Below are 69,629 nucleotides of genomic sequence, written 5' to 3' on the forward strand. Positions count from 1 at the left end.
ATCATGGAAAATTGGTTTTGCTATGACAAAGCTTCACCCACAGTGGGCAGTTACCCAAGTCTCAAGAGACACTGCAGGATAATTGGTAACTGCTTTGCCACTGGATATAAGAACTGCCTCTTCCATCCTAGGTTGTGAAAAATTTACTTACACGTGTGTGTGCGCTCAGTCACTCTGTCATGTCCAACTCTGTGACCCCATGGGTGCAGACACATGTTTTAGATTCTTCTGGTCAGAAGCACCTGCTTCCGACTGAATCAGATGCTATTTCCTGAAGAAGTGGATGTGGTGGAGACAGTGGCTAGGTCCAATTTCAGAAGTAGCAGTGGAAGTCGTTCCAGCTGCAGAATCTGCAGCCCTCTGTCCATGGTGCCAGTGGTGAAGATGCTGTACACAATGGGGGCAGTTCTGTCTTCTCAGAACAGTTCTGTGGCATGATTTTGGGTGTGTTCCCACTTGCCTGGCTATAGCGCCTAGTTCCCTGCACAGCCTGGAGACTCTGTGAGTTACTCAGTATCCTTCATAAATTTTCTTTCTGCTTAGATTGTCCAGAATTGGCTTCTGCTTGAAATTAAGAACCTGGGTGTGTGTGTGGTGGAGGTGGGGTGTGTGGGAGAGAGGCTCAAGAGGGAGGGGATATATGTATATTTCTAGCTGATTCATATTGTTGTACTGCAGAAACTAACACAATATTGTATGCAATTATCCTCTAATTTTAAAAAGTAAATAAAATTTTAAAAAATATATAAATAAGAAAAAAAGAACTCTGACCTACACCTCTAGAAACCTGAATGCAGTCCTTCCTGAAGAGTGGGAACAGACATCGGTAGCCCAGAAGGAATTGTCTCTCCCCATTTCTTGTCTCTTTACCTCTCTGTATGTTGACATCACCAACATACATGGCCTGAGGTAGGAAGTGGCTACCCTGCATCTCCCAAGTTTTGATATCCTCTCCTTTCAAGAAGCCAGTCCAGACTGAGAATGGAATTTCTATTTTTTTTTTTTTTGCTACAACATGTGGGATCTTAGTTCCCTGACCAGGGATTGAACCCCTGTCCTCAGCAGTAAAAGCATGGAGTTCTAACCACTGGACTGCCAGGGAATTCCCCAGAATTTCTAACTTTTAATAAAAGATTACAGTGGGAAAAACTTTGACCCAGCTTGGGGGATATGCTTGCTCCTAACCAGTCAACTACAAATAGGCAGGATCATCTCATATAAAAATGGTTGCTGTGAGACAGGAAGGAGACAGAGCACAACATTTAAAAGATTGACAGCCACCGAGGACACAACATTCACTGGTTAGAACCAACTAGGTCCAAGATGGCAGATGAGTTGACTTCCACTAGACCTTGAGCATCAGTATAGTCTCATTGTAACACATCAGAACACTAAATGACACACCCGCAGGTGCCATGACAGTCCCAAGGGTGACCATAAAAGGGCAAAAAGTAGGGGGTGACCCAATTCCTAGAACTCTCTGCCCCTTCTCCAGAAAAGTTGGAACAATCCTCCGCCTCATTAGCCTATGAAATTATCCAGCTCATAAAATCTAAAGTGTGTTAGTCGCTCAGTTGTGTCCCACTCTTTGCGACCCCATAGTCTGTCCATGGAATTCTCTAGGCAAGAATACTGGAGTGGGATGCCATACCCTTCTCCAAGGGAACTCCCTGACCCAGGGATCGAACCAAGGTCTAACCACTCCCATATTTCAGGGTCTCTGGCCTTCTGAGATGGCCCCACACTCTATATTTCTCCCAGGACTGCTCTCACTTTCTGAGATGGGCTATATTCCGTGTATGGAATGTATGTGTCTCTAAATACACCTGCTATCACTTTGCTATGACTCCTTCTTGAGTTCTTTCCCATGCAAAGCCAAGGGCCCACATTTGGTGGCCCATCCCAAGGACCTGCCTGAGATCTGAGATGTGACCATCCTTTCATGCCCTACCTTTTCCCTGCAATAGCTGGCTCCAACCCCATGTGAAACGGAAGCGGAAGGGGCAGGGCACAACATTTGAAAGAATGACATAGCCCGAGGACATAACATGAACTGATCAGAATCAAACGGGTCCGAGATGGCAGACAAGTTAACTCTGACTAGACCTTGATCCTCAGAATGTGCTCATTTAACACAACAGCAGCAACAACAGCACACCAGCAAGCTAAACAAGACACCAACAGGTGCCGCGACAGTTTCAAGGTCGACCATCAAAGACCAAAAAGTGGGTGGTGGCCCGATTCCTTGAAACCTCTGCCCCTTCCCCAAAATAGTTGGAATAATCCTCCCACTCATTAGCCTATGAAATTATTGCTGTTCAGTCACTAAATCGTGTTGGACCCTTTGTGACCCCATGGACTGCAGCACACCTGGCTTCCCTGTCCCCAGCCCATAAAAGCTACATTTTGAGACTGCACTCAGCCTCTGCAATGGCCCACACTCTATCTGTGGAGTGTGTTTCTCTCTAAATAAATCTACTTCTTACCTCCTATCACTTTGTCTCTCACTGAGTTCTTTCTGAGATGAGACAAGAAGAATCCAAGTTTCAGTAGGTTCTGAAACCAGATGTGTGACCTTAGTTGGAAGACAGTGGGTTTTATCTGGGTTCAAGTCCTGGCCACGTGCGTTAGAGTTCCAAACTGGGTTTTGGTTGGGTTTGAGTCTCAGCACGTGCATTCAAGTCCCAGTCAGAGGTGAATGGTTTCACATGCATTGGGGGGTGGGGTGCATTTTCAGAGAATGGGGAACATCTAGGTCATGGATTGGACCTAGATATGTGCACTGCAAACAGCAGTTAGGTGTGGTGAAGTGGGGAGGGGAAGGGCAAATGGCCAGGAGGGTGGTTTCAACCTAAGGTCTATCAACCCTTAGGAAGCAAAACAAAAAAATTAGAATTTCACCTTCTGGGTGAAGGGGAGCTACTGAGAGGCTTCTGATGATGGAAGTGTTACACATCTGAGGCAGGACATTTTTATGTACAGAAAAATTGAAATTAAAAAATCATCCTCAGAAAATAAACTAATAAAAAAAAATAAAATAAAAAATCATCCTCAAATGTACTACCCACAACCACTGTTTCTGTTTGAGTGTATTTCCCTTCCACTCTTTCTTCTAAGTGTACACCCACATGCATAAACACACAAGCACAATTATAATTACACCCTATATACACAATAAGGCATTTGCTTTGAGTAATTAACATTATATCATGTGTATTTCTATGTAATTAAATATTCCTCCTCAATAGTATTTCAATGGCTAGGAGAGTTAGGAATGGCCTCTTTGAGGAGGTAGCATTGGACTTGAGGTCAGAAGGATAAAAAAGCCAGTCTGGGGAAAAGCCTTCCAAGGAGAAGTAATAGTGTGTGTGAAGCCCTGAGACAGGAGTAGGTTTGGTGAGTTTGAGGATGAGTATAAAGAAAATTTCTTCCTGTGTTTCTTCTTTGTCATTGTTGTTCAGTCGACTGACTAAAACAGTCAGTCTGACTGACTGTGAGACAGTTGTTGTCTGACTCTTTGCAACTCCATGGACTGCAGCACGCCAGGCTTCCCTGTCCTTTGCTGTCTCCCGGAGTTTTCTCAAAGTCATGTCCATTGAGTCAATGACACTACCTATCCATCGCATCCTCTGTCATCCTCTTCTCCACATGCCTCAATCTTTCCCATCATCAAGGTCTTTTCCAGTGAGTTGGCTCTTTGCATACAGGTGGCCAAAGTATTGGAGCTTCAGCTTTAGCATCCATCCTTCCAGTGAATATTCAGGACTGATTTCCTTTAGGATTGACTGGTTTGATCTCCTTGCTGTCCCAGGGACTCTCAGAAGTCTTCTCTAGCACCACAGTTTGAAAGCTTCAGTTCTTCGGTGCTCATCCTTCTTTGGGCTTCCCTGGTGATTTAGATGGTAAAGAATCCACCTGCAATGCGGGAGATCTAGGTTCGATCTACAGGTTGGGAAGATCCTCTGGAGGAGGGCATGGCCGCCCACTCCAGTATTCTGGCCTGGAGAACCCCGTGGGCAAAGGAGGCTGGTGGGCTACAGTCCATGGGGTCAGCAAGAGTCAGACATCACTAAGCAACTAAGCACACAACACACAGCCTTCTTTACGGTCCAACTCTCACATCTGTGCTTGACTACTGGAAAAACCATAGCTTTGACTATACAGATCTTGGTCAGCAAAGTGCTGCCTTTGTTTTTTAATACAGTATCTAGGTTTGTCATAGCTTTCCTCCCAAGGAGCAAGCGTGTTTTAATTTCATAGCTGTAGTCACTGTCTGCGGTGATTTTGGAGCCAAAGAAAATAAAATCTGTCACTGCTTCTGCTTTTCCCCCTTCTATTTGCCATGAAGTCATGGGACTGGATGTCATGATCTTAGTTTTTTCAATGTTGAATTTTAAGCCAGCTTTTCACCCCCCGTTTCACCCTCATCAAGAGGCTCTTTAGTTCCTCTTCACTTTCTGCCATTAGAGTGGTAGTATCTGCATGTCTGAGATTGTTGATATTTCTCCCTGCAATCTTGATTCCAGTTTGTGATTCAACCAGCCTGGCATTTCACATGCCTGCATAGAGGGCTTTCCAGGTGGCACTAGTGGTAAAGAACCCACCGGCCAATGCAGGAGATGATAAGAGACATGGATTCGATCCCTGGGTCGGGAAGATCCCCTGGAGGAGGGCAGAGCAACGCACTCCAGTGGATTCTTGCCTGGAGAATCCCATGGACAGAGGAGCCTGGCGGGCTTCAGTCCATGGGGTCAGAAAGAGTCGGACACAACTGAAGTGACTTAGCACACACACTCGGCACAGAAATTAAATAACCAGGGCGACAGTATGCAGCCTTGACATACTCCTTTCTCATTTTTGAACCAGTCCATTGTTCCATGTCTGGTTCTAACGGTTGCTTCTTGACCTGCATACAAGTTTCTCAGGAGGCAGGTGAAGTAGCCTGGTATTCCTTTCTCTTTAAGAATTTTCCAGTTTGTTGCGATCCATACAGTCAGTCTTTAGCATAGTCAGTGAAGCAGAAGTAGATGTTTCTCCGAAATTCTCTTGCTTTTTCTATGATCCAATGGATGTTGGCTATTTGATCTCTGGTTCCTCTGCCTTTACTAAACCCAGCTTCTACACCTGGAAGTTCTTGGTTCATGTACTGCTGAAGTCTAGCTTGGAGGATTTGAGCATAACCTTACTAGCTAAATGAGTGCAGTTGTTCAGTAGTTTGAACATTCTTTGGCACTGTCCTTCTTTAGGATTGAAATGAAAACAGAACTTTTCCAGTCCTGTGGCCAATGCTGAGTTTTCAAATTTTGCAGACATATTGAGTGCACCTTAACAGCATCATCTATTAGCATTTTAAATAGCTCAGCTGGAATTCCATCACCTCTAGTATCTTTGTTTTCAGTAATGCTTGCTAAGCCTTACTTGGCTTCACACTCTAGCATCCCTGGCTCTAGGTGAGTGACCACACCATCATGGTTATCCAGGTCATTAGGACTTTTTTTGTATAGTTCTTCTGTGTACTCTTGCAGATTCTTCTTAATCTCTTCTGCTTCTGTTAGGTCCTTACCATTTCTGCCCTTTCCCTTATGGCTCAGCCGATAAAGAATCTGCCTGCAGTGTGGGAGACCTGGGTTCAATCCCTGGGTTGGGAAGATCCCCTGGAGAAGGGAAAGGGTATCCACTCCAGTGTTCTGGCCTGGAGAATTCCATGGACTATGGGGTCACAAAGAGTCGGACACGACGAGCGACTTTCACTTTCACGTTTCACATTGCATGAAATATTCCTTTGATATCTCCAATTTTCTTGAAGTGATCGCCAGTCTTTTTCATTCTATTGCTTTTCTCTATTTCTTTGCATTGCTCTCAAAAGAATGCTTTCTTATCTCTCCTTGCTATTCTTTGGAACTCTGCATTCAGTTGGGTGTATCTTTCCCTTTTTCCCCTGCTTTTTACTTCTCTTCTTTTCTCAGCTATCTGTAAAGTCTCCTCAGACAATCACTTGGACTTCTTGCATTTCTTTTTCTTTGGGATGGGTTTGGTCACTGAATCCTGTACAATGCTATGAACCTCTGTCCACAGTTCAATAGGCACTCTGTCTACCAGATCTAATCCCTTGAATCTATTCATCACCTCCACTGTATAATCATAAGGGATTTGATTTAGGTCATACCTGAATGGCCTAGTGGTTTTCCCTACTTCAATTTAAGCCTGAATTTTTCGATAAGGAGTTTATGATCTGAGCCACAGTCTGCTCCAGGTCTTGTTTTTGCTGACGGTATAAAGTGTCTCTATCTTTAGCTGCAAAGAATATAGAATCTGATTTCAGTATTGACCATGTTGTGATGTCCACATATAGATCGTCCCTTGTGTTGTTGGAAGAGGGTGTTTGTTCTGACTAGTGTGTTCTCCTGACAAAACTCTTAGCCTTTGTTCTGTTTGATTTTGTACTCCAAGGCCAAATTTTCCAGTTACACCAGGTATCCTTTGACTTCCTACTTTTGCATTCCAATCCCCTATGAGGAAAAGGATTTCCTTTCTTTCCTTTTTTTTTAACCATCTTGTTTTTGGTGTTAGCTCTAGAAGGTCTTGTAGGTCTTCACAGAACTGGTCAACTTCAGCTTCTTCAACATCAGTGATTTGGGCAAAGACTTGGATTACTATGATGTTGAATGGTTTGTTTTGGAGATGAACCAAGATCATTCTGTTGTTTTTGAGATTGTACCCAAGTACTGCATTTTGGACTCTTTTGTTGATTATGAGGACTAATCCATTTCTTCTAAGGGATTCTTGCTCACGGTAGCAGATATAATGGTCATCTGAATTAAATTCGCCCATACCTGTCCATTTTAGTTCACTGATTCCTAAAATGTCGATGTTCATTCTTACCATCTCCTGTTTGACTACTTCCAGTCTATCTTTATTCATGGACCTAACATTCCAGGTTCGTATGCAATATTGTTCTTTACAGCATCAGACTTTTCTTTCACCGCCAGACACATCCACAACTGAGCATTGTTTCCTCTTTGGTCCAGCCACTTAATCCTTTCTGGAGCAATTTCTCTGCTCTTCCCCAGTAGCATACTGGACTCCTCCCGACCTGGGAAGCTCATCTTCCGGTGTCATATCTTTTTGTCCTTTCATACTGTTTATGGGGTTCTCATGGCAAGAATACTGGAGTGGTTTGCCATTCCTTCCCCCAGTGAACCACGTCTTGTCAGAACTCTCCACTGTAATGCACCCATCACGGGTGGCCATGCATGGTATGGCTCATAGCTTCACTGAGTTACATAAGCCCCTTCAACATGACAAGGCTGTGATCTATCTATGAAAGGGTGTTTCTTCTTTATTCACATTCAGTCCATTCTAACCTCCTGGCAGAAACTTTAATTTAATTCAACTGGGTGTTGTGAAAGTGAAAGTTGCTTATTCATGTCTGACTCTTTGCAACCCCATGAACTATACAGTCCATGGAATTCTCCAGGCAAGAATACTGGAGTGGGTAGCCTTTCCCTTCTCCAGGGGATCTTCCTGACCCAGGAATTGAACCGGGGTCTCCTGCATTGCAGACGGATTCTTTACAAACTGAGTTGTCAGGGAGGTTAAGTTTAGTTAAATTGAGTATCCTACAATTTAACTCCATCCTGTCTACCTCACGATAGTGAGACCCCACAAGTTAAGGTTCCCACAGGACTAGGTCTTTGTTGTGACGCGCAGGCTCTCTAGGTGCAGCATTTGGGCTTAGTTGCTGCGCGGCACGTGGGAATCTTAGTTCCCAGACCAAGGATTGTCCCCTGCATTGGAAGGTGGGTCTTTAACCACTGGACCACCAGGGAAGTCCCAAGATTGCCCCCACTCTATTTATTTATTTTTTAAAATAATTTTATTTATTTATTTTTTAAAATAATTTTATTTATTTATTTTTAAAAATAATTTTGTTTATTTATTTTTGATTGTGCTGGGTCTTCGTTGCTGTGAGAGCTTTTCTCTAGTTGCAGCAAGCGGGGACTACTCTCTAGTTGTGGAGTAGGATTCTCTTGTTGCGGAGCACAGACTCTAGGGCCCACGGGCTTCAGTAGGACTCAGTAGTTGTGGCTTCCAGGGTCCAGAGCACAAGCTTAGTAGTTGCGGCACACAGGCTTAGTTGCTCCAAGTCATGTGTGATCTTCCCGGATCAGGGATCAAACTCGTGCCTCCTGCATTGGCAGATGAATTCTTTCCCACTGAGCCACCAGGGAAGCCCCTGTCCCCAATTTAGATGCCAACTGCAAGTCTAGGTTGTCACCTGTGCTTCTGACCAACCAAGCAACCAGTGATAAGTTGGAAGTTCCCATGACCCACTCCTTGGGTTTTATCATTTGCGAAAATGGCTCACAGAACTCAGGAAAACAGTTTACTTATGCGATTGCCAGTTTATTACAAAGAGAGGTTATACAGGGCTAGGCATGGGATTGCAGCAAGGAGTTTCCAGGCATGAGACCCTCCCGGCAGCTTCTCATGTTCACCAACCAGGAAATTCTCAGAACCCTGGCCTTTTGGGGTTTTATGGAGGCCTCATGAAATAGGTGGGGCTTCCCAGGTGGCTCAATAGTAAAGAATCCAATCCTCCTGCCAATGCAGGAAACGCAGGAGACACAGGTTAGATCCCTGGGTCAGGAAGATCCCCTGGAGGAGGAAATGGCAATCCATTCCAGTATTCTCGCCTGAAAAATCCCATGGACAGAAGAGCCTGGTGGGCTACAGTTCATGGCAGAGCAAAGAGTTGGACACAACTGAGAAAATGAGCACGAAAATGAGCATGAAGTAGGCATGATTGATGAAATCATTGACCATCAGTGACTCAGTCAACACTTTATCCCGTTTCTCCTCCCCAGAGGTCAGAGGTCAGGGGGATGGGTCCGAAAGTTCCAATCCTCTAGTTATGTGGTTGATTTCCCTGGCAACCAGAACCCAGAGGCTTTTAGGAACATCGCTTCATTAACATAAAGTCTCCAGTTGTTGAAAGGGGCTTGTTATGAATAACAGAAGACTCTCCTTTCACCTTTTTGGCTCTTGTCACTTAGGAAATTCCAAGGGTGCCAGAGACAGGGACAAAAGACCAACCTAGATTTCATATCCACAGATTCAACCAATCTGGAGTTGAAAATATATATTTTTTTAATTCCAGAAGCTTCCCTGTTGGCTCAGTTGTAAAGAATCTGCCTGCCAAGGCAGGAGACACAGATTCAATCGCTGATCTGGGACGATCCCACAACTAAGATCCCTGTAGTTGCCACAGAACAACTAAGCCCACGCTCCACAGCTATTGAGCCTGTGCTCTAGAGCCCTGTGAGCCGCAGTTACTGAGCCCAAGCACCGCAAGTACTAAAGCCCGGATGTCCTAGAGCCCATACTCTGAAATGAGAGAAGCCACTGCCATGGGAAGTCTACACCGAAACTAGAGGTAGCCTCCACTTGCTCCAACTAGAGAAAAGTCCACACAGCAATGAAGACCCAGCACAGCCATGAATTAATTAATTATTTTTTTAATTACAGAAAGTTTGGGGACTCCCCTGGTAGTCCAGTGGTTAAGACTACATGCTCCCAATGCAGAGGGCACGTGTTCAATCCCTGGTCAGGGAACTAACATCCTGCATGCCAATGGCTCAGCCTAGTGACGCTGCCACTTTCTAGCCTAGTGACTCAACCTCTCCATGTTTCAGTTTCCTCAAGTATGAAGTGGGCATAAAAACAGCACCTATACCTCTTAGGGGGCTACCCAGGTGGTGCTAGTGGTAAAGAACCTGCCTGCCAATGCAGCAGACAGAGCGGCATGGGTTCGATCCCTGTGTTGGGAAGATTCCCTGGAGGAGGGCATAGCAACCCACTCCAGTATCCTTGCCTGGAGAATCCCATGGACAGAGGAGCCTGATGGGCTACAGTCCATGGGGTCACAAAGAGTAGGACACGACTGAAGCAACTTAGCACACACATGCATGCATACCTCATAGGCCTGCAATGAGATTTAAATGAGATGCTCTTTTATAAAGACGGACACAGTTCATACTATACAAGCATTTGTTGACTAAAATAAACTCTATCTTCTATATAGCTCTTAAATTGGTCCCATGCTACCATTATCTCTCCACCATCACTGTCCTGACCTACTGGGTCTCGCTGCATCCAGTCCCTGCCATCCTCCAATCCATCTGCACACCCAAGTCAGGGCCACCTTTTCAAAATGTGAATATGATGCAAATGTTGGGTTGACCAAAAAGTTCGTTCGGGTTTCCCCATAAGATCTTATGGAAAATCTGAATGAAATTTTTGGCCAACCCAATACTCACCACTTCAATGGCTTCCTAGGGCTTCCCTGGTGGCTCAGTGGTAAAGAATCGCCTGCCAAGCAGGAGACATGGGTTCGATTCCTGGATGAGGAAGATCCCCTAGAGAAGGAAATGGCAACCCAATCCAGTATTCTTGCCTGGGACATCCCACGGACTGAGGAGCTTGGCAGGCTACAGTCCGTGGGTCACAAAGGGTTGGACACAACTTAGCGACTACACAACAGCATCAGCAGCTTCAGTGGCTTCCTACTGCACAGCTGCCCTCCTTAGCAGGCTGACAAGGTCCAGGAGATCTGGTCCCCACTCACCTGTTCAGGTTCACCTTTGCCACTGAACACCCTGGGCAACCACATATCCAAAGGTAGACTAAGAAGTTGTTTCCTTATAACCTGTAAGAGGTGGAATGATCAAAATTGCGTTTTCATTGACAAGAAGTGGAAATTTCACCCACTGGTACTCAGTTTGTGCCAGGCCACGTTCTTGGCTTCCTGAGTGCCTGCCATTCCCGAGCGCCTGCCATTCCCATTTGCTCGTGATTCCTTCATTCAGAAAGGTTTACTTCTTTATTTGTAATTGAATTTGTGAATATCAGCTGGCTGATGTGAAGTATCCAGAGATAAATGCTACCTAGCTTGGCTTGCTCTGGGACAAGCTGTCTTCCCCACCCCACCCCCCCAGTTTATTTATCTTTTAGTTCTTCCAAAATTGAATACATCAATTCCTATGGGCTTCCCTGGCGGCTCAGTGGTAAAGAATCCACCTGCAATGCAGTGATAGCTTACGGTGAACAGTGTTGGATTCGGTGAACAGTGTTGGATTCGTGATCTCTGAAGAAGATTTAGCTTCGGGACCAGGGACCAGGCTTGATCACTCAAGAGCTTTTGTGCAGCAGAGTTTTATTAAAGTAGGAAAAGGAACAGAGAAAGCTTCTGACACAGACATCAGAAGGGGAACGGAGAGTGCCCCCATCCCTAGTCTTAGCAGGGGAATTATATACTTTTTAATTGGTTATTACAATAAATCAAAAGAATGTCTCAAGGTTGTAACAATCTTACCAGACCCACTCCCATAATATACATTTTAAGATAACAGAATTAGTCAGAAGGTTTTCAGGAAGGAGAAACGTGTCCTCAAGCAGGATACATTATTGTTATATAATCCTTACTAAGTAATGTAGAAAAAAAACGTTCGTCCTTTCCTCCTCCTTGAGAATTCTAGACCCCTATCTCCTCCTTGAGAGCCCCAGATCCCTTTCTCCTCCTGGAGGACCTCCAGACTTTTATCAACCTGCCTAGGAATTGACTCACTCAGCAGGAGATGCGGGTTTGATCCCTGGGTAGGGATAATCCCCTGCAGAAGGAAATGGCAACCCACTCTAGTATTCTGGTCTGGAGCATCTCTTGGACAGAAGAGCCTGGAGGCTACAGTCCATGGGATCACAAATAGTCGGACACCACTGAGGGACTAAACAACAATGACTGCTAAGAAGAAAATAACAAAAAGGAAACAAAAATCCCAGGCCCCTCCCCCACTTCTCTTAAAGTCACAGAACACAGAAGAACTGCAGTGGAATAAGTGGGTGCAGAAAGCCAGGAGGGAGAGGATGGCAAGATAAACTCCCCAAACACTTAGAAAGCTATTCAACAGAAACTGTGATAAATACAAGCCAATGTGAGACAAGTGAAATTAAGGAGCAGCAGAGATGAGAGGCTGTTTTGTAGATAAGGCCTGTTTTCCTCTTCTCTTTTCTCATCAGGGTATTCTAGGCCCAAGGCATGACATGTGGGCCAGGCCCTCTTCCATGTGCTTTACCTGAATTAACTAATCTCCTGTGAGGTAGGTACTATATTTAGCCCTGTGTTACTCCTAAGGACAGGAAGCACAGGGAAGTTAATTACTGTGCTCCAGGGTTTATGGCAAGTAAATCAAAGAGCCTTCTTGGGTCCAGAATCTTGATACGGCTAATGAGGCTGAGTGTTATAAAGAACTTGACAGACGTCAGAGGCAGGACCAATCACACTTAATTAGAGGGAGTCTAACATGAATTCAGAATTAAAAATGGATGTGTCTCACAGTTTACCATGTGGTTTTACATGGATTATCTCATTTCAGTGGAGGAGACAGTACAGAGCTGTGGTAAACAGCACAAGGTCTAGAATCAGATAATCCCGATACTTGTTTCCCAGCCTTGTCACATACCGGTTAGATGTTTTCGGGCCTCTTTTAGTGCCTGAATTTCTCATTTGTAAAGATTTTATTGTCTGAGCCACAAGGGAAGTCCCCATTTGTAAATAGAGTATAATAAAACAGTTTGTCTCATGCCATTATGAGGATTAAATAAGATAATAATGCCCTTAAAGCAGTTAACGGGCTTTCCAGGTAGCTCAGTGGTAAAGAATCTCCCTGCCAATGTAGGAGCTGCAGAAGACACAGGTTTGAGCCCTGGGCTGGGAAGATCCCCTGGAGGAGGAAATGGCAACCCGCTCCAGTATTCTTGCCTGGAAAATCCCCTGGACAGAGGAGCCCCATGGGCTATAGTCCATGAGGTTGCAAAGAGTCAGACACGACTGAGGATGTAGTAAGTAGTGACCTAAAGCAATTAACAATGTGCCTGGCACATCAGTCAGTTCAGTCAGTTCAGTCGCTCAGTCGTGTCCGACTCTTTGCGACCCCATGGACTGCAGCACACCAGGCTCCCTGTCCATCACCAACTCCCGGAGTTTACCCAAACTCATGTCCATTGAGTCGGTGATGCCATCCAGCCATCTCATCCTCTGTCGTCCCCTTCTCCTCCTGCCCCCAATCCTTCCCAGCATCAGGGTCTTTTCTAATGAGTCAACTCTTCACATGAGGTGGCCAAAGTATTGGAGTTTCAGCTTCAACATCAGTCCTTCCAATGAACACCCAGGACTGATCTCCTTTAGGATGGACTGGTTGGATCTCCTTGTAGTCCAAGGGACTCTCAAGAGTCTTTTCCAACACCATAGTTCAAAAGCATCAATTCTTCGGCGCTCAGCTTTCTTTATGGTCCAATGCTCACATCCATACATGACTACTGGAAAAACCATAGCCTTGACTAGACGGACTTTTGTTGGCAAAGTAATGTCTCTACTTTTTAATATGCTATCTAGGTTGGCCATAACCTTCCTTCCAAGGAGTAAGCGTCTTTTAATTTCATGTCTGCAATCACCATCTGCAGTGATTCTGGAGCCCAAAAAAATAAAGTCTGACACTGTTTCCACTGTTTCCCCATCTATTTCCCATGAAGTGATGGGACAAGATGCCATGATCTTAGTTTTCTGAATGTTGCTTTAAGCCAACTTTTTCACTCTCCTCTTTCACTTTCATCAAGAGACTCTTTAGTTTGTCTTCACTTCCTGCCATAAGGATGGTATCATCTGCATATCTGAGGTTATTGATATTTCTCCCAGCAATCCTGATCCCAGCTTGTGCTTCTTCCAGCCCAGCGTTTCTCATGATGTACTCTGCATATAAGTTAAATAAGCAGGGTGACAATATACAACCTTGACGTACTCCTTTTCCTGGCACGTAGCAAATGCTAAAAAAAAAAAGAAAAAAAAAAAAAGAATAAGATCATGTGATGGCTTATTTTACTGGACCCAGGTGATGTATCAAATATGTTCTGGGCCTCTTAAGCCTCACAACAGCTCTGTGAAGGTTTTGTCCTTATTGTACAGTGAAGTGCACGTGCTGGCTAGGTGTTGTACTGAAAGCACTTTGCCCATTCAATCCTCACAACAGTCCCAGGTGTAGGTGCTACATATTATGTTCCCCATCGTACAGAGGAGGATACTGAGCATACGTTAAACAACTTGATCAAGCTCACATCCAGCAAGAGAAGCAAGCAGGCAATTTGTTTCCGAGGTCCATGGTCTTAACCATATTCCCTTTCAGCAACAAGTGAGGAAAACAGGCTCAGGAAGTGAAGAGATTTCCTAAGGTGGACTCCAGGCTATTTTAAAACCCAGGGATTACCACCAAGTCCAGCAGGGGGCGCCCCAAAATATAGCTATCTGCGGGCTTGGCATACTAGGTCAAAACTACCGTACCCACAATGCAGTGCGGGCACTAAGGTCCCCTTCCCAGCTTGGCCGTCTGAGGTCTTGCCTGTGTGCTCTCCAGGAGGAATATGTGTATCTGAGCCATTCGAGTCCTTCCCCAATCTTAAGATAGCACGTTAAAAGTTTTTTTCTGCTTCATTGCATCCTTGTCTTACCAGCTGGAGGGCGGAAGGATTGAATCAATACTGCTATTTGTCGGCTTTATTTGTCTTAACCTAACGTGAGGACCCTTAACCTTTAACCCAAGATGGCGGCGCCCAGAGCCCCGTTCTTGGTGTAGATCTGAGGTGAACTAAGCCTAGGAACTCCGCATCATGTCGAAGCTAAGCCGGGCCACTCGGGCTCTCAGGAAGCCCGAGGCCGAAGGCGTGATCCGGGCCATCGTGCGGGCAGGCCAGGCCATGCCCGGCCCCCCGCTAGGCCCCATCCTGGGTCAGGTGCAGCCGCAGCAGAAACCAGGCGTGGGAGGCGCCGGAGGGTTGGATCTAGTACGCGGGTGGGGGGTGCGGGATGGGCCGGGGAGCCTCGTTTCAAACCCCGGCTCTGCTGCTCACACACTTTATGTCCTTGGGTTAGTTATACAGCCCCTTCGAGGCTCAGCTTCCTCCGTCCTTCGTTAGCGGGCTGTTGTAAGGATAGAGAGGTATGGAGCATACGAATCATCTGGCACATAAAACGGTAGTTGAACTTGGTTAGAGAGAAGAGGATGGGTATCCTTAGAGACGTGAAGACGGAAGAGAAAAGGGATGGAGCCTCTTGGGTGGTAGGAACCCGGGCCTTCCGTCCCACGCTTACCTCTATGCCTCCCTCACAGCGAGGCGTCTCCATCAACCAGTTCTGTAAGGAGTTCAACGAGAAGACCAAGGACATCAAACAAGGCATTCCTCTGCCTACCAAGATTTTTGTGAAGGTGCGGAGTCGGGACTCTGATCCCCAATTTCCTTATTCTCCCCAAGGCCTGGAGCTGGTCACCTGGGGTTGCTACTCGGCTCCCTGCTTGGGGCAAATCTCTTTAAAAAAAAAAAAAAAATTATTTGGCTGCACCCGGTCTCAGTTGAGGCCATTTTTGGCTGTGCTGGGTCTTGGTTGCCGCCTGCAGTCTGTCTCCAGTTGGGGTGCTCGGGCTTCTCCTGTTGTGGAGCCCAGGCTCCAGAGCACAGGCTCAGTCGTTGTGGTGCACAAGCTTAGGTTGGCATGTAGAATTTTCCCTGACCAGGGATCGAACCCGTGTCCCCTGCATTGACAGGCAGATTCTTAAGCACTGGACACCACCAGGGAAGTCCCGAGTCTCTTCTTGATACCCGGCCCCCCTTTCCCCTTTTGCAGAGTGGAGACTAGACCATATCTTTCCTGAGTGCACCCTGCCGTGTTGCAGATCTTTTTTTTTGTCCCTCCAACTTGCCAGGGCTTCCAGAGCAGAGTTGGACCTGGAATAGAGGTGACAGGGACATTTGTTAGAAGTGTATTTTTCCTGTGGTTTTATGGTCAGTTAAAGGGGCACCATAGGAAGATGAGGTGAGGTGGGGCGGGCAGGAAGTTAGCAGTTCCTTGGGCTGGGGCAGCAGGGCAGGAAAATTCTCATATCTCTTTTTTTCCCTTAAGCCTGATAGGACATTTGAAATAAAAATTGGCCAACCCACTGTTTCCTACTTCCTGAAGGCCGCTGCTGGGATTGAGAAGGGGGCCCGGAACACAGGTAAGGGGCAGGGTGGGCATCTGGGCTCCTGGGGGCTCTGGAAGGAAGCAGTGACTCCTGAAGGGCTGCTTGTGCTTTGCTCCCAGGGAAAGAGGTGGCAGGCCTGGTGACATTGAAGCACGTGTATGAGATTGCCCACGTCAAAGCTCAGGATGACGCCTTTGCCCTCCAAGATGTGCCCCTGTCCTCTGTTGTCCGCTCCATCATTGGCTCTGCCCGTTCCCTGGGCATTCGTGTGGTGAAGGAGTGAGTATCTGGGGGAAGCTCAGTGTGAGAGAAGGGCCTGGAAAGTTCTTGACTCCGGGACAAGGCTGAGATCTCACTGACTGGGAGAGTCAGTGTCTGTGTTAAAGGATCTTAGGTTCTCATTCATTCATTTGGAATATAATTGTTATGCACCCATGTGTATTAGACTGTTCTGGACACTGGATACAGTCAGGAAGGAGGTAGCCATGCTTGGCCTTGCTTCTAAGGAGCTCCCAGTCCAGAGATGGAGGCAGATCCATAAATGGGGCATTATACTGCTGGATGGTCAGCCCTGATAAAAGAAAGCACAAGTGTCTTGTGAACAAGGAGTAGGGTTCCTGATTTTGCCTGTGCGTCAATGAAGGCTTTGCAGAGCAGTTGACACCCAAGCAGAGCCCTGGGAAAGGACGTCACGGATTACGGACAAGCATTCCAAGAAGTGGAAAAATCCCTGTGAAGAATGTGAGGTGAAAGAGTGAAGCAGAGAAGTTCAGTGTGATCTGGGTGTATCATACTGGAGACAGAGTGGGACATAGTAGGAGGTGAGGCAAATAGGGTCTAGTTGGTTCTCAAATCCAGACCTGATCCTGAGGCCAACAGAGGGCTCCTCATGGGGCATTGGAGACCTCCAGAGGGTGAGATGTCGGGTGGGAGAGCGTGTGACCCAGACGACAGGAGGGATAGCACTCAGCCCTTCCCTGGCCTCTTGCTACTGATGTCACACCCCATGCAAAGGCTGATGGTTGGTTATTTCCCAAGAGGAGTGGGGGTAAGCATGGAGCAGGGGTGGAATTTACTTTGCTCAGATCTTTACTTGTTCTGGGAATACAGCAGTGAGCGAATCTGATCCCTGCTCTGAGAGACATACATGTACTGCCTGATGATTTCTTTGTACAAAATGTTTTTGGGCTCAGAGAACGGGCAGGTTAATCTGGTTTGGGATTTAGCTGTTCTAATCCTCCAAGGATAAGGAGGGATTTAAGAAAATAGTAAAAGGCAGAGGTGATGGTAGAGTGGCTCTCCTGGCAGAGATGAGCAAAGGTGTGGGGGCTGGAAGGGTCTTCCCTATAGTTCAGACGGTAAAGAATCTGCATGCAATGCAGGAGACCTGGGTTCGATCCCTGGGTCTGGGAGATCCCCTGGAGAAGGCAGTGGCAACCCACTCCAGTATTCTTGCCTAGAGAATCCTATGGACAGAGAAGCCTGGTGGGCTACAGTCCATGGGTTCACAGAGAGTCAGACGTGACTAAGTGACTAACACACACACACACGTATGGGGGCTGGGGCATCCAGAAGGGGGGAGGGGCTCTGAGACAGTGACGTGGGTGCTGTGAGCTCCCAGCCGTGACCAGCCCCTCACTCACTGTTTGTTTCTCTGTACTTGCAGCCTCAGTTCAGAAGAGCTGGCAGCTTTCCAGAAGGAGCGAGCCCTGTTCCTGGCTGCACAGAAAGAGGCCGATTTGGCAGCCCAGGCAGAAGCTGCCAAGAAGTGACTCCTGTCCCCCAGCCTCTAGGATTTTGAAGGGGGCCAGTTGAGAAGGCTGTGCCCAAGGGGAGGAGGGGAGGTCACACCAACCTGATTATATTTTTCTGACTTTAAATTATGTATTTTTAAATTATGTATGATTGTATCAGAGGATCAAGCCTGAGTAAACATATTTTGTCAGCCACTTTCAGTTCCTGCTTTGTGACCCCTGGGACAGGTACTAACAGTAGCCACCACGGACAGACATTGGCTGCCCTGGGAAGCGGGAGTTTCTCAGATGTGTAGTCTGAGGTTCAGCCAGGTAGAGCAACTTGCCCAAGGTCTGACTTGACAGAGAAAGGAGAAAATCTTGTGTTTTCTGCCTTCCTAGGGGTGAGAGAATGGACAGGGCGGGCAGGGGCTGTGGATGTTGGGCTTGCTTCCATCAAAAAGGCCTCCTGTCTCTGGCGGACTCGCAGCCTCAACAGAAACAGGCCCTTTTGAAAACTTCAGATCACAGCCCCAAGCAGGGTTGCTACACAGAGTGCCCTGGATCCCAAGGGCTGCCTCAGACCTGTCAGTTAAACCGACCCTGACTCAGAGTCAGGTGATACCAAAATGTGAATATTGTGGGGTTTATGGCTACAGACCTGCAGAAGAAGCAAAGCATCAGTAGGTTCCTGCCCACAGTGGGAGAAATTCTTGGAACCTGACCTTTTGTTTTCCTATTAGTCATAATACAGTGGACTCTTGTCCTCACAGAAAAGAGGGGAGGAGTCTGGGGAGAAATGAGATTCACATTTATCAAGCACCTGTTATGTGCCAGGCATGTGGTTTTACACCAAGAATATTTGGAAAGCTTAGAAAAAAACCTACAGGAAAAGAAAAGCCTCAAGTAATCCCCCCCACCCAGATGAGACTCCTGCCAATATTTTGCCATTTATCTTTTCTACTTTATTTTGTCTTTATATGTAATGCTTTAAGAAAAACAAATTTGGGTCGTACTCTATATACTGTTGTATTCTACTTGTAGCTTGGCAATTATTTAGAATATTTTTTCATTATTTTCTTAAAACAGTTTTTAATAGCTACTTAGTGTTTTGTCTTATGAGTAGACTATTGTTTAGTTACCAAGGCCTCAGCTGTTGGGTAGTTTGTTGTTTGCATAAAAAAACCAACAAACAAAAACACACACAGCCCTGTGATGAACATCATTTGGTCCCCTGCTTCAGGATCTCCTAAAACTGCAATCAGTTGTGTCAGCTGAGGCTGTGGTCTCATCTGAGGCTTGTCTGGGGAAGGGTCCACTTTCAAACTCATGTGGTTGTTGGCAGCATTTACTTCTTTCTGAACTGCTGAACTGGGGGCCACAGTTTCTTGCTGGTTGTCAATTCAGGGGCCACCCTCAGTTCCATTCTCCCAAGCTGTATAGTCTTAGGCAAGTTACTTATCTACTCTGTGACTTAGACCCTCATCTATAAGATAGAGAAGATAGTGCCTATCTCAAAAGGTTGCAGGAATAACTCCATATACGGTCAATTAATTTATGACAAAGGAGCCAAGAATATTCAATGGGGAAAGGCCTTCAATAGATGGTGCTGGGAAAAGTGGACAACCACATGCAAAAGAATGAAGCTTTAGAAATTAATTCGGGAACTCCCCTGGTGAGCCAGTGATTAAGACTGCACTTCCAATGTAGGGAACAGAGGTTCGATTCCTGGTCAGGGAACAAGATCCCACATGCTGCAAGTAAGAACCTGCAGGCTGCAACAAAGATCTCATGTGCTGCAACTAAGACCTGGTACAGTCAAATAAATATTTTAAAAAGTAAAAATTCAAAATAGATCAAAGACTTGAGCATAAGACCTGAAGCCATAAATCTAGAAGAAAACATTGGTTTTGGCAATGAGCTTTTTGATTTGATCTCAAAAGCAAAGACAACAAAAGCAAAAATAAACAAATGGCACATCAAACTAAAAAGCTTCTGGACAGCAAAGGAAGTCATCAACAAAGTGAAAATGCAACCTACAGAAGAGGAAAAAATGTTTAAATCATATATCTGATAAGGAAATAATATCCAAAGTGTATAAAGAACTCATGACTCAATAGAAAAAAAAAAAAAAACACCAAAACAACAATTGAACATACACATAAACTCTAGTATCATTCAAGAACAAGCAATTCTCTCCCTGCACATCTCCTTTAGCCACTGCTGCATTTCTGGTTTTTTCACCGTAACACTTAAAGGAATCGTCTAAACAGACTGTCTATACTTTTCGTCTCCCATTCACTCTTTGCTTAAAATGTTCTTTGTCTTAGTCTTGTGTCTATTATTAAATACACCTACAACAATCTCTCTTTGGCTTACAGTCAGCCTGATCTTTTTTTTTTTTTTACATTCTCTCCCACCTTTTTCTATCTTTATGAGAGACCACCCAAAGCTCCCTCCCAATGCGTTCCCTCTGCCTGGACTAAATCCAATCAGCCTGCACCTAAAATGGGAAGGTATCTCCAGGGAGAAAGACATCTGGTGAGCATCAGCTCACACATGCAGGGCTCTTTCCTCCTTGGAATTTTAATTCTCCGTTCTTGTTTTTTCTACGGCTCTCTGATGTCTTTGGCAACATGAGTTTTATGAGGGAGAATGGAACTGAGGGTGGCCTCTGACCGACAACCAGGAAGAAACGGAGGCCCTCAGTCTAGTAAAATATGAGTTTTACAAGGGGACGGCAGAGGATGAGATGGCTGGATGGCATCACCGACTCCGTGGACATGGGTTTGGGTAAACTCCGGGAGTTGGTGATGGACAGGGAGGCCTGGCGTGCTGCGGTTCATGGGGTCACAAAGAGTCAGACACGACTGAGCGACTGAACTGAACTGAACTGAAATGCTTTTCTAGTTATCAGAATGGAACACTGGGTAATAAACTATCACACTGAAGTAACTGGCACTGTATATGACATAATTATACTCCATATGCAGTATATGGCAATGCGTGTGGGTGTGTGTGCTGAGTTGTGTTCAACTCTTTGTGGCCCCAAGGACTGCAGCCTCTCAGGCTTCTCTGTCCATGGGATTTTCCAGGTAAGAATACTAGAGTGGATTGCCATTTCCTTCTCCAGGGCATCTTCCCAACCCAGGGACCGAACCTGCATCTCCTGCCTTGGCAGATGGGTTCTTTACCACCAGTGCCACCTGGGAACCCCAGTATATGCCACTAATTTTTCTTAAAATAATGATTTTTAATTACATGTGTTCATTATATAAATAGTGTCCTTTTATTTCCTTTAGTTCAAATAACTGAAATAGATAACAGTATTTTGGATTGTGTACTATCACCAAAACTTGCCCTGAATTATAGTAGCCTGTGATACATTAAGAGGCCCAGATCATAGGCAATTCATTTTCAGAAAATGTACAAATGGGCCACTCAGCACATTGTTTTATAATTTTTTGCCAAAACAAACAAAGAAAAAAACATCTTCATATGGCACTATGACTTTTTGGCTCTTCCAGTTTTCCATTATTTTTCTTTTTTTGTGGCTGTGCTGGGTCTTTGTTGCTGTGTTGGCTTTTCTCTAGTTACAGTGAACAGGGGCTACCCTCCATTTGTGGTGCATGGGCTTCTCATTGCAGTGGTTTCTCTTATTGTGGAGCACAGGCTTTAGGCTGGGCAGGCTTCAGTAGTTATGGCACATGGGCTCAGTAGTTGCAGCTCCCAGGCTCTAAAGCACACACTCAGAAGCTGTGGCGATGGGGTTTAGTTGCTCCAAGGCCTGTGGGACCTTTCTGGATCAGGGATTGAACCCATGTCTCCTGCATTGGCAGGTGGATTCTTTACCATTGAGTCACCAAGGGTTTTTTTAGTTTTAGTTTTCATCTATTTTATTGTTAGAGGGTCTATTGGCTCTTTTTCAAGTCTGCTTTATCACTGTTACCATTTCACGTTCCCTATAGACGTTCTTGACTTTGTAATTTTCTTCTTTAAACATGAAAAAATACAGTTGTTTTAAATTAGTGACTGACTACTCCAATATATGTTACTGTGTATGTTTGCTCTGCAAATTCTTGTTCATATTGTCTTCCTTGTGTGTCTGGTTATCTTTGATTGTGTCCTGCTCAATGCCTGTGACACATTATTTCTGGGAGCTCCCTGAGGCTTAAGATGGATATGCCCTCATCCAGAGAGGTTGTGAATTAGTCCTGTTAGCACCAGACAATACTACAAAAGTCCTGATACTCATCTGATCCCAGTCTCAATAAACATCAACTCTTCATCCAGTTGCTAAAGTCAGAGATACAAGGCGCCTCTCGTTTCCTTATCCCCACTTTAAATGCCTTAGCAAATCATGTTAATTCTGTCTCCAAAGTGGGCTTCCCTGGTGGTTCAGGTGGCAAAGAATCTGCCTGTAATGCAGGAGGACCAGGTTCAACCCCTGGGTCAGGAAGGTCCCCTGGAGAAGAGAATGGCAACCCACTCCAGTATTCTTGCCTGGAGAATTCCATGGACAGAAGAGCGGGCTGCAGTCCATGGGGTCGCAAAGAGTCAGATACGACTGAATGACTAACACACACACACACACACACACACACACACACACACACACGTCTCCGAAGTAACCCAAATCCAGTCCTTTACGTCCATTCAAACCTGGTGAAAACTCTCATTTCCTCCTGCCTGCACCACTGCAGGAGCCTACCTGGTCTCTCAGCTTCCACTCTTGCCTCCTCCAATCCTTTCTCCACACATTGTCAGAGGGTTGGCTTTAATATGTGAATCAAATCATGTCATTCTCCTGCTTAAATCTCCTCAATGGATTCCTACTGCATGTGGAGATAAAATCTAAGCTTCCCTGTCATGGTTTTAGGCCCTGAGTAATCTTTCCCCTCCTCTCCAACCTCTCTTCCTCTGGCTGGCCTGGATCCAGCTGCACGGATTTCCTCGCTAGTCCTTAAGCAGGTCAAAGCCTTTCCCGTCTGCTCTTGCTTTCCTTTGGCCTGGAACATTCTTACTCCTGTTTCCCATCTTTGAGGTCTTAGCTCAATGTTACCTCCTAGGAAAAGGGTTCCTGTCACCACACTCTAAGTCAGGACTCTCTAAACTGGAAACTTCCTTCCTAAACTTCCTTCTCTAAAAGGAAGTCAAGAGGCACCTGGAGTAACAGGCAAGTTTGGCCTTGGAGTACAAAATGAAGCAGGGCAAAGGCTAAGAGTTTTGTCAGGAGAACACACTGGTCATAGCAAAGACTGTCTTCCGACAATACAAGAGGTGACTCTGCATATGGACATCACCAGATGGTCAGTACCAAAATCAGATTGATTATATTCTTTGCAATTGAAGATGGAGAAGCTCTATACAGTCAGCAAAAACAAGACCAGGAGCTGACTGTGGCTCAGATCATGAGCTCCTTATTGCAAAACTCAGGCTTAAATTGAAGAAAGTAGGGAAAACCACTGGACCATTCAGGTATGACCTAAGTCAAATCCCTTATGATTATACAGTGGAGGTGAGAAATAGATTCAAGGGATTAGACCTGATAGAGTGTCTGAAGAACTATGGCTGGAGGTTTGTAACATTGTGCAGGAGGTGGTGACCAAACCCATCCCAAAAAAAGAAATGCAGAATGGTTGTCTGAGGAGGCCTTACAAATAGCTGAGAGAAGAGAAATGAAAGGCAAAGGAGAAAGAGAAAGATATACCCATCTGAATGCAGAGTTCCAAAGAATAGCAAGGAGAGATAAGAAAGCCTTCTTAACTAAACAATGCAAAGAAATAGAGGAAAACAATAGAACAGACAGACAAAAGATCTCTTTCCTATTCTCAAAAGAATAGAAAGACAAAGGATCTCTTCAAGAAAACTGAAGATACCAAGGGAACATTTCATGCAAAGATGGGCACAATAAAGGACAGAAACAGCAAGGACCTAACAGAAGCAGAAGACATTAAGAAGAGGTGGCAAGAATACACAGAAGAACTACACAAAAAAGATCTTAATGACCTGGATAATCACGATGGTGTGGTCACTCACCTAGAGCCAGACATCATGATGTATGAAGCCAAGTGGGCCTTAGAAAGCATTACTTCAAGCAAAGTTAGTGGAGGTGATGGAATTCCAGCTGAGCTATTTAAAATCCTAAAAGATGCTGCTGCTAAAGTGCTGCATTCAATATGTCAGCAAATGTTGAAAATTCAGGAGTGGCCACAGGACTGGAAAAGGTCAGTTTTCATCCCAATTCCAAAGAATGGCGATGCCAAACAATGTTCAAACTACCATACAATTGTGCTCATTTCACATGCTAGCAAAGTAATGCTCAAAATTCTTCAAGCCAGGCTTCAACAGTACGTGAACCAAGAACTTCCAGGTGTACAAGCTGGATTTAGAAAAGGCAGAGGAACCAGAGATCAAATTGCCAACATCCACTAGATCATAGAAAAAGCAAGGGAATTCCAGAAAAACATCTACTTCTGCTTCATTGACCACTAAATCCTTTGACTGTGTGGATCACTACAAACTGTGGAAAATTCTTCAAGAGATGGGAATACCATTCCACCTTACCTGCTTCGTGAGAAACCTGTATGCAGGCTAAGAAGCAACAGTTAGAACTGGACATGGAACAAAAGGACTGGTTCAAAATCAGGAAAGGAGTACTTCAAGGCTGTGTATTGTCACCCTGCTTATTTAATTTATATGGAGAGTACATCACATGAAATGCCAGGCCCCATGAAGCACAAGCTAGAATCAAGGTTGCTGGGAGAAATATCAACAGTCTCAGATACACAGATGACGCCACCCTTATGGCAGAAAGAGAAGAGAATTTAAAGAGCTTCTTGATGAATGTGAAAGAGGAGAGTGAAAAGCTGGCTTAAAACTCAACCTTCAAAAAACTAAGATCATGGCATCCGGTCCCATCACTTGTTGCCCTAAATAGTCTGGGAGCAAGTGACGAGAATGAAGACAGATCACGAAATCTGGTGCAATGGGTCAGGGGACCTGCAGCTTCTATTGGACTGAGGTGCAGAGTCCAGAGTCCAGCTTTTATTCCTAATTGCAGACTACAAGACTTCCTCAGATCTTATCTTTCTCAAGACACATGCCGTATTAATCACCTACTCCTAAGTGTCGTGGACTACCCCGACATAGTCCAGATCGCTTTGTGTTTACCCCAGGCCATTCCCTTCTGGGCTAGTCTTGGGAACAGTTAGCAAGTACGTAGGCAGCATTCGTGCCAGGTGCCGACCCCGTGTTCCAAGGTCCATATTTTCATGATCCCAGTCATACTCCCTTCTGGGTCTGGCCTTGGGGTTTGTAACAAGGAGATTATTCTTAAGGAGAATGTGAAAGGTAATCATTAACATAATTTCTTAATATATGCTGTTTTTTCAGGTGCTATTTCTGTGAAATTTCTCAAGGTTGTCAAAATACATTATTAGGAATTCCCATTACAATCACTCATGGCAAATAGATGGGGGGAAAGTGAAAGCAGTGACAGATTTTATTTTGGGGGGCTCCAAAATCACTGTGGATGGTGACTGCAGCCATGAAATTAAAAGACACTTGCTCTTTGGAAGGAAAGCTGTGACCAACATAGACAGCATATTAAAAAAAAAAAAAAAGCAGAGACGTCACTTTGCTGACAAAAGTCTGTATAGTCAAAGCTATGGTTTTTCCAGTAGTCATGCACAGATGTGAGAGTTGGACCATAAACAAGACAGGGCTGAAGAATTGATGCTTTTGAACTGTGGTGTTGGAGAAGACTCTTGAGACCCCCTTGGACTGCAAGGAGATCAAACCAGTCCATCCTAAATGAGATCAACCCTGAATATTCACCAGAAGGCCTGATGCTGAAGCTGAAGCACCACTACTTTGGCCACCTGATGTGAAGAGCCAAGTTATTGGAAAAGACCCTAATGCTGGGAAATATTGAGGGCAGAAGGAGAAGGGAGCAACAGAGGATGAGATGGTTGGATGGCATCATTGGCACAATGGACATGAGTTTGAGCAAACTCCAGGAGACAGTGAAGGACAGGGAAGTCTGGTGTGCTGCAGTCTATGGGGTTGCAAAGAGTAAGACCCAACTTAGCTACTGAACCACAATAACAACCCACAACTAGATTGTAAGCTCTGTGGACCCAGGGATCTTGTTTATCTTTTTTTTTTTTAATTTTTTATTTGGCTGCCTTGGGTCATTTGCAGCATGCAAGATCTTCATTGCTTCACGTGGGATCTTTTGTTGCGGCTCACAGACTGTCTTGTTGTGGTGTGTGGGCTCACTTGCTCCATAGTGTGTGGGGTCTTAGTTCCCAGACCAGGGTTGGAACCCATGTCCCCTGCATTGCAAGGCAGAGTCTTAACCACTGGACCATCAGAGAATCCCCACTTTGTCTGTTCACTGTTGCATCCCTAAGCACCCAGAACAGTCCCTGGCACATGTAGATTTTGTAAATATTTACCACATTAAAAAATGAGGCAGAGCCAGCCCTTGAGGTCAGTCTCTATGCCCCCAAACTTGAACCCTTTCTCTTACATTCTACTCCCAGGACCGAGTTTGGTATTGATGGGAAGGAAACTGGCTGAGAGTTTGATCTGGCTTCTGCAGCAATTCTGGGAGTGCCATCTGGCAAGTTCTTTCCTCTCTCCAGCCTCAGTTTATCCATGTGTTCGAAGCTCTGATGGTCTGAGTCACAGGGACCTTGCCAGTTGAGAGAAACAGAAGCAGATCCTTCTCTGTCCAGCAGGTGGGGCCATTGGCTCTTCTGGACTTGGCAGCCGGGCTCTCGCATTCCGAACGCTGAGACGCCTTCAGATCAAAACACACCCTCTACTATCACCTACTGCCGCCACCACCAAACACCAGAGAGGTGTTTCTCTATTCTCACATATTTTTAATTTTTATAATGTTCCTTTATTTAGTTTTGCCTTTTAAAGAAACTTTAAATTTCAGAATAGATTCAGATGTACAAACGTGAAAACAATAGTTTCCATATACTCCATACCTATTATTTCCTGTATTATTAACATTGTACACTTACGTGGTACATTTGTCACAATTGGTGATCAGACATCAATACATTATGATTAACTAAAGTCCACACTTTACTCAGGTTTCCTTAGTTTTGTGGGGTTTTTTTTTGGCCATGCCATTCGGCACATGAGACCTTGGTTTCCTGATCAGGGATTGAACCCATGTCCCCTGCATGGGTAGCAGGGGGTCTTAACCACTAGATTGCCAGGGAATTCTCTTAATTTTTAAACTATGTCTTTTTTGCTGTTCCAAGATCCTTTCTAGAATACATTGTATTTTGTCATCATGTTTCCTTAGGCTCCTGTTGACTGTTGCAACTTCTCAAACATGCCTTGTTTTTGATGACCACCTGGGAGGTTTGTAGGGTTTTTTCAGTTGATTAACAGTTTTATTAGAAAATGAACAATTTTTTCCAATCTTTTGAGGTATAATAGACAGGTAACAGTGTATAAGTTTAAGTTATACAACATAATGATTTGATTATGTATATATTGCAAAAACGAAAAGTTGGCTTAAAACTCAACATTCAAAAAACTAAGATCATTACATCCAGTCCCATCACTTCATGGCAAATAGATGGGGAAACAATGGAAACAATGAGAAACTTTATTTTGGGGGGCTCCAAAATCACTGCAGATGGTGACCGCAGATATGAAATTAAAAGAGGCTTGCTTCTTGGAAGAAAAGCTATGACCAACCTAGACAGCATATTAAAAAGCAGAGACATTACTTTGCCAACAAAGGTCCGTATAGTCAAAGCTATAGTTTTTCCAGTAGTCATGTATGGATATGATAGCTGGACTATAAAGACAGCTGAGAGCCGAAGAATTGGTGCTTTTGAATTGTGGTGTTGGGGAAGACTCTTGAGAGTCCCTTGGACTGCAAGAAGATCCAACCAGCCAATCCTAAAGGAAATCAGTCCTGAATATTCATTGGAAGGACTGATGCTGAAGCTGAAACTCCAATACTTTGACCACCTGATGCGAAGAACTGACTCATTGGAAAAGACCCTGATGCTGGGAAAGACTGAAGGCAGGAGGAAAAGGGGATGACAAAGGATAAGGTGATTGGATGGCATCACCGACTTGATGGACATGAGTTTGAGCAAACTCTGGAAGTTGGTGATGGACAGGGAAGCCTGGCATGCTGCAGTCCATGGGGTCTCAAAAAGTTGGACATGACTGAGTGACTGAACTGAACTAAAGTGATTGCAAAATGATTGCCACAATAAGTTTGGCTAACATACCAGAGAGGTTTTTAGATGGAACTCCAGTATATGTCTTGAGTTTATGATCACTTAAGATTCCAAAGTGAAAGATACAACTCTCAGGCCTCTGCAGAACTTAGGAACAAAAGTTTGTGGTAGAAATTGTTGACTTTCTACCCAAATCCTTGGGCTGATCTTCAGAAGGGGTCCTCTCAATAAAATATTACTAGTGTGTCTGCCATGTGTCTGACCCTGTACTTGGTTGGGGGCAGAGCAGGCACAGAGTCCTCTTGGGGCTCACAGGAGTGAGCTTTTTCCCTTTGGGGCTGTGCCGCCCGACATGTGGGGTCTTAGTTCCCCAACCAGAGATTGAACCTGTGCCCCTTGCAGTGGAAGCAGAATCTTAACCACTGGACCACTAGGGCCAATTCTTTTAAGTTGGAGAACATATGCACAGGAAAGTTAAGGGCAAGACTGCACCTCCCTTTTTCACCCAAGGATGTGTTCAAGGTGGAAAAAAAGTCATCAGTTCAGTTCAGCTCAGTCCCTCAGTTGTGTCAGACCCTTTGTGACCCCATGGACTGCAGCACGCCAGGCCTCTCTGTCCATTGACAACTCCCGGAGTTTACTCAAACTCATGTCCATTGAGTCGGTGATACCATTCAATCATCTCATCCTCTGTCGTCCCCTTCTCCTCCTGCCTTCAATCTTTCCCAGCATCACGGTCTTTTCCAATGAGTCAGTTCTTCGCATCAGGTGGTCAAAGTATTGGAGTTTCAGCTTCAGCATCAGTCCTTCCAATGAGTATTCAGGACTGATTTCCTTTAGGATTGACTGGTTGGATCTTCTTGCAGTCCAAGGGGGTCTCAAAAGTCTTCTCCAACACCACAGTTCAAAAGCATCAGTTCTTCAGCGCTCAGCTTTCTTTATAGTCCAACTCGCACACATCCATACATGACTACTGAAAAAACCATCCCTGGAATATCCTCCTTCCCATAGGACCTCTGAAGTGCATGGCCTCAGAGTTGGAGGGTTTGGAGTAAGAGGAGGTTGGCAGAATTCTCAATGTTGAACTCTCAGCTCCTGGAATCCAGCCCCTGTGTTTTGCTGGATTGGGGTGGAGGCTTTCCCCACCTTGAGAAAGTAACTTGTGAGCCTTTTCAGTCACCATTGACTTCTAATTCAGTTTAATAACTTAATCCTTTCTGTGCTCCTCACCCTACAGGAGGCCCCATCTTTGGGAGCATCTTTTGGAGGTCAGGGGTGGTTCCTTAAACTCCATTTCACCTGCAAAGAAGCTGAGGCTCAGGTCACACTCAGCGAATAGTTGGTGGAGGTGGGATTTGAAACCGGGTTTTTCTGTCTCCTAATTTTCATTCCTGTCCCCACCATACTCTGTGGTTGTTGACCCTCAAGCTTGGATGAAGACAGTGTTTTTGGAAGCCTTTTCTCTTGACTAAGTTATATTCTGCTCAGGAATTCGGGGTCTGCTCTAGCTCCCAGACCCGGAGGGGAAGAGGCCCATGCTCCCGTCTAAGCCTGCCCTTCTCAGGGAATCTGGGATGGACGACTTGAGATGATGATTTATGGGCTCTGGGGGCAGAGGGGACAGGCCAGGGCTTGGACACAGATGACGTGGGGATGTCTCCCACCTGTGCCTCTCACTACCTGTGGGGGCAAATCCCCTTTTACCTCTGATCCTCAATTTCTCCATCAATGAAATGGTGCTTATACGCCTTGTCCAAGGGCTTTATTTAGTGAATAAGTGATATAAAAGTGTCAGCTGAAAGCCACATGCAGGGATAACAGAAGTGGTTATCATCTCCAATGAGAAGATCTGGGGCCTTAAATCCAGGAAACTTGCTTGCCTGTAGGGCCAGACTGAAGAAAGAAACTCATGTCCTGAAACTTGACGCTCATGTCCAGGAAAATGCCAAACTGAATCCCCTAACCACCCCCAGACCTTTCTGCCCCCTCCCACACTGGGAGGACTGGAAATCTGGACCGAGACAAGATTCCAGTACCCTCTAGCACTGGATGCCAAAGCATCTTGAAGCTGAGACATAGCATCTGTTTCAGCTCCCAGCTCTTAGCACAGGGTGGACCACACATAGAATGCTTAGGTGTCGCATGAATGAATGAATGAGTACATGAGTGAACAAAGAAATGCCAGGGCTGTCAATGCATCTGAAGTTTCCCTCCTGACCCCCAGGCTCCTGTCAGGGCCTCTCAACCTTCTTGAATCCCCACGCTACCCTTTTCACAAAAGAGCACAACACCAGGGGTACCAAAAAGGCAAACTGGACTTTATTATAAAGTTGGCTACAAAGTCACCGCAGCACCACGAGGTGGCCACCTGGGCAGGCCCAGGCAGTCGGGCAGCCGGGTGAGTCCCGCACCAGGTACACGCACTCGTGCAAGCACACGTGTGACGGCGGCAGGTCTGCCTTCCTCCATCGGAAAGGAACGTAGCGTCTCTTCGCGCCCCCCACCCCAGGCGCGGGGCGCAAAAGTCACAAGAAGGGCCGCCAGGGCGGCAGAGTCCATCGGAATTGAAATCCCGTTACTGGTGTGTAGAGAATTCTACGTGGGTGTCAAGAGCCCCTCAGGGCACAGGCTGGCCCGGGTGGGCACTGCCTTTCCCCCACCAAGACCCAGGGGTGACTTGACCCCCAGGAGTGGAGAACTGGCCCAGGCCCATGGGGCAGCGCGGGGCGAGGGAAGTGAGACTCCCCCATTCTCCGCTTGAAATCCCATTCAAAGAAACTCACTACGAGTGAATACAGATTGAAATGGAAACTGGATCGTTTGATGTCTCTAAATTTTAAAAAGAAGCTCCCCTCCCTTGTCCTCCCACCTCCCCCCCCCAAAAAAAAAATCCTGCAGGGCCTAGGGAATCAGATCTATCCCCCTCTGGCCCCCAGAATCCCCCCAACAATCCCGGGGGGGTGGAGAACGGCTCCACGTCTTGATGACAATATGCCATACTTGACGACGTTAAGTCACAGACTTATTCAAAACGTTGGTTCCCCTCCACTTCCATCTGCAGAGAGAGAGAGAGAGAGAGATGTACAGTCAGTTAGGCTTATTAGGAGAGATAGGCTGAGGGTGTGATGTACCGTTGGCACATGGGATGGGCTTCAAATATGTTGACTGATCACGAGAGGCTCAGCAGATAGAGGAGCAGTTTGGGTGAATGGAGTGAAACTATGGCTGTGGTTTTAGAAAGGATGGAGCCATAGCAAGGACTCTCTCATGGGGCCAAGGGCTGAGTCCCATTGTCTTTCTCAAACTCCTGTCAAGCCTCACTCTGTATTCCCTTTAGGGGACAAAGAATACTGGCATAGAGCTCTAATCCTTCTTCCATCAATTTGTTGTGTAACCCTAAGCAAATTTCTTTAACTCTGGGACCTTGATTATCTTCATTTGTAAAATGGGTTGCGATAGCAGACCTAGGTCCCTCATAGAGTTAGGAAGCACAAACTATTATTCAAGATTCTTTTGTGTTTCATCCCACACCCTAACCTCTGCCCTCAAGGCCTACTTATCCAGAACTTCCATATTATTTTCCACTAGTACTTGCTCTACACAGCAAGTGAAGTTATCCTAACGACTAGAATAATACCTATCTCACTAATAAAACTGGGATACAGAGAGGGGAATTTACTTGTCTAGTCCCACCCAGCGCCTTGTTGGCAAGACAGAAACCTGAGTTCTTTACATTCTGGCTGGACTCACCTTTATGGAAGCTGTCTTGAACTTGGCTCTGGAGTTGATGCAACTCATCAGTAAACCCATCGTAGGGGAATGCTGAGACACCTGTCTCAAAGGCGGTTTCATATGTGGCCAGGTCCTCCAGGAAGCTGCGGTCTTCTGGGGACAGGTTGTTGCAAGGCGATGGGGCCCCTCCTGGGACCGCTGCCTCGGGATCCTCTGAATCCCATTCCCCATTGGGGTCTGGGGTAGAGAGATCCATGAAGATGTCTTCCACGGGCGTCTCTTCCAGGAAAAGATCAGGGTCAGTCAGGAAATCCAGATCCTGGCATTTCCAGGGTTTCAGTTCCAGGCTGAGTACAGGGGGACCAGCCCCCGACAGGGAAAGGTTAGAGTCCAGGGGCTCCAGCCCCCCGAGTGGTTCCAGCCCACCCGTGCCAGCCTCAGCCGAGAAGGGTCGGTCCATGCCCTGAGCCAACTGGCTGATCTGCTGAATGAGACGGTCTATCTCGCTCTGCTCCTTCTCGGAATAGTGGAAAAAACTCTGCTTGACTGGTGATGCCTCAGGTGTAAGCAGGCCTTCAGGCACCAGGGGGACATCCACAGAGAGAGGACCCCGGAGCTGGGCTAGGGCCAAGAGTGTGCAGTCCCCATTACCAGGGCTGCTAGGACTTGGGGGCAACTTCTCATAGAGAAAACTGCATCCCTCCTGGGCGAAGTAAGTCTTGCTGGAATTGGGGCTCAGTTGTTCTGGGAAAGTTTGCCTGGGGCTGTTCAGGTGTGCTTGGAATGATGTGCTGGGAGAAGTTAGCTGCTCCTGGGTAGGGCTGCTCAGAGGCTCTGGGAAGGTGGCAGTGCTGGGAAGCAGCTGGTCTGGGAAGGTCGAGGTGCAAGGATCTTCATAGCTTCTGGCTGAGGTTTCAGTCAGTTGTCCTTGTAGTGGGCTAGTCAGTGGATCTGGGAAAGTTGCACTGTTGGGTGTCAATTGATCAGAGAAGGTCACGGTGCTTGGAGTCAGCTGTTCTTGTAGAGAGCTGGATGGAGCGGGCATGTGGGTCTGGAAGGGCTCATGGAGGCTGAAGAGAAAGGCACAGCCTCCTGGCTGATGGGGCGTGTAGGGTGGAGTGCACACAAGGTCCTTGCTCAGGTCTGCTTGAAGAGAAGGCTGAGGGCCTGATGGGAATGTCAGGTAACTGAAGCCAAGGTCTTTGGGCGGTCGGGGAGGCTCTTCTGATGTTGAGACAGCACCTAGCTCAGGAGCACTGGGGAAACTGGTGCTTCTGGGAGGCCCCATGGTGAAGAGTGGATTAGGGCTGGAGCACTGCTCCTGGGAGATGATGTTCTCTGGAAATGAGGGCAACATGGTCGGGGTGCCCAGGACATAGGCTGCCTGGGTTTCTTCAGAGTTCAACTGCTGGCGGAGGCTCCAGGCTTCCATGTCACTAGAGAGGAAAGAAGAGGCAGCTGGTAAGGGTTTGGTGTCCATTCCCAGAGTTCTCTGATTTGTATCTCTTCCTCCAACTCGGCTGCCTCCCAGGTCCCTGCCTTGCAGCTCACCTGACTGGGTAGTTATTGGCGGTAATGGGGCCCTCTGGACCTTCTGAATATAAAAGGCAGTAAATCCATGCCCAGCCTCCAGGCTTAGCCAGCAGTCTCACCACCATCTCTGCCTGAATATCTCCACTCTCAGCCACTGAGGGGAAAGAAGAGATGCAGAGTTAGAACAATCATCAGACAGCACCACCTAAATTCCCCACTTGCTGACTGACCTCCCCACTGAATTGGGGTATCCATAACATCCTCTTTTCTGACTACCCTCACCTGCACTATTCAACTCCCCATTTTGACCTCACCACTCAGAGTCCCCTAGTTCTCGTTCAATTCTCACCTTGACTCTTTATCCTGGTGTTTACCCTATGGCATTCAAAACTGTGAGCCTCTGATATCTCCCCAACTTCGGTCTTGGTCACAGCCCTGCTTGGTCAGGTTTCCCACACTCTTCCCCACTCCTTGTCTTTCCCTCAGCCTCTGTGGACACTCACACAAGCGGTAGTGTTGAGCAGAAGCGTGGCCCAGGTCCTCAGGGTGTAGCAGTCCATACCATGATTTACAGAGCAGCTCACTGCGCTCAAAGCCCAGGTAGATTAGGACACTGGGAAGGTGAAAAGGATGAGATCAGCTTTCTGTTTCCCCTGCTTGATACCCAGGCACCTCCCTCCCCCATCCCCAGGTCTTCTGCACCCTTAGATTTCATTCTCCCTGCCCCTGACTCCAGAAGCTAGGGTCCCCTCATTCTGACCTGCTTTTCTTCTGGGGTCTGAATACTCTGGGCTTACCTCTCTGAGATATCCAGAAGAGCCAGATCCTTAGCATGACGACTCTGGAACATGGCCAGGAAGAGTGAGGCTGGGCCAGGGCCAGGGCCAGGGCCAGGGCCGGGGCGGGGTCTTGTCTCCAGTGGAGCGCAGAAAGCTGTGAACACAGGATTTCCTGCCCAGTAGGCCCCAGGTGGGTGAGCATGGAATCGACCTCGAATAAGCACCAGTTTGTTGCCTGCAGTCTGGCGCCTGAGGGACTTGGAGGTGTTGAAGCGACAGCGGAAGAGGCGATCTGGGTGAGTGAAAAGAAAAACTAGTGAGAGGGTGAATGGCTGAGAGACAAAAATGGGAAGGAGCAGGGCAGCAGAACGGATATTGAATTGAGAAAGAAGGGTGTTCTTACCAGTATCCAGGGCAGAGGGCAGGGCGAGTTGCTGGCGCACAGTTAGGTGGTCAGCTGGATCAATGATGTCATAGATACTATCACCCTGGGCAACCAGGTCCACCTGGAGAAATGTAAAGAAGAGATGACCATTAGTGAAGGCAACAAAAGCCAATCTTTGGCATAGAGCATCTTGTAGGGTAAAATTTCCCCTCCCCAGTAATTCTCAGATTCTCAGAAGTGGAAAACTCATCATGTCCCCATCTGCACTGCAGTCCAAGCTGAAAGGATCCTCAGCACTCACCATGGAGTGGCCCAGATGCTCGCTCACACTCTCAGACAGATATAGCAGCTTCCCCTCTGCTGTGAACACAAGCAGAAAACCAGGTAGTGCTGCCACTATGTCTTCAAGCTCTTGAGCTGAGAGAAGTCCTGTGGAGCCCGCCAGAGGAGTGCCTGCAGAGTGAGAAGATAGAGTGAATCAGGAGTGAGACTGGAAAGCAACACAGAAGTGAGAGACTTTTGGATCGAGTTTCTCGTGGACCTGCTTCTGCACACACCTGTTGACCTACTGCCCACAGCTCTTGCCCAGGGAACCTGTTGCTGGATCTCTCCAACTAGTGAGCCCTTGACTTCTAAGTCGGGGCTGAGGGTTGGCGAGTCTGTGTTTCAGGATCACGGACAGCGCTCCAATGCCGACCGAACGTTCAGCACCGCGGGCAGCGCCTTGCAATCCGGTGATGCTGTCAGCACCGTGGACAGCGCTCCACCGGCTGCAGATGAGCCCTTCCACGATGCGAACAGCGGCTGTGCTTCCCCCGGCTTTGGCTGCTCCGTCCCTGCAACTTCCCAAGCTCCCCTCCCCTGGCTCCCGGAGCAATTGCGTGCCAGTGAGGACTGGGACCATTTTGTCCTGGCTCTCCTGCTCCCGTAAGTCTGGCTCCAGGGACACTATCCAGGCTCTCTAACATTTATTCAGTACTAAGGTGAGGTTTGGACACAACTCAGGAGGCAAAGTAGGAAGTCCTGAATTCTCCAAGTTCCTTCTCACCCTCAGCTCGCAGACACGCTTCCCTAGACCCGCGGCAGTCCCAGCGGGTTCCCTCAGCTTCCCTCTCCCTGAGGCTTCCCAGCTCGAGTCTCAGCCCCGATTTGCTCACCTCCAGCGAAGAAGACACCCTTGCGAGTGTAGATGCAGGCAAGACTCATAATGTGCAGGTAGGACAGCCGGACCTTGTCCGCTTCGGCCAGCGGCAGCAGCTCCTTGAGGTTCCGGATCTCAGCGTTGATCTGGTCGCGGCGCGCCTTGGAGGCGCCCTTGGTGGAGCGGTACATGACTAGCGGCTGCGGAGCTCCAGCTCGGGCGCTCCGAACACCTGCGTTTCTGTCCCGACGCACCGGTGGCTTCCTCCTCCTTGCTTTCCCGTCTCTCGCTCAGGCTCTTTCTCTCTCTCTCTCTCTCTCTCCTCTCCTGGGCTCCGCTCGGTTGCGCTGCCCCTTTCGCCTGCCTGGTTCCGCCTTATATAGCTCCCGTCAGGCGTGGGGGGCTCGCTCTAGAGAAAGGGGGGGCGGGAGGCTGGGCTAAGCAAGCTGCAGCGGGAGAGGCTGGCTGAGGTAGGGGGGAGCGCGCTCCTCCTCCCTCCCAGGCTTCCGACGTCATCCCGTGACGTAGAGCGAGAGCGGGAGGGGTGCCGGGGGGGAGGGGGGAAACGGAGCCTGCGGGGGGGGGCACGGATGGTAGCAGCTCAGCCCAGAGGCAGGCGCTGCTTTAGGAAGGCCTGAAAGGGGGTGCAGGGACCCAGGTGTCCGAGTGTATTCTGCTGAAGGGCCAGGGCCAGGGTTGAGGCTGTCTGAAGCCCCTGGCAGGAGAGTCTGAAGAGGGCGGGGGGTGGGGTGGGGAGGGAGTGTGCTGGTCTGACAACGATTTTTCTAAGGAGGTAAGGGAATGGAGAAGAGCTGAGCGGTACGCAAATTTCCCCTCCTATTTGCCAAAGGTAGAGTTCGTCTGGGCCGGGGTGGGGGCGGGGAAGGATCTTTCTTGGCCTCTGTAGGATAGGCCACAGCCAGGGTTTCTCTCTAGGGATGACTCAGTCTGGGATTCCCTTAGTCACTTTCAAAGAGCAAATCTCCTCCCCCTGCTTTCCAAACCCGAGGCTTGGTGATTTCGCACGGGGGGTAGGGGAGGGGTCTCACGGGGGTCTAAGTCTCTAGGATGGATGGGGAAAGGGTCCTGAGGTCCTGAGGGGTAGGAACCAGCTGAATTTGGCCTTGGTTCTATTTTCCCACAGTCAAGAATAGGAACACCTACACCAACGCAGTAGTCTGCAGTGACTCTCCGTTTCTCTGTCAACTAATTAACCTCAGCCACTGATGGGAGAAACTGAGGCAGGGTCTCAGGGCCAGGTGAGGATCTGGGTTTATCCCTTCCCCCATTGCCAGCCCCCAGAGCCAACGGCTCCCTTCTCCCCTCCCCGATTGCAATCCTCAGTCTTCCCGCGGGCCGGGGGCGGGGGCGGGACCGGGGGAATCCCAGCTCCATATTAGGACAGGAATCCTCCGGCGGCAGCCGCGGCGGCGGCGGCGGGCGGGGCCTGACTGACTCCGCACGGCTCCCGAGGGCTCCCCTCTGCCTTCAGCGTGGAGGATGGGGAAGCAGCAGAGACGCGAGGGGACCGTGCCAGACCCTCTGCGCGATCCATGCACACACCAGAGACCCCTTAACTCGGGCAGGCTGTCCACGTTCCCCTCCAACCCCTGCTCAGTCATCGGCGGTAGGATGCCTCGCTGTCTCTCCTTCTTCAGCTCTCCATATCCCACCCTCTCCCTCTGTTCCAGATAGTTTCTTTATCTCATTGCCTGCTTGGTGGGCTATCTTAGCTTTGTGTGCCCTCTACTCCTCAAACGTTCCCCTTCTGCTCTCTCCAGTCTCTCTTCTTTGTCAGCTTTGTCTCCTGCATCATGTTGCTTTTGCCCTATCTCCCTCTTTTCAGCACGCATGGGGTTTGAAGGGTGCCTTTGTTGCCCCCAAAGGAGAAGGAAATGAGCTAGGGTACGTTTTATCTGAAATTGAATTCTGTGGGATAGGGATGTATGTGAAATCACTTGAGGGGCTGGGGATGAGGCCACTTAAAATTTGGGGGGAAGGGATTGGCCTGCTTGTAGAAAGTCCCAGAGGAAGCATGGAGATAAAATTTGACACCAAGGGGTCTTCACTCTTCATGGAAAAGGGTGGTAGCATGAGAGGTAGAGTGGAAGGAGGAGACCCAAGTGAGGAAAAGGCTGTCACAGAAGCAGGTCTCTGGGGCCCCCATTCTGACCTCTTGTGCATTTTGGCAGAGGTGGGGGCTATCCGCATCAACTATCCTGTATTCAGTGGCACAAATGAGAGGGAGAGTAGGGGTATGACTGTCTGCCTGCCTGCTACTATCTCTAACCCTATTTATCTGGGTGACAGAAAAAAGGTTCCTTCAGAAAGTGTGTCTCTTCCACTTTCATCTCTGTCTGATCCCTGATGTACCCACGCACCCCTCGATCAAGCTTCTATTTGGACAAGCCCTTAAAGATCTCCTGAAGTAGGAAATGGCAACCCACTCAGTATTTTTGCCTGGAAAATCCCATGGACAGAGGAGCCTGATGGGCTATAGTCCATGGGGTCACAAAGAGTGGGACCCAACTGAGTACCCCACACCACCATTTATCTTTGGACGCCGTACTTGTATGAGAATCCCGGGCAGGGTTCCTGTTTCCTCCACGCACTGGTCCTCTATCCCTGACTAAGAGACATTCTTATTCCTCTCCATGCCGAGAGGTATCTATTGGTTGGGTCCTGCTGGTCTCCACAAGCAGAGCAGACCGGCGATGAAAGAATGGCGCGCTTACCGCTGTCCATGGTCCTGAATCATCACCAGCTTTGTCGTATGGACCATGGGTCTGCCTGGGACGTAAGAGCTTGAGTCTATACAGACTTCACAGTGAGGCCCCAGCTGACTGTCCCTGTCTTCTCTAAGAATGAATAAGGGAGTGGATTGGTGGGGTGGGGGAGGGGGATTTCTGAACTGTAGGAATGAAGTAAATGGAGAGGGAACTGAACTCGAGAAGAGCTCTTGGATTTTTCCAGAATGGACTGGAGGTGGGGTCAGGGGAGGAACTCTGAAAGAGAAGAAGGGCCTAGAAAGGGACAAGGGAGGGGGCATAGAAGGGCTCATCCTAGTTCTCCCACTCTGAGTCAAGTTGAGAAGCTCTGTATGCCCCAATGTCTTCTCTCCCCAGGCCAACTCCCACTCCCTTTGCCTCCCACCTCCGTAAAACTATTTTTAACTGTGAAGAACCAAAAATAGCTTGGCAGCAGCTTCAGGCCGTGGGAGAGGAGCTATTTATATCACCAGTGATGGTTCCAAAATAGCAAGCAGGAGGAGGGGGGCGGCTGGCACACTAGAGAGCTCCTGGCTCCTGCTAAAAATACTGGCAGTGTGAGTCATCCTGGCCTGGCTGAGTCACCCCACTCCCTCCCCAAGCAGCAGGCAGCAGCAACAGAACGGGCTAAGAATTGGAAGTCTAAGGTGGGGGAGGTATCAGAGCCCATTGACTATAGGAAAGTGGGCAATGGAGTGAACTGAGAGAGGGGCTTTGGGGTGAGTTTGTAGAAGAAATAAAAGGAGCAGGAGCCACCCACCTGAACCCTCTGTGTGAGCCTGCAGCATTTTCAGCTATGCACTGCTGCTTAGCGATGCTTGGGCAATTGAAGGGAGGGAGTCAGGTTGTGAGAATGTGCATGTGTGTCTGTCTGTCCTTTTGATTGTGACTGTATTTGTAGGTTTCTGTATGCCTGTTTGCATGTGTCTTTGTAGCTGTGTTTCTGTAGACCTTTTAATCTGTACATTTGCTTATGCCTGCATCTATGTCTGTCTTTATTAAAAATGTCTATGACTTCCTGGGTTCTATGCAGTTCTACGTTTGTGCCTATATATATTTATATGTTTGCAGCTTTCTGTGTGCCTCCTTGTCCATGTTTGTGTCCACCTCTGAGTTGGCTCTATGCCTTTCTCTGATGATGTGTGTGGATTTACATGCATCCCTAGCCTCAGTGCACTTTCTGTTGCTCAGATGTCACTTTTTGGGCACTTGAACCATTTATGCCGTAATCATCTCTCTCCACCTAGCACCTTCCCTTCTTTCCAGCCCTTGGGACCCCAACCATTTGTGAAAGTCTCTGTTGCATGCAATCTCTAGCTAAAAGGTGGAGGAAAGGAGCCCCATATGACCTCTCCCTTTTCTCTTGAACCATCCTGAATCGTCCCTGGCCTGCAGGAGTAAGTGGTTTTCCATCACTCCATATTTGGGGAACTGAGGGAAGAGAAGGGCTTTCTTTAGTTCTAAAAAAAAAAATTTCTGGTGTGGGCACAGGCATGCGCAGCATGCACACACATACACAACTGAAAGAGAGAATGAGAGAGAGAAAAAAAATATCAAGGTCCCTTCTTTACTGAGACAAGCTCGCATCTGTTGCCATGGCAACCCCGCCCACTCCTTCCCCGAAAAATCACCAAGAAGAGGTGATGGCATCGAGGAGGGATTGGTTGATTTTTTTCTTTATTATTTTTTCCGAAAAAGGGCTTTTTATAGCAAGAACAGGCCGTGAGATCCCTTGCCCATGTCTTATATGGCTTTATTGGGGACCTGGGGGGGACATCACCCCTCAGCTTCTATCAGAGAGGAGCAGGTATAGCTTTTCCAGAGATACCAAGGAGGATGACCTCCTGGGAGGGAGTTGGAGGGTGAGTGAGGAGTCTGTTTCTTTAAAACAGCATGGAGGCTACCGGTTAAATCTGCTCTTCTGGAGACTCAGGGCTAGGATCTTGACAGAGGACTGTCAAAATGTATCCTGTCTGGCTGTGGACAAATGTGTCTAACAGAAGGATAGAGAGAGATGGGTGGAGAGAAAGAATATATGAATGCATGAATGAGTGAATGAATGAGTCACTTGATGGGTCTTCAGAACAGATGACAAAATGCCAAAGGATGCGAGCTATCAATGGTGGTCAGGACAGACAGGTAGACAAGATGGCTCAAGAGAAATCCATTAAGGCAAATGGTGGTGCCATGACTCACCACTAGACCACAGATGTGCCTACTTGACTTGGACCCCAGGGAAATTTGGGACATAGTTGAACTGCATAGGGGAGAACTGAAGCTCACCTTCCCAAATTCTAGTCCCAGCCTGAGTCTCAAATGCCTCCTCTAAAGCCTGGCCACCAGCCACTGCAGCCACATCACTTTCTTGAGTGAACTGTAGCCTCCTGCCAAATGACTGGATGGTAGAAAGAAGGGATTCCTCATTTCCTCCTGTGCTTGGCTTGCTGCATAAATGGGGTCACTTGGGGCTGGAGGCTAGAAAGCCAGACCAAGAATCTGATTCTAGAGAGAAACACCTCCTCCCTTCCAGCCAGCTGCCACCATCCTCAGCAGGCAAGGCCGTGGCCTGAGGAGGGGGTTAGCTCTACCTGATGTGGTGGAACAAAGACATGGAAAGACTTCAGACTTGCTCTGACCTGTTAGACCTGTTCTCAGGACAAATCCAGTTGTCCTGAGACATGCTCATGGAACTGAGCCTCAAGAGACAATGATTTGCTCAAGTCACACAGCAAGTTATTGGAGAAGCTGGGTCTTAAGCCCAGCTCTTGTCCCCCAAGCCCAGGCTCTTTCTCTCATGCCTTGGGGTAGAGTTGAGGTCTATCTGACCTGCATGCCAAATCTAACTCACTGAGTGCTTTTGCAAATAAAGTTTTATTAACACACAATCACTTGTTTACATATTGTCTTTGGCTGTTTTCACCCTACAATGGCAGAGTTGAACAGTTGCAACAGAGACCATATGGCCTGAAAACCTAAAATATTTACTAACTGACCCTTAACAGAAAAAATACTTTCTTTTCCAGTAGGGGATGAATTCACACTAGGACTATCTTTGCTCGCTTCTCTCTCTCTCACCTAGAAGCTCTCTGGGCCCAGGGCATACTATAATGCCACTTCATCTCCTTTTACTCTTCTAAATGCTACGGGCAGTAGTGTCCCTGTACTCCGTAAGAGTGAAGAGACTGGGAAGCCCTATGGGCTAGGTCCTTACTAGCTTCTTGTCCCTCTGTAGCTGTGTAGATGTAGCCTCCCTATGCAGGAGTGATGTTCCACATCCTATTCCCATGACAACATGAGTTGGAGTTAGCATTGAAGAGTCAGGACACTCTATTCCATCCTACCCCAACCACAGCCTCAGGACTGTATTTTGGGTGGTGATTAAGGTATTAACGGGAAGACAGAATGTGCTGGTGGGAGGAAAATGACAGCCCTGTGGAGTCTCAGGCCTCCTAGAGCCTCCAGTCTAACTCAGGGGAAGAATCTTTATACTTTCTCAGAGAGATTTAGTAACTTGTGCAGGGTCAGACAGGTATGAAATAGAATGAGATAAATCCAGAATTCGAACCCAAATTTCTTGATTTCTACTTCTTTCCACTTTCAACTAGGTTGTTCTTTTGAATCCATGAGTTTGAAACCATGTGAAGATGAACAGCTTCCCAAGTACCTCCCCCATCCTGGGTCTAGAGTCCACACGTCTGCAGTGAAAACATAATTTTTGTGTAGAGCTGGTTTGTGCAAAGGCTGCCTCTTAGCAGGCTGTTTTCTTTCTCTTAAGGCCCTTTCATTATGTTATCACTCCCCCAATTCTACTTGCCTAGGGAAGCATTCAGAACATTTCGTCTATTTATGGTTATGAAATCAACAAATCTCATGGGAAGAGGGTACACGCTGGCACCCACCCACTGAGATGGTCAGAGCCAGATGAGTGGGTTGAGCAGAGAAGGTGAGGGGCAGGGAACCATGGAGTGGTGGGAGGCAGAGGGTGTAGCTCAGGTGGGAAAGGATGCAGCTTTCCCAGGCAAAGGCCTGAAAGCAGAGCCGAGGAAAGAGGGCACAAGTAATGCAGTGAGGAGCATGTCAGACCAGCCATGTTCCAAGTTGAGAAGGAAGATCCATCAACTAAAACTACTCTTTGGATGCACAGAAGGGACCCAACACTCCCCCAAGCACCAAGGGGGAGACAGGAGTGCAGGATGTCTGCCTTGCCCTCATGGAGCTGGAGCTGCGGGGGAGGAGACAGGCGCTCCATACATTCATGCATTAGTTCAGCCCAGTTTCAAGACCCTCTCCATCACCGCTCTCCAGCTGGCAAACTCCTCCTTGTCCTCTTGTCCTTTGGTTGGGTCTAGGACCCCTCCTCAATGTCCCTCACGACCCTCTCCCCCACCAGATCTGTGCCTGGTCCCCATATTCTCAGCATCCAGCATAGGGTCCAGCCCACAGCAGTGCCTCAGGTATGTCATTCATTCATGCACACACATCTGAGGGGTGAGTTTGTGCTCAAGCTCTGTGCTAGGCACTGGCGATGCAATGGTTTAGAAACACAGTCTTGGTCTTCACTCGTGGAGCATCCAGGCTGGTGAGAAAGTGACAACTCGATCAAGCCATTTAGATGGAAAGACTGCTGTGAAGGAGGCATGCAGGGTGTTTGGGAAGAGCAAAATGAGGGATGACTGAACCTGGGAGCCTGGGGTGGCTTCCCGGAGGAGGTGTGATTGGGCTGAGTTGCCAGGTGTCAAGTGGCTGGCTGACCAGGTTCTGCTGCGCTGAGTGGGAGGGGTGGGGTGGGCAGACTGCAGCATCACAGGATGCTTAAAGGGACAAGTGGCGTCCAGCCACCCGAGCCACAGAGGAAGCCAAAAAAGAAGCCACCCAAGCCTGGGGCCATGTGTACGTATGCACAGCATGAAGGTGCCAGGGGGCGGCTGTTAAGGGCAGCTGATCCCCACTTCGACCAGGAAGTTTGACTCCTGGGGCAGGACTGAGATGAAATGGCTCAGTCTTGAGCAGACAGGTCTGTGGGCAAAAGGCCAATAAATTCTCTGTGGAAACACAGGTGAGTGGGAGGGAGCCTGAGGCTCAGAGAGGCAGGAGAGGGTGGAGGCCAGGAGGCAGGCCCTGGGGTGAGACACCCACTCGGAGTCCTGGCTCCTTCCCATTGGGCAAGTGAATCAACCTCTTGTCCCTCAGTTTACCTATCTGTCAAATAGGGATGTGAGGAGAACAGTAGCATCTACCTCAACGGATGATGAGAAAATTAAATAAGTTAAATCATTAAAGCACTTGGAATCATGCCTGGCATACAAAAGGGGCACAATCAGTGTTGAAGGATGGAATCTCAGTCACTGTTAGCTTCATGAAAATAAGATTTTGAACAAGGTTCTGGAGAGAGAGCATGGCTGGTTCTGGAGGTAGCACATGCCCTGTCACTGCGAGTGTGGGGACAGGGCCTGGACACCCACTGGATTTTCACAGCCTTGGCTCAGCTGGGCCTGGGAGCACCAGCTGGGGCGGGGCAGGCTGGGGACTGCAACAGTTTCATAGAGAAGGAGAGGAGCTGACAGCTAGAGACCTGGAGAGGTCTAGGGAGGCACGCGAAGTCCTCCAGGGCTCCAGCTGTCCCAGGGCACTCCCTTCCTGGGCTGGCCCCTGCACAGTTCAAGGGCAGAGGCCCTGGCTGTGCTCAGTGACCAAGCTCTCCCTGCCACTTTCCTGGAAGTCAACCTGGCCATGTTCTTCCCCAGCTTAAGGTCCTCACGGCTCCCATCTCTCCCTGTTACTAAAGGTCCTCCTGGGCCTCTCACCTCTTCTCCCGACAGATGCCTCGGCCACTGTAGGCTCCAGGTTCAAGGGTTTCCTTGTTATCATCTCATGCATCTTGTAACATGAGAGTTTATGGATGCAACACTTACCTATGCCTTATATACCTAAACATGCATTAGCTCATTCACACACACCTCCCAGGGGCCCAGTAACACCCGGGCTATTGTTATTTCCACTGGAACCTGGGCCCAGCACAGAGGAAGTCTGCAGGGAGTGTCCCATGAAGTCTCAGGAGAGACTGATGGAATTCAAGGCTGGGGTGACCATGGAAGAGCAGCAGGCCTGGGCCTGGGGCAGCGACAGAAGAGAAGCCCTAGGAGCAACCAAGAGACCACCAAAAAGGAGAAAGAATGATGAACCCCACCCCTGGGAACCTGGAACTGCAAGGAGGTGGTCAAACCACGACAAGAAGGGGGTAGCAGCAGTTATGGTCTATTGACAGAGAAGCTTCTGGAACCAGGAAGAGATGAGCCCTAGATGAATGGGGAGAGGACACCAGGAAGCCTTAGGAGAAAGGACCACCTGGGTGAGGGGAAGGCTCCTGACTCACCCAGTGCAGACAAGGGTGGGCTGGAGGAGCCTTCTCCAAGGATTTGAAGGTCTGGGATGACTTGGAGGTGGGCTCAGTGTAGATGTCCATGGATCATGTTTGATGCAGAGGAAAGAGTCCTGGACAGGAGGGTCTAGAGACACGGGTTCTGGTCCTAGCTCTGCCACCAGGCTACTGGGGTGTTATGTAAGCCCCATCAGTTCCCCTATTTGCAAAATGACAGGTGAGTGGGTTGGACCCCTTGGCTTGGAAAGGCCTTCCCATCTCTGGCACTCTGAGCATCTCTGGGTCCAGGGCCCAGCTGGCCAGTGCCTCTCCGACTTTACAAGTCCAATGCTGCTGCCCTGAGACCCAGCTTCAGGTGGGGATGAGCCCATGTGCCCAATGCCAAGGCCTGAGTGGACCTGATGTCTCCCAGAGGACCGAGTCCTCGGTCCTGGATGATCAGGGCCATGCTGGGCCCTGTGGAGCTGGCCCCTGTGGATATAGGGGGGCAAGGGAGGTGGAGCCAAGTACTGGTATGGTTTTCCTTCTTCAAACCCAATCCACCAGGGGCCATTCTCACAGGTCTGTGCTAAGAGCACCAGGGGACTCACCGTTGGGGGATCCAATAGGTTCCAAGGGGTATAAAACAGACCCCAGGTCATCCTCGGGTGATCAGCACAGCCTGTGGTTGAAGCAACTACTACTTCCAGTATTGTTTAGCTTCATTCTGGTGGGGGGAAGAAAGCCCCCCAGAAGTGTCTCGCAGACCATCACAGAGAGCGTCCACAGCCTGGCAAGGGACCCTGCTCAGAGGATCCCAGACTCACAATTGAAGTGGGGGCCCCTCAGAGATCATCCACCTGGAGTGACTCAGGCCTCATGCAGAGAACGGAGTAGCCCAAGTGACACAGCCAATCCTTAGGAGAGGGGAAGCCTGAACCAGGGACCTGAGTCACAGCACAGTGACCTTCCCAGCACCTCTCAAAGTCTGGTCTCTGAGATCAAGGTGTAGAGAGAGAGCCTGGGCCAGGACGCAGGGTTCTGGGTCTTAGTCTCAACAGCGCACTGACTTGCTGTGTGACCTTGGTAAATAACATCTCTTGGAGGGCTGCCTCAGTTTCCCCTTCTGTGCATTAAAGGTGTGGCCCTGACAATGGATGCCCCTTGGAAGAACCATTCAAGTCCAGGGCTAACTTCTCCAGAATATGAACCTCTCTCCTCTGCCAGACTTGGTGCCCACCGTTGGGCTGGATCATACCCACTTTTGGGTCCCCAGCCCTGGTCCAGAGTAGGGGCCCAGAGACGTCTGGAACCTATGCAGTTCCTTGGGCATGGTCAAGTACTTCACAGCTGCCTTCAGTGAGTCCTGGTCAAACACCCCTGCAGGTGTTGCAGAGAGAATGCAGGCATCATCAGGATTGGGTGGGAGGAGATCAAATAGCTGGATCCACAGGGCCCTGGTGATCCCAGCCAGAGCCTGCAGGCCACACCTCCATCCAGAAGCCAGCTGTAAGCAGTATGGAGAAGGTCTGGTTCCAGAAAGTTCCAGAGAGATGGTGGGTTGCCAGAAGCTTCTGATGGCAGCAGATGTTTGTAAGCAGCCACTTGTTTGTTTGGTCATGGAGTCCATGGGCTCCAGAAGCCTGTCCAAAGTAATCATCGATCCAGAAAGCTTACCTAGGTCTGGACTCTGCTGGGAAAATGAAGCAGCTGGTGCTACTGCCGTGAGAGTTGTCTGTCCCCTCGGTTGGGTACAGGGCAGGAACTGGAGACTGGCACGCCGTGCCAGCTGTTTTCAACATTAAGCCCCGGGGGGGAACGACTTTGGCTAGGAAGTCAGCATCCCTGGGCTCTGGCCCATGTCATCCAGGAACATGCCATGTGACCTTAGGCAAGTCCCTAACGCTTCTCTGGGCCTATTTCTCTTTCAGTTTAATGAGAGGGTTGGAGAAAATGCTGAAGGTCCTTCCAGCTAGGATCCTAACCTGACTTCAGGCTGTCCCCAAGGAGAAAAAGACTAAGGCAAGCAGCTGGAGGGAGCGTGGGTCTTCAGAGACCCAGGGCGGCCCAGCCAGCAGCGAAGTCCTCACCTGGCATTTTCACTCGGTGGCCTTGTCCAGAGAGGATCCCCAAACGCTCTAGGCCTGACGTTTTGTTCCCTTCCAAGGCTCCTATGGAAAGAGAGTCTGCCTGTCGGAGGGAGATGGGGGGGTGGGGGCGGGAGGGGAGGAGGCAAGGGCAGGCCCTCCTTTCTCCAAGGTTGGAATGTTCCCAAGGTTGGAATGTTCCCAAAGTGGGTGGAGGGCGCTAAGATTGGGGAGGGGGTGGGGCACGGCCCCGGAGGCTTCTCAGGCCCAGGCCCCGGGGCTCGCGGCTCGGGGGCGGGGGCAACTCTCGGGCTCTGGCTGAGCCGCCACTCCGCCGGTTGCCTTTAAAAGGCGCCAGCGCGCGCGCATCAGCAGAAGGGCTGCGGCTCTCTTCCAAAATAGGCAAGAACTGGGAGGCCGCGAGAGATGAGCTGCGAGCATCGCAGACGTCACCCGGGGCCTCCCTCCCCACCGCCTGCATCAGGTCTCCATGGCAACGGCGTGCCGCGGCCGCAGATGAATGAGCTACAGCGAAGAAGGGAGGAGCGCGCGCGCTCTCTCTCTCAGGCGTCCAGGCGGAGAAACTGCGCCAGGAAAGGGGTTGCAGACCCGGCGCGGGGAGGAAGGGGGCGCCCTCGTACTCAAAAGGACTCCAAGACCCATTCACTCTCTACTGATTATACTATGTTTGGGGAACGCGGGGGCTACTCAGTCCATTCAGGGACCCCTGATCCTTTGGTTCAGACGTCCTAGGCTCCCCGGGTTCCCCTTTACCCTCATCTACCCTCTCACTCCGTCACGTCTCTTCTGCGCCCTAAACTCTGCGGAAAATCGGACATCGTGTGGCTTTGCGCCACCGCGTGGCGGGTAATGTCGCTGCGTCTGGCGTGTTGTGACTGGGGTCTCGCCGTCTATGTCGCCCCCTGCCGTTTGTGAGAAGGAAGAGCATAAAAGATCTCAGCCTTCAAGACCCCGATGAAGCCACTACAGAGAACAGTCCGGAGTCACTATGGAGAACAGTATGGAGACGTCATTAAAAACTAGGAATAAAATTACCATATGACCCAGAAATCTCACTACTGGGCTACACCCTGAGAACCACAATTCTAAAAAGACATATGTACCCCAGTGTTGATTGCAGCATTATTTACAATCGCCAGGAGGCGGAAGCAATCTAGATGTCCATCAACAGAGAAATGGATAAAGAAGTTGTAGTACACAAATGCGAGGGAATATTGCTCAGTCATAAAAGCAGTGAATTCGAGTCGGTTCTAACGAGGTGGATGAACCTAGAGCCTGTTATACAGAGTGAAGTAGATCAGAAGAGAAAAACAAATATCGGATATTAACACATATACATGAAATCCAGAAAAATGGTATTGATGAACCTATTTGGAGGGCAGGAATAGAGACTAAGACATAGAGAATAGACTTATGGACACAGCGGGGGAAGGAGAGAGTGGGACAAATTGAGAGAATAATATTGAAACATACATTACTATATGTAAAACAAATGAAGTGAAGTGAAAGTCACTCAGTCATGTCCAGCGCTTTGTGACCCCATGGACTATATAGCCCATGGAATTCTCCAGGCCAGAGTACTGGAGTGGGTAGCTTTTCCCTTCTCCAGGGGATCTTCCCAACTCAGGAATTGAACCCAGGTCTTCCACATTGCAGGCGGATTCTTTACCAGCTGAGCCACAAGGGGAAGCCTGAAAACAGATAGCCAGTGGGAATTTGCTGTATGACACAGGGAGCTCAATCGGGTGCTTTGTGACAACCTGGAGAGGTAGGATGCAGTGGGAGGTGAGAGGGAGGTTCAAGAGGGAGGGGATATATGTATACCTATGGCTGATTCATGTTCATGGCAGAAACCAACACGACATGGTAAAGCAATTATCCTCCAGTTAAAAATAAATAAAAAAATAATTAACCATGGAAGAAAGCATGGTAGAGTGATGCGCCAGAAGGAAACAAAAGCTCAAATTCAACACCCTTAAAATAAGACCCCAATGAACAATGGAGGTCACCATTATTCATTACCTCCACCATAGTTTGGTCTCACGTCAAACAACAGGGAGGGAACACAGCTCTGCCCATCAACAGAAGATTGGATTAAAGAGTTACTGAGCATGGCCTTGCCCATCAGAACAAGACCCAGTTTCCCCCACAGTCAATCTCTCCCATCAGGAAGCTTCTATAAGCTTCTTATCCTTATCCATCAGAGGGCAGACAGAATGAAAACCACAATCACAGAGAACTGATCAAACTGATCACATGGACCACAGCCTTGAATAACTCAATGGAACTATGAGCCATGCCGTGTAGGGCCACCCAAGACGGACGGGTCATGGTGGAGAGTTCTGACAAAACATGGTCCACTGGAGAAGGGAATGGCAAACCACTTTAGCATTCTTGCCTTGAGAGCCCCATGAGCAGTATGAAAAGGCAAAAAGATAGGACACTGAAAGATGAATTCCCCAGGTTGGTAGGTGCCCAATAGGCTACTGGAGATCAGTGGAGAAATAACTCCAGAAAGAATGAAGAGACAGAGCCAAAGCAAAAACAATGCCCAGCTGTGAATGTGACTGGTGATGGAAATAAGTCCAATGTTATAGAGAACAATATTGCATAGGAACCTGGAATGTTAGGTCCATGAATCAAGGCAAATTGGAAGTGATCAAACAGGAGATGGCAAGAGTGAACGTCGACATTTTAGGAATCAGTGGACTAAAATGGACTGGAATGGGTGAATTTAACTCAGATGACCATTATATCTACAACCGCGGGCAAGAATCCCTTAGAGGAAATAGAGTAGCCCTAATAGTCAACAAAAGAGTCTAAAATGCAGTTCTTGTGTGCATTCTCAAAAATGACAGAATGATCTCTGTTTATTTCCAAGGCAAACCCTTCAATATCACAGTAACCCAAGTCTATCCCCCAACCACTAATTCTGAAGAAGCTGAAGTTGAATTGTTCTATGAAGACCTACAAGACCTTCTAGAACTAACACTCAAAAAAGATGTCCTTTTCATTGTAGGGGACTGGAATGCAAAAGTAGGAAGTCAAGAGATATGGAGAAACAGGCAAATTTGGCCTTGGAGTACAGAATGAAGCAGGGCAAAAGCTAACAGTTTTGCCAAAAGAACGCACTGGTCATAGCAAACACCCTCTTCCAACAACACAGGAGAAGACTCTACACATGGACATCACCAGATGGCCAACACCCAAATCAGATTGATCATATTCTTTGCAGCCAAAGATGGAGAAGCTCTATACAGTCAGCAAAAACAAGACCAGGAACTGACTGTGACTCAGATCATGAACTCCTTACTGCAAAATTCAAACTACAAGAAAGTAGGGAAAAGGACTAGACCATTCAGGTATGACCTAAATCAAATCCCTTACGATTATACAGTGGAAGTGACAAATAGATTCAAGTGATTAGATCTGATAGACAGAGTGCCTGAAGAACTATGGATGGAGGTTCATGACATTGTACAGGAGGCAATGATCAAGACCATCCCCAAGAAAAAGAAATGCAAAAAGGCAAAATGGTTGTCTGAGAGGCCTTACAAATAGCTGAGAAAAGAAGAGAAGCAAAAGGTAAAGGAGAAAAGAAAAGATATACCCATTTGAATGCAGAGTTCCAAAGAATAGCAAGGAGAGATAAGAAACCCTTCCTCAGTGATCAGTGCAAAGAAATGCTGCTGCTGCTGCTAAGTCGCTTCAGTTGTGTCCTATTCTGTGCAACTCCATGGACAGCAGCCCACCAGGCTCCTCTGTCAACAGGATTCTCCAGGCAAGAATACTGGAGTGGGTTGCCATTTCCTTCTCCAATGCAAAGAAATAGAGGAAAACAATAGAATGGGAAAGACTAGAGATCTCTTTAAGAAAATTAGAGATACCAAGGAAACATTGCATGCAAAGATGGGCACAATAAAGGACAGAAACAGTAGGCACCTAACAGAAGCAGAAGATAGTAAGAAGAGGTGGCAAGAATACATAGAAGAACTATACAAAAAAGATCTTCATGACCCAGATAACCATGATGGTGTGATCACCCACCTAGAGCCAGACATTCTGGAATGCAAAGTCAAGTGGACTTTAGGAAGCATCACTATGAACAAAGCTAGTGGAGGTGATGGAATTCCAGTTGAGCTCTTTCAAATCCTAAAAGATGATGCTGTGAAAGTGCTGCACTCAATATGCCAGCAAATTTGGAAAACTCAGCAGTGTCCACAAGACTGGAAAAGGTCAGTTTTCATTCCAATCCCGAAGAAAGACAATGCCAAAGAATGTTTAAACTATTGCACAATTGCACTCATCTCACACACTACCAAAGTAATGCTCAAAATTCTCCAAGCCAGGCTTCAACAGTACATGAACCATGAACTTCCAGATGTTCAAGCTGGTTTTAGAAAAGGCAAGGAACCAGAAATCAAATTGCCAACATCCGTCAGATCATTGAAAAAGCAAGAGAGTTCCAGAAAAACATCTACCGCTTTATTGACTATGCCAAAGCCTTTGACTGTGTGGATCACAACAAACTGGAAAACTCTTAAAGAGATGGGAATACCAGACCACCATACCTGCCTTCTGAGAAATCTGTATGCAGGTCAAGAAGCAACAGTTAGTACTGGACATGGAACAGCAGACTGGTTCCAAATCAGGAAAGGAGTATGTCAAGGCTGTATATTGTCACCCTGCTTATTTAACTTATATGCAGAGTACATCATGAGAAATGCCGGGCTGGATGAAACACAAGCTAGAATCAAGATTGCCAGGAGAAATATCAATAACCTCAGATATGCAGATGACACCACCCTTTTGGGAGAAAGTGAAGAAGAACTAAAGAGCCTCTTGATGAAAGTGAAAAAGAGTGAAAAAGCTAGCTTAAAACTCAAAATTCAGAAAACTAAAATCATGCATCCTGTCCCATCACTTCATGGCAAATAGATGGGGAAACAATGGAAACAGTGAGAAACTTTATTTTGGGAGGCTTCAAAATCATTGCAAATGGTGACTGCAGCCATGAAATTAAAAGAGGCTTGCTCCTTGGAAGAAAAGCTATGACCAACCTAGACAGCATATGAAAAAGCAGAGACATTACTTTGCTGACAAATGTCCGTCTAGTCAAAGCTATGGTTTTTCCAGTAGTCATGTTTGGATGTGAGAGTTGGATATAAAGAAAACTGAGTGTTGAAGAATTGGTGCTTTTGAATTGTGGTGTTGGAGAAGACTCTTGAGAGTCCCTTGGACTGCAAGGAGATCCAACCAGTCCATCCTGAAGGAAATCAGTCCTGAATATTCATTGGAAGGACTGATGCTGAAGCTGAAACTCCAATACTTTGGTCACTTGATGCAAAGAACTGACTCATTGGAAAAGACCCTGATGCTGGGAAAGATTGAAGGTAGGAAGAGAAGGGGATGGCAGAGGATGAGATGGTTGGATGGCATCACCAACTTGATGGACATGAATTGAGGAACTCTGGGAGCTGGTGATGCATAGGGAAGCCTGGCGTGCTGCAGTGCATGGAGTCGCAAAGAGTCAGACACGACTGAGCAACTGAACTGAATTGAGCTGAACAAAAGCGTCATAATATCAGTAGTTAACAGTTAGTGAATGCCCTCAGTGTGTGGATTGCTGCTAAGGGCTTTCCGCATAACACTTTGTTTCATTCTCAAGCAACCTTGCAATGCAGTTGGTGAAGTTGATGCTGATGATGACAAAGGATACAACATCTTCCAGGTGAAGAAAACAGGCTGAGAGAAGTTGGGCTTGCCTAAGATCCCACAGCTGTAAGGGGCAGAACCACTGCCTAAACTCATGACTATGTGAAAAGCACTGGTGACCCATTCACTTACAAACTTGTGTTCTCTTTTGATCCAGCTCATAGCCTCCTTTTACTTATTTATTTTTTAGCCTCTTATTAAAGTTATTTTTATTTATTTGGCTGTGCCGGATCTTAGTTGCGGCACATGGGGTCTTCAATCTTCAGTTGCAGCATGCGAACTCTTAGTTTGCGGGATGTTTCATCTTTCACGTATGGGACTCTCCCCCATTTTTTTAAAAGTTGCAGCATCCTGAGTCATCTAGTTGCAGCATGCAGGATCTAGTTCCCTGACAAGGGATCGAACCCAGGCCCCCCTGTGTTCGGAGTGTGGAGTCTTAGCCATGAGACCACCAGGGACGTCCTTAGCTCATAGCCTCTTGACATAAGCAGAGAAGCACTCATTAAAATTATTCCCATTTTACAGATAGTGAGACTTAGACCCAGAGAAGTGGAATGTTTTGCCCAAACTTTGAGCAGCCATGGTGGGACCCCAGGCCTCTACGTCCCTGTTTCAGGCATTTTAGGATGAGGTGGCTGGATCACAGGGAGTCCAGCACATCCCTCTGAGACTTTATCCCTTTGCAAGAGAGACTGAGGAACCAGCTCATCCAGGCCTTGTCCTCCATGGACAGTGGAGCAGCTGGAGGTCGGGAGAGGGCCAGCGACCCTCCCCTACCTCCCGAGGTTCTGAGAGTACATAGGACCTAGATGTTCCAGTTTTTCTCATGGATATATTCAAATTGTATAATTATCTCCTTTTCTTTCTTTCTATTTTTGACATACCACAGGGCATGTGGGATCTTAGCTTCCCAATCCAGGATTGAACCCACACCCGTTGCAGTGGAAATGAGGAGTCTTAACCACTGGACCACGAGGGAAGTCATTATCTTATAATGTAGTCTTCCTGCTTATTCTGGGTCCCTTGCTATTATCCGCTATTGGAAAAAAATTCTAATGTCAGCTTGCTGCTTTAAAATTGACCTGCGAACTTTCCAGAGAGTAACTGTTCTCAGGTCTATGCTTTCTTATTTTATCTGCAGAGATGCTGTGTCCATGAAAATCCCTGGGAGCTGTTGGTAGTTCGTTCCCACAGACGTGTATTTCGGAGTGAAGGGATCATTGCATTATCTAGTTTTGTTGTAAAAATTTCCCACAGGGTTGGGTTTTATTAACTAGTTGCTCTGTTTTCAAGGGGAAATTTCATAGAGATTCGAACCTTGTACTGCAGCCACAGCTCCTGTCTTCTCCGTTATCCTTCGAGGATGCCGGAAGTTGGAATGCTAACTGTTAAGGGACTCCAAGAGGCTGGTGGTCACAATGTCTGAAGGTAAAAGTGCTGCTACCAACGTGGTTTAGGTGTTTCGGGATTTACACTGAACCATAGGCTACAAGGCACGTTGCCCCCATGAGGGTGACAGTAACTCCACTTACCAGATCCTGGCCTTCCAAGGCCTGTCGACGGCCATCTTGTCACATTCAAGGGACGCCGACTCAGTCACCCCTTGCTTCTGTCATGGATGGCGCTGCTGTTTTCCCACGAGCTCGTTCACAGGATTGGCTGCCCTGGCGGCAGTTCTGAAAGGGCTAGAGAAATTCATCCGGAAGTGACAAAAGACCCAGACTTTCCCTGATGTGTCACTAAGGAGCCTCTTCTAAATGCTTTCCTACTGTTTCCTCCAACTGCTGACTGATATTAGGGTGTCCTCTCTTTCTGACCCCAAATTTTCTCTTAGAAAAGTATGCTTACCGTTGCCCATATAGACCCTTTCTGCCTCTTGACATGAACGGCCTCTGGAACAGAGCTTTGCCCCAGAAAGTCTATACGAAGGACTAATTGATAAGTTCCTTATCCACTCACCATTGCACCATGGTGTCATAGCCATCCATATGCAAGTTCCCACCAGTGCCATGCCTGTCCCTGAGTGGCTCTCAGGGACGGCCACAAGGGTGCACCTCTCAGCTGTGGTTTTCCATGGCTGTTTGGTTCTGATTTCCGCCAGGAGGAGGAACTGTCTCATGAGCATTATCTCTTTTAATTTTTTTAAAACTTTATTTCTTTTTTATTTTTGGCTGCACTGGGTCTTCGTTGCTGTACACGGGCTTTCTCTAGATGTGGTGAGTGAGAGCTGCCCTCTAATTCCAGTGCACGGGCTTCTCACTGTGGTGGCCTCTCTTGTTGGAGAGCACAGGCTTTAGGTACACAGGTTTCAGCAGATGTGGTGTCTGGGCTTGGTTGCTCCAAGGCATGTGAAATCTCCCCAGATCAGGGATCGAACCCGTGTCCCTGGCATTGGCAGGTGGATTCCTATCCGTTGTACCACCAAGGAATTTCATGAGCATTTTCAACTGGAGCCAAATCAGTAAATTTTTATAAGCCAACCATTTCCATGCGGTGCAGGGAGGCCACTGGTTGAAGATAAAAATTTCCACATTATTCCTACAGTCAGTGGGGCCGACCTTTGTATCAGCTGAGATTTGTTAATCCTTAAGGTTCTGTATCAGTCAGTTATTGCTTTATAGCAAACAACCCCGAAAAGTGGTAGCTTAAAACATTACACATTTATTATTGCACACAAGTCTCTGGATCAGCTGGGCAGTTCTTCTGGCTTGGCATGTATTCAGTGGTCAGCGGTGGGTTGGGAAGGCAACTCTGCTGATGTTGGCTTGAATCTCCCACGTGTCTGGGGATAAGCTGACTGTAGGCTGGTCCAGTACAGTCTTGAATGGGGTGGATTCTCCTCCACGTGATTTCTCATCCTCCAGCACCCGAGCTGGGCTTGTCCACACTTAGATGGCAGGATTCAGTTCAGTTCAGTTCGGTCGCTCAATTGTGCCCGACTCTTTGTGACCCCACGGACTGACGGCAGAGTTACTAGAGAGAAATGGCACACGAGCCTTTTGAGGCCAAGGCATGGCATTGTGCTACCTTGTCCACATTCTGTACGGCCAAGCCAGTCACGGGCTTCCCAGGTAGCACTTAGTGGTAAAGAATCCACCTGCCGAGGCAGGAGATGCAAGAGATGCGGGTTCAATCCTTGGATCGGGAAGATCTCCTGGAGAAGGAAACGGCAACCCACTCCAGTATGCTTGCCTGGGAAATTCCATGGACAGAGGAGCCCGGCGGGCTGCAGCCCACAGGACCACAAAGAGTCGGACATGACTGAGCACATACATGTTGCTGTTGTTGTTGTGGGAGATTTGGTGGCGCTGGTAGTTAAGCCAGTCACAAGTTTCAACCCAGCATCAGAGTGAGAGGAGACTACAGAGTTTCAGGGCAAATAGTGTGAATACAGAGAGGCCAAAAATTGGGACCACAAATGCAGTTAACTCACCACAGGCCCCATGATTTTCCCTACGACAGTCAATTATGATGACAATAAATCATGGCCTGCTCAGAACTTGACTTATAATAGTTCACTATTATATACTGCATTCTCAGAGTTAATATTTACCAGGTTCTGAAAGCGAGGCGGCTGCGATGGCTCGGCACAGAAGCAAGGCGGCTGCGACGGCTTGGCCCAGAAGCGTGGCCGAGAGGATCTAGGCCGGGCCGGGGGCCGGGAGCCGGGGGCCGGGGGCAGCGGCGAGAGGAATTAACCCAAGGCCCAACGTAAGAGAATCCCAAATAAGACGGTAAGTGTTGCGAGAGGGCATCAGAGGGCAGACACACTGAAACTAAAATTACAGAAAACTAAGCTAATCTGATCACACGGACCACAGCCTTGTCTATCTCAATGAAACTAAGCCATGCCGTGTGGGGCCACCCAAGACGGATGGGTCATGGTGGAGAGGTCTGACAGATTGTGGTCCACTGGAGAAGGGCATGGCAAACCACTTCAGTATTCTTGCCTTGAGAACCCCATGAACAATATGAAACGGCAAAAAGATAAGACACTGAAAGATGAACTCCCCAGGTCAGTAGGTGCCCAATATGCTAATGGAGATCAGTGGAGAAATAACTCCAGAAAGAATGATGGGATGGAGCCAAAGCAAAAACGATACCCAACTGTGGATGAGACTGGTGATAGATGCAAAGTCCGATGCTGTAAAGAGCAATATTGCATAGGAACCTGGAATGTTAGGTCCATGAATCAAGGCAAACTGGAAGTGGTCAAACAGCAGATGGCAAGAGTGAACATCAACATTCTAGGAATCAGCGAACTAAGATGGACTGGAATGGGTGAATTTAAATCAGATGACCATTATATCTACTACTGTGGGCAAGAATCCCTTAGAAGAAATGGAGTAGCCATCATGGTCAACAAGAGTCCAAAATGCAGTACTTGGATGCAATCTCAAAAACGATAGAATGATCTCTGTTCGTTTCCAAGGCAAACCATTCAATTTCACGGTAATCCAAGTCTATGCCCCGACCAGTAACGCCGAAGAAGCTGAAGTTGAACAGTTCTATGAAGACCTGCAAGACCTTCTAGAACTAACACCCAAAAAAGATGTCCTTTTCATTATAGGGGACTGGAATGCAAAAGTAGGAAGTCAAGAAACACCTGGCGTAACAGGCAAGTTTGGCCTTGGAGTACAGAATGAAGCAGGGCAAAGGCTAACAGAGTTTTGCCACGAGAACGCACTGGTAATAGCAAACACCCTATTCCAACAACACAAGAGAAGACTCTACACGTGGACATCACCAGATGGTCAACACCGAATTCAGATTGATTATATTCTTTGCAGCCAAAGATGGAGAAGCTCTATACAGTCAGCAAAAACAAGACTGGGAGCAGACTGTGGCTCAGATCATGAATTGCTTATTGCCAAATTCAGACTGAAATTGAAGAAAGTAGGGAAAACCACTAGTCCATTCAGGTATGACCTAGATCAAATCCCTTATGATTATACAGTGGAAGTGACAAACAGATTTAAGGGACTAGACCTGATAGACAGAGTGCCTGATGAGCTATGGACAGAGGTTCGTGACATTGTACAGGAGACAGGGATCAAGAAAATCCCCATGGAAAAGAAATGCAAAAAAGCAAAATGGCTGTCTGAGGAGGCCTTACAGATAGCTGGGAAGAGAAGAGAAGCGAAAAGCAAAGGAGAAAAGGAAAGATATTCCCATCTCAATGCAGAGTTCCAAAGAGTAGCAAGGAGAGATAAGAAAGCCTTCCTCAGCGATCAGTGCAAAGAAATAGAGGAAAACAACAGATTCGGAAAGACTAGAGATCTCTTCAAGAAAATTAGAGATACCAAAGGAACATTTCATGCAAAGATAGGCTCGATAAAGGACAGAAATGGTATGAACCTAACAGAAGAAGAAGATATTAAGAAGAGGTGGCAAGAATACACAGAAGAACTGTACAAAAAAGATCTTCACAACCCAGATAATCACGATGGGGTGAACACTCACCTAGAGCCAGACATCCTGGAATGTGAAGTCAAGTGGGCCTTAGAAAGCATCACTATGAACAAAGCTAGTGGAGGTGATGGAATTCCAGTTGAGCTATTTCAAATCCTCAAAGGTGATGCTGTGAAAGTGCTACACTCGATATGCCAGCAAATTTGGAAAACTCAGCAGTGGCCACAGGACTGGAAGAGGTCAGTCTTCGTTCCAATCCCAAAGAAAGGCAATGCCAAAGAATGCTCAAACTACCGCACAATTGCACTCATCTCACATGCTAGTAAAGTAATGCTCAAAATTCTCCAAGCCAGGCTTCAGCAATACGTGAACCGTGAACTTCCAGATGTTCAAGCTGGTTTTAGAAAAGGCAGAGGAACCAGAGATCAAATTGCCAATATCCGCTGGCTCATCAAAAAAGCAAGAGAGTTCCAGAAAAACATCTATTTCTGCTTTATTGACTATGCCAAAGCCTTTGACTGTGTGGATCACAATAAACTGTGGAAAATTCTGAAAGAGATGGGAATACCAGACCATCTGACCTGTCTCTTGAGAAACCTGTATGCAGGTCAGGAAGCAATGGTTAGAACTGGACATGGAACAACAGACTGGTTCCAAATAGGAAAAGGAGTACGTCAAGCCTGTATATTGTCACCCTGCTTATTTAACTTATATGCAGAGTACATCATGAGAAACACTGGGCTGGAAGAAACACAAGCTGGAATCAAGATTGCCAGGAGAAATATCAATAACCTCAGATATGCAGATGACACCACCCTTATGGCAGAGAGTGAAGAAGAACTAAAGCGCCTCTTGATGAAGGTGAAAGAGGAGAATGAAAAAGTTGGCTTAAAGCTCAACATTCAGAAAACTAAGATCATGGCATCTGGTCCCATCACTTCATGGGAAATAGATGGGGAAACAGTGGAAACAGTGTCAGACTTTATTTTTTTGGGCTCCAAAATCACTGCTGATGGTGATTGCAGCCATGAAATTAAAAGACGCTTACTCCTTGGAAGGAAGGTTATGGCCAACCTAGACAGCATATTTAAAGGCAGAGACATTACTTTGCCAACAAAAGTCCGTCTAGTCGAGGCTGTGGTTTTTCCAGTGGTCATGTATGGATGTGAGAGTTGGACGGTGAAGAAAGCTGAGCACCGCAGAATTGATGCTTTTGAACTGTGGTGTTGGAGAAGACTCTTGAGAGTCCCTTGGACTGCAAGGAGATCCAATCAATCCATCCTAAAAGAGATCAATCCTGGGTGTTCATTGGAAGGTCTGATGTTGAAGCTGAAACTCCAATACTTTGGCCACCTCATGCGAAGGGTTGACTCATTGGAAAAGACCCTAATGCTGGGTAGGATTGGGGGCAGGAGGAGAAGGGGACGACAGAGGATGAGATGGTTGGATGGCATCACTGACTCGATGGACATGGGTTTGGGTAGACTCCGGGAGTTGGTGATGGACAGAGAGGCCTGGCGTGCTGCAATTCATGGGGTCGCAAAGAGTCAGACACGACTGAGCGACTGAACTGAACTGAACTGAATATTGCAGGCGGATTCTTTACTGTCTGAGCCACCTGATGGGACCAGATGCCATGACCTTAGTTTTTTTAATATTGAATTTTAAGCCGGCTTTTTCACTCTCCTCCTTCACCTTCATCAGGAGGCTCTTTAGTTCCTCTTCGATTTCTGTAATTAGAGTGATATCATCCATGCGTCTGAGGTTGTTGATATTTCTCCTGGCAATCTTGATTCCAGCTTGTAACTCATCTGGCCCGGCTTTTCGCATGAGTACTCTGAGTATAAGTTAAATAAACAGGGTGACAATAAACAGCCTTGTCATACTCCTTTCTCAATCCTGAACCATCAGAAGTATGACAAGGCTGTTTATTGTCACCCTGTCTATTTAACTTATATGCCGAGCACATCATGCAAAAAGCTGGGACGGATGAGTTATAAGTTGGAATCAAGATTGCTGGGAGAAATATCAACAACCTCAGACGTGTGGATGATACCACGCTAATGGCAGAAAGCGAAGAGGAAGTAAAGAGCCTCTTGATGAGGGTAAAGGAGGAGAGTGGAAAAACCAGCTCAGAATTCAATATTAAAAAACTAAGATCCTGGCATCTGGTCGCATCACTTCATGACAAATAGAAGAGGAAAAGGTGGAAGCAATGACAGATTTCCTCTTCTTAGGCTCTAAAATCACTGTGGATGGTGACTGTAGTCATGAAATTAGAAAACGATTGCTTTTTGACAGGAAAGCTATGACTAACCTAGACAGTATGTTAAAAAGCAAAGATGTCACTTGCTGACAAAGGTCTGTATAGTCAAGGCTATGGTCTTTCCAATAGTCATGTAAGAATGTGAGAGCTGGACAATAAAGAAGGCAGAGTGTTAAAGAATTGATGCTTTTGAACTGCTGTGCTGGAGAAGATTCTTGAGAGTCCCTCGGAAAGACTCTGGATCAAACCAGTCGATGTTAAAGGAAATCAGCCCTCAATGCTCTTTGGAAGGACTGATGCTGAAGCTGAAGCTCCAATACTTTGGCCATCTGATGCGAAGAGCCAACTCCTCGGAAAAGACCCTGTTGCTGGGAAAGATTGAGGGCAGGAGGAGAAGGGAGCAAGAGGATGAGATGGTTGGATGGCATCACTGACTCAATGGACATGAGTCTGAGCAAACTCTGGAAAGGACAGAGGAGCCTGGTGAGCTACAGTCCATGGGGTCACAAAGAATCGGACATGACTGGGTGACTGAACACCAAGCGTATGAAAAGATGGTCATCATAACACATCATTAAGGAAGTGCAAGTTAAAACAGTGAGAAACTACTACCTACCTACTGGAATGGCTACAACTTAAAGACAATATTAAATGCTGGCAAGGCTGTGGAGCAACAGGAATGCTCATTCATTGCTGACAGGAATACAAAATAGTACAGGCACTTGAAAGACAGTCTGGCAGTTTCTTACAATACTAGACATACCCATACCACATGGCCCAACAATTGTGCTCCTGGGTATTTACCCAACTGAACTGAAAACTTATGGCCACACAGAATCTGAACGTGAAAGTTTTTCAGAAGCTTTATATGTGATCACCAAACACTGGAAGGAACCAGTAGGTGAATGGACAAACTGTGAAAATCCAGAAGATGGAATAGTATTCAATGACAAAAAGAAATGAGCTATTAAGGCACAAAAAGACACGAGAAATCTCAAATGCATATTGCTATATGGAAGAAGATAGTCTGCAAAGACTGTATACTATGTGATTTTAACTTATAGCGTTTCAGAAAAGGCAAAACTATACTCACAGTAAAGAGATCAGTGGTTGCCAGGGGCTTGGGGGATGGAGGGGAGGCGTAAATATAAAGCACAGGGGCCTTTTAGGTCAGCGAAACTATTCTACATGAAATTGTAACATGACACTATGCACTTGCCAAAACCCATGGACTGTACAACACAGAGTGAATCTTAATGTAAACTACAGACTACCTATATGGATATTAGTTCATCCATTGTAACAAAGGTACCACACTAATACAAGATGTCAGTAACAGCAGAAACTGGGGAATGAAATGCGAAGGTGAGTATGTGGAACTCTATGTCCTGTTGCTCAACTCTTCTGTAAATCTAAAACTGTACTAAAAATAAAACCTATTACTTAGTTTTAAAAATCATGTTTATAATTTTCTCTGCCTAGATTAACCACATTTCACATATGGATGCAATGTATTATTGGTAAGGTTCAAATATACACAGCACTTTTTGGTAACACAACTACTCTCAACTAGAGGAACAGCTGCACATGGCTTTGTTTGGAACTTTGCCAAGACTTGATCACCATTTCAGAAAATCACATCACCAATAGCAAACTAGCAGTCTCGCAGTGGCTGGTTTGCCTACACTGTATGTGTGTTATAAAAAGAGTGGTTGTGAGGGGCCAGCATCAGATTGCTTCACTGTGCTTGAGCATTAACATATTCAAACATGCATTATTCTTTATCCTAGGTAGTACAATCAGGTATTTTTTTGACATTAATTTTTGTATGTATAGATAGGTTTTATGACAGGTGAATTTCATTACAGGATAGTAACAGAATGCATATTAGGAGGATGATTGGACTTTCCTCTTGGTACAGTGGATAAGAATCTGCCTGCCCATGCAGAGGACATGGGTTTTATCCCTGGTCCAGGAAGATCACACATGCCTCTGGGCAACTAAGCCCATGGGCCACAACTACTGAGTCTGTGTTCTAGAGCCACAACTACCAAAGCCTACAGCTTGTGCTCCACAATAAGAGAAGCCACCATAACGAGAAGCCCAAGCACCACAACTGGAGAAAACTCACGCATAGCAACAAAGACCCAGCATGGCCAAAAATAAATATGCAAATAATATTAAAAAAAAAAAAAAAGAGTGACTGAGACTGGCTGAGCTGAGAACTCCTCCTTTAAAATGAAATCCACACTCCTTACTCAGCATTCGGTCATAACTAGACCGGCTGTTGCAGAGGCTATGTCCCCTCCTCTTGCCCTGCCTGCCAAAGGGGTCTATTATTATGTCCCATAATGTGTTGGCATTCTCATGTCCCTGACCTTGGTACGGGCTGTTCCCTTGGAGAAATGCCCTCATCGGCTTAGCTCACTGCCTCACAAATGCAGTGTTCCTCAAACCTCAGTTCCTCATGTCTTTCCATGGAAACCTGTGTCACAGCTGTGCCCCCACCTGCAGCCCCAAATGAGGCTTCATTTTCTATAAATTTTCTATAAGTGACTCATTTTTCATAAGTAAATTTATTTTAATTTATATTAAATGTATAAATAAATTCATCTTCAAGGAAAAGTATCTATTATAATAAATAGGAAACCAGCATAAGTAGCCCTAAAAATAAAGTAACTATAAAAACATAGAATGAAAGTTATAATAAAAATTGTTAATCTCTATTTAGGTAAAATTGTCAGCAAAAGCTCGGAGGTCAGTTCTGTGTGGGTGTGTGTGTGTGAGAGAGAGAGAGAGATTACCTAAATAGAGATTAACAAGTGTTAAAACATTAGCACCACAATTGAGAATTTCCTCTTTGTCATATTCTAAAAGGTTGAAAGCAAATTGAAGACACAGTAACATTCTCAATCACTGTAATTTAAAGCTGACTCTGTTCTCTCTAAAATCACTTGCATATCACTGCAATCGATTTATTAACCAAACATTTTTCAAGCATGTGCTATGTACCAGGCAGCTGCTCTAGACGTTTGCAACAAATGCCAAACCAAATAAGCACAGTCTTTGCCTCACAGACTGGAGAAAACACACACATACGTAAGCAGGAAATGGCCATAAAATGTCATTACTTATTAAAATAATTTGTGACAAAATTTCTCCAGCATCTCCATTATGCACAGCAACTGCAGAGAAAACAAACCCTCTTGTAAATTATATGAGTTGGAGAAAATTAATTTCAAAAGTGCAGTGGTTTATCATCTTTTCAAAGTTTTTCACGGAAAAAGACTGGGAGCTGAATGCATCTTAGTATTTGATACGATGTGACATGGGATCGTTGAAAGTCATATTTATTTATTAGCTGCACCCGGCTGCCTGTGTGTTAGTCGCTCAGTCCTGTACAACTCTTTGCGACCCCATGGACTGTAGCCCACCAGGCTCCTCTGTCCATGGGGATTCTCCAGGCAAGAATACTGCAGTGGGTTGGCATTTCCTTCTCCAAGGGATCTTCCTGACCCAGGGATCGAACCTGTGTCACTTACGTCTCCTGCATTGACGGGCAGATCTTTTACCATTAGCGCCACCTGGGAAGCCGGCACACGGGATCTTAGTTCCCTGACAAGCGATCGAACTCTCTTCCCCTGCAGAGGCCGCGGGGTCTTAACCACTGGACCACCAGGAAAGTCTCTAAAAGTAATTTTTTTTTTTTTAAGTGGCGGTGATGGGAGAGCACCAAGTAAGACTAGGGAGCGGGCCTGGACTCTCCTCTGGGTCTCCCTTTCCTCTGGAGCCACTGCTCCGAAGCTTAGCCACACCGCCACCAGGAAGCCCGCCTGGACGCCCCCGAGGGACTCGACCCTCCGCTGTGCGCCCCAAAGTCCCGGCGATTCCCCAGGCATCCGCTGGAGGAGAAAGGTTCATCTGTCTGTCTTCCAGATCTGCCCGCGGGCTCTGCCAGCTCCGACATCTGGCCCTCCCCTCTGCCTCCCGGGGGGACCCAGCTCGGTGCAGCCAGCCAGGACCGCCGGCGACAGACGGTCTCTCCGGATTCCCCCGGGGCTGGCCGCGCTCGGGTTACCACCCAGTGGTCTTGCACGTTAGCGGGTGCTAGCACTGCCTCGGCACCACCTCCGACTTTGCGGAGCCTGGAGAACTCCGCGCCAGGTCAGCTCCATGGCACTCCGTTGGGCAGGGGGCCGGGGCGGGGCGGACACCCCTACTACCTCCCCCCACCTGCCCGCACGGGTCGGGGCCCGGCCCCCGCAGATCCGGGGGAATCTTCCCGGATCACAGCCTCTCGGGCGGCACGGGGAGCGGCGGAGTCCGGGGACCAGGAGGTCAGGCCATGGGCTGGAGTCTGGAGTCCCTTGTCCTCCAGACAAGGGGGGCCGAGGGGGTGGGGCTCCCCGCTGTCCCCGCCCCGGGGGCGGAGCCGAGGTCCGAGCCTGCGGTACTTGACACCGGGCGAAACGCGCGTGGGGCTCCCTGCCCAGCTTCCGCCTTCCACTGCCCAGCCTCGGGCCGTGGAAGACCCGACCCAGCTTCCCGTGTCCACCACCGGCCAGACCCAGCCTCCCGGGTCCCCGGCTCGGCCCACGGGCCCCGGGGCAGGTACAGGTGGGGCGCCTGCATCTTTCTCCCACCAGGGCTCATCCCGCCTGGCGGCTATGGCGCGAGGAGACGCCCCGCGGGACAGGCAAGTTGGGGACCATGTGGGGTGCGGCGTATGGGGATCCAGTGGCCGTGGGCAGCGCAGAGCCCCTCCCTTTGGGCTCTCTTAAGGGCAAAGAAGACCAGTTGGAACTACACTTCCCGTCAGCCCCCTGCCTCGGGTGCCTGAGCCTGGGTGATGGGGGTTGTAGTCCGCTCTCCGAGCGGGGTGGGGGGAGGGTGCTGGACTGGGAGGCGGAGGGGCCGCCGGAGCGGGAAGTCCTCCGAGTGACCTTCTGTCTGATCCTCACAGCTACCACCTGGTCGGGATCAGTTTCTTTATCCTCGGGCTGGGCACCCTCCTCCCCTGGAACTTCTTCATCACAGCCATCCCGGTGAGACTCGGGGCTGGAGTGATAGATCCAAGGCCACAACCGCCAGCCGTCCCTCCAGCTGCCTTCCTCCACCACGCTGCCTGTGAGGGTGTCAGTCTTTCAGTCGGTCCGACTCTTTGCGACCGCAATGGAATGGAGCCCCGCCGGGCTCCTCTGTCCATGGGATTTCCTAGGGAATCCTCATTGTGTCCCCTTTGTCGGCTGAAACAGAGGGCCGCAGAGAGGAGAGGTCCCTCTCTCATGGCTAGGATCCACAAGCTTTCAGGAATGCCCAGATCCTAGCACAAGGCCACCAGGTCAGGAGATCCTGTGGAGCCAGCAAGGAGCTACCCACCCACCTCCTCTTTGTCATTATTCCTGGGCTGGCCACTCCAAAAGTGGTTATCCAAGCCTTTGATTTTCTTTGAAATAGCATAAATTACATTCATTCATCCAATGTACACCTAGAGTTCCTGACACTGGGGTGACAGGAGGAACCATAGCTGAGGAAGAGTTCATCCTCACTGAGTTTACATTATTTCCAGGGAAGGCAGGAATAAGGGGCTTGTGTTCTGTTCGGTATGGGGTTATTCTTGTATATTAAAAGCAACAACTTTCCAGATGCCTCTTCAGTGCCTAGCTCTGTGCTGGGCCCTGGAGACCCAAAGATGAATCAGCCCCTGGTCTTGAAAGCAAGATGGGTGCCAAGGAAATATTGGTAATGTAACATGACATGTGCCATCCCAGGCTTGGAGCAGAGTCCAGTGGGTCCCCAGGGAGGGAGCAATTCCTTCTGCTTAATAATCAGGTGATCTGTAACTTGGGAGAAAGGTAGGTAAAGCATTTGTGTTGGGAAGGTGAGTAGTCAGAGAGGGGAGGACATTTCAAACAAAGCCAGCAGCTTGGCAAGGCAATGAGAGGCAGAGAGTGCCAACCTATAGAGAAAGGGCCAGAGCTTGGGGTGCCTGGAGCTTAGCAGGATGGAAGAGGAAATGGGCCACAAAACAGAAACTAGTTCTGAAAGACCCCAAATAGGCCCCACCATAACCTTAGGGCTTTGCCCTGCCGGCCACAGCGAGCCATGAGTGGGAAGAGGGGGCAGTTAAGCAGAGTTGTGGCAGGATGTGTGTTCCAGAGAGAAAGCAGTTGGTCAGCATCTGATCCAGAGCCTGGCTTACAGTCAGAGCTCCATAAATACCCAGGAATCTAGAAACAGCTGCAGGAGTGGGGGTGGGGCCACGACCGAGGCACAGGAGAGGAAGGGTGATCCAGAGATGGAGCACGGCCCAAGTCAGGGGTTCTTAGGGCTTGGGCTCGGTCCCAGACTTCAGTTCAATTTGTTCATCGAGCTCCGACTGCGTGCCAGGTGCTGGGGACAGCGCAAGGACAGAGAGACAGTCCCGCAGAAGTTAAGGGAGTGATCCCGGGCATGGGAGGAGGCAGAGGAAGAAGGCTGGGGGGTTCCTGAGGGTAGGTAGGTTGCGGGGTGACCCTGTACCCTACCCCCCTGGCCTCCTGGCAGTACTTCCAGGGGCGGCTGGCGGGGGCCAACAGCACCACCGAGACCCTGGGCACCAACCACACGAGCCCTGCAGATACCTTCAACTTCAACAACTGGGTGACGCTGCTGTCGCAGCTGCCCCTGCTGCTCTTCACACTCCTCAACTCCTTCCTGTACCAGTGGTGAGAAGCCCGCCCCAGGCTCAGTCCCAGGCCGGCCCCCTGGGTCCCATCCCCCTTTGCTGAGGCAGCTCCATCCAGCCCCCGGGGAAGCCCTCCCATCCTCCCTCCCATCCTCCCTCCCCTCCCTCTGCATCTCTCCCCAGCCCCTACTGTCCAGTCCTGGGATGCAACTCTTCGCCCTCCTCCCCTCGCCTGGCCTGGGCCCAGCGATGCCCACTCTGCCCTTCCCCCTTCCGAACAGCATCCCCGACACGGTGCGGATTCTGGGCAGCCTGCTGGCCATCCTGCTCCTCTTTACCCTGACTGCGGTGTTGGTCAAGGTGGACATGAGCCCCGGGCTCTTCTTCTCCATCACCATGGCCTCCGTCTGGTTCATCAACTGTGAGCACCTCGGCCCCTGCCCACCTCCCCGCCCTGCGCCCCCCCCAGGGCTTCAGCCGAGCCTCTTCTTGTAACTGAAAGGGCCCAAGGTATCGAAGAAGGGAAGACAGAAGAAGCATCACCCATATCCCCCCGATGAGAAACCAAGGCCCAGAGGAGAGGAAAAGCCACTCGTCCCAGGCCCTGCAGTGACCTGAGAGCAGGTCTTCTGGCCCCCAGCCCCTCACACCCAGGACTGCACCTCGGAAGAGGAATGCGTGTGGGGTGTTACACCAGAGTGCCCAACCTAGTCCAGAGTCCCCTGTGCACCCAGCCGACACCCCCTCCAGGGAGCCCTCGAGGCCTGCCTAGTTGAGCAGGGGCCCCCTCCTGTCCTTCCACAGCCTTCGGTGCAGTTCTGCAAGGCAGCCTCTTTGGGCAACTGGGCACCATGCCTTCCAAGTACAGCACCCTCTTCCTCAGTGGCCAGGGCCTGGCTGGGATCTTCGCTGCCCTTGCCATGCTCATATCCATGGCCAGTGAGTAGACTTGGGTGGCAGTCTGGGATTCTGGGGAGCAGAGCGAGTGTGCTAAGGGTGAGATGCCTTGGGTGGTGGTGGAGACAGAGGTGATGGGGTGATGGGGGAGCTGGGGATTGGGTGTGGGGCTCTTGAGTCCTACCATGAGAGAATGATGGGTGAGGACTGGGTTAACTTGGGGCCCAGGGCACGATTCCTGAGGCCAGCACTGGCCTGTAGCTGTAGGTTGAGGTGAGGGAAGAGGGGACAGGTTTGGGATTCAGATAGACTTGGGTTTGAATTCCGGTTCCACTGTTCCCTAGCTGGGGGCATTGGATAAGGCACTTACCTGTGTTCGCTTCCCAACCTGAAAGATTCTTACAGCTCCATACTCAGATTGTAAGGAGCGTGCATTTATAATGAGCACATAGTAAGTGCTCAACAAAAATAACATGTGGGACAGAGTGAGAGACGTGAAGGGCTGGGCCAGGGCCCCCTGCACAAGGGTCCTGAGTGTCAGTGGGAGGAATGGAAGAGGCCGGGAGGTGAATCTGAGACGTGTGTACTGCGAACTAGGACAAGCTCCCTGCGGGAGCTGGTGGACAGTCACCTCCCTTCTGCAACTGAAGTCTCTGCACAGGTGGCGTGGATGCCCAGACGTCCGCCCTGGGGTACTTCATCACACCCTGCGTGGGCACCATCATGTCCATCGTGTGCTACCTGAGCCTGCCCCACCTGGTGAGCCTGGTATTGGGCTCGAGGCCCACTTCGGAGCATCACAGATACCGCCCTGAGTCTGAGGCCCTGAGAGAAGCCAAAGGAGGCAGAGGGGCCCAGTCCTGATCCCCAAAGGAATCAGCCACTGGGGGACCCCAGCTTCTAAGTCAGCAGGGTGGGGAGGGATCCAGGCACCTCAGCCCAAGCCAGGCAGGGACAACGCTTTCCTTCTGCAGAAGTTTGCCCGCTACTATCTGGCTAAGAAACCATCGAAGGCGCAAGGTCAGGAGCTGGAGACCAAAGCTGAGCTCCTACAGTCTGGTGAGCCCGGGACCCTGTCGGGGAGGTGGAAGAGCCAGGGGAGGCTGGAGCCATCTCCACAGGGAAGCATTTCGCCTCTGTCCCCATCTAGAGCCCTCATCTCTAGGAGCCTCGAGGAGAGGCAGACCATCTTGAAGGGAAGTCAGTGGGATTGAAGTCATCCCTTCAATTGCCCTTTGGGCCTCAGTTTCCTCCACCATAAAATGAGGAGGCAGCAGAGCTTCAGGCCTGCAAGTCCTAGATCCAAGGGTGTCTGAGGTTGAATCCTAGCTTCATGACATCCAAGCTGTGTGACCTCAGTCAAGTCACGTAACCCCTCTGAGCCTCAGGGTGTTCTTTTTTTAATTTATAAAGCAATGGTAGTGGAATAATCCATCTAAGGTGCTTAACTCTGCCTGGTACATGTATGTACTTAATGAACAGTGCAAGTGAAAGTGTTAGTTGCTCAGTCGTGTCTGACTCTTTGCAACCCCATGGACTGTAGCCCACCAGGCTCCTCTGTCCATGGATTCTCCAGGCAAGAATACTGGAGTGGGTGGCCATTAGGGAAGATCCAGGGGATCTTCCCGACCCAGGGATCGAACCCAAGTCTCCTGCATTGCAGGCAGTTCTTTACCAACTGAGCCACAAGGGAAGCCCAGTAAATAGTAGGTCGGCATATTTCCGTTAATTCTCTTGGCCTGCACCTGGGCTGGTGGAGGGTTACTTGTTTTAACTGCTTGAAATCTCCCCTCCTCCGGCCTGGTTGTCACAGGCATGACCCTGCCCTCTCCTCTTGCCCCA

The 69,629-nt window shown here is 48.2% G+C and overlaps 3 protein-coding genes across 19 annotated transcripts in view; 2 read left to right on the top strand and 1 right to left on the bottom strand.

Moving 5' to 3' along the window:
• The first annotated feature begins 14,640 nt into the window (after positions 1-14,640).
• MRPL11 (mitochondrial ribosomal protein L11) lies at positions 14,641-18,013 on the top strand. 3 transcript variants are annotated; one of them, XM_081532146.1, is made up of 5 exons: positions 14,641-14,889; positions 15,216-15,311; positions 16,004-16,097; positions 16,184-16,343; positions 17,731-18,013. In XM_081532146.1, the coding sequence occupies exons 1-5, from the start codon at positions 14,716-14,718 to the stop codon at positions 17,834-17,836; spliced, it is 630 nt and encodes a 209-aa protein (XP_081388272.1). In that variant the 5' UTR covers positions 14,641-14,715; the 3' UTR covers positions 17,837-18,013. The 3 variants fall into 3 exon arrangements, with proteins under 3 accessions (XP_081388272.1, XP_081388273.1, XP_081388274.1); XM_081532147.1 differs by having other exon boundaries at positions 14,641-14,838; XM_081532148.1 differs by having other exon boundaries at positions 14,641-14,760.
• A 12,310-nt stretch (positions 18,014-30,323) lies between these two features.
• Positions 30,324-36,121, bottom strand: NPAS4 (neuronal PAS domain protein 4). Its single transcript, XM_081532149.1, has 8 exons — positions 35,613-36,121; positions 34,757-34,908; positions 34,474-34,576; positions 34,089-34,362; positions 33,795-33,904; positions 33,310-33,445; positions 31,777-33,194; positions 30,324-31,081 (listed from the first exon to the last, which is right to left on the bottom strand). Exons 1-8 carry the CDS (start codon positions 35,785-35,787, stop codon positions 31,053-31,055), a joined length of 2,397 nt encoding a protein of 798 aa, XP_081388275.1. The 5' UTR covers positions 35,788-36,121; the 3' UTR covers positions 30,324-31,052.
• An 11,170-nt stretch (positions 36,122-47,291) lies between these two features.
• Positions 47,292-69,629, top strand: part of SLC29A2 (solute carrier family 29 member 2) — a 25,727-nt gene continuing 3,389 nt past the window's right edge. For 7 of the 15 annotated variants that reach the window (XR_014066241.1, XM_081532152.1, XM_081532153.1 and 4 more), the window contains exons 1-7: positions 64,703-64,919; positions 65,187-65,268; positions 66,770-66,930; positions 67,172-67,311; positions 67,695-67,829; positions 68,449-68,546; positions 68,762-68,846. Coding sequence is in view for 14 of the 15 variants with exons in the window: in XM_081532152.1 (XP_081388278.1) it covers positions 64,891-64,919; positions 65,187-65,268; positions 66,770-66,930; positions 67,172-67,311; positions 67,695-67,829; positions 68,449-68,546; positions 68,762-68,846 (730 nt within the window). In the remaining variant the exon portion in view is untranslated. Of the gene's footprint in view, positions 48,186-48,486; positions 48,599-52,498; positions 52,562-53,434; positions 53,974-56,101; positions 56,280-63,820; positions 63,917-64,159; positions 64,388-64,702; positions 64,920-65,186; positions 65,269-65,868; positions 65,966-66,769; positions 66,931-67,171; positions 67,312-67,694; positions 67,830-68,448; positions 68,547-68,761; positions 68,847-69,629 lie in introns of those variants that run through there. The other 8 variants (XM_081532159.1, XM_081532162.1, XM_081532163.1 and 5 more) reach the window with 5 other exon arrangements.

Source organism: Giraffa tippelskirchi, chromosome 10 (genome assembly GCF_054371585.1).
Source record: "Giraffa tippelskirchi isolate mGirTip1 chromosome 10, T2T-mGirTip1v1.2.pri, whole genome shotgun sequence".
NCBI lineage: Eukaryota > Metazoa > Chordata > Mammalia > Artiodactyla > Giraffidae > Giraffa > Giraffa tippelskirchi.

Excerpts from the sequence above, each read along its gene's own strand:
- MRPL11 (XM_081532146.1), top strand. The coding sequence starts at position 14,716 with ATGTCGAAGCTAAGCCGGGCCACTCGGGCTCTCAGGAAGCCCGAGGCC. Across the intron at positions 14,890-15,215 it reads GCGCCGGAGGGTTGGATCTA|CGAGGCGTCTCCATCAACCA; the intron begins GTACGCGGGTGG and ends CCTCCCTCACAG. Across the intron at positions 16,098-16,183 it reads GAAGGGGGCCCGGAACACAG|GGAAAGAGGTGGCAGGCCTG; the intron begins GTAAGGGGCAGG and ends CTTTGCTCCCAG.
- NPAS4 (XM_081532149.1), bottom strand. The coding sequence starts at position 35,787 with ATGTACCGCTCCACCAAGGGCGCCTCCAAGGCGCGCCGCGACCAGATC. Across the intron at positions 34,909-35,612 it reads GGGTGTCTTCTTCGCTGGAG|GCACTCCTCTGGCGGGCTCC; the intron begins GTGAGCAAATCG and ends CTCACTCTGCAG. Across the intron at positions 34,577-34,756 it reads AGCATCTGGGCCACTCCATG|GTGGACCTGGTTGCCCAGGG; the intron begins GTGAGTGCTGAG and ends ACATTTCTCCAG.